At 37.7% G+C, this 65,439-nt stretch overlaps 3 protein-coding genes across 4 annotated transcripts in view; 1 reads left to right on the top strand and 2 right to left on the bottom strand.

Moving 5' to 3' along the window:
• The window catches only part of LOC129280784 (mRNA export factor-like), a 20,735-nt gene extending 11,920 nt beyond the window's left edge, over positions 1-8,815 (bottom strand). The window contains exons 1-7 of the mRNA XM_064111919.1: positions 8,594-8,815; positions 6,674-6,766; positions 5,531-5,617; positions 4,131-4,289; positions 2,422-2,529; positions 1,375-1,484; positions 650-719 (exon numbers count right to left, since the gene is read on the bottom strand). Coding sequence (XP_063967989.1) covers positions 650-719; positions 1,375-1,484; positions 2,422-2,529; positions 4,131-4,289; positions 5,531-5,617; positions 6,674-6,766; positions 8,594-8,782 — 816 coding nt within the window. The 5' untranslated portion in view covers positions 8,783-8,815. The remainder of the gene's footprint in view (positions 1-649; positions 720-1,374; positions 1,485-2,421; positions 2,530-4,130; positions 4,290-5,530; positions 5,618-6,673; positions 6,767-8,593) is intronic.
• Positions 8,816-27,354: 18,539 nt separating this feature from the next.
• On the top strand, positions 27,355-48,898 carry LOC129280949 (eukaryotic translation initiation factor 2 subunit 1-like). Of its 2 annotated transcripts, XR_010296198.1 has the most exons (9): positions 27,487-27,617; positions 37,498-37,774; positions 38,241-38,320; positions 38,737-38,888; positions 43,458-43,564; positions 43,990-44,087; positions 44,773-44,916; positions 46,046-47,513; positions 48,624-48,898. XR_010296198.1 is itself a non-coding variant. In XM_054916937.2 (8 exons), exons 2-8 carry the CDS (start codon positions 37,537-37,539, stop codon positions 46,166-46,168), a joined length of 942 nt encoding a protein of 313 aa, XP_054772912.1. In that variant the 5' UTR covers positions 27,355-27,617; positions 37,498-37,536; the 3' UTR covers positions 46,169-48,898. The 2 variants fall into 2 exon arrangements, 1 of the variants encoding a protein (XP_054772912.1); XM_054916937.2 differs by having other exon boundaries at positions 27,355-27,617; positions 46,046-48,898.
• A 2,013-nt stretch (positions 48,899-50,911) lies between these two features.
• Positions 50,912-64,158, bottom strand: LOC129280257 (trimethylguanosine synthase-like). The gene is made up of 8 exons (XM_064112230.1): positions 64,086-64,158; positions 63,697-63,811; positions 57,277-57,363; positions 56,164-56,990; positions 55,409-55,540; positions 54,345-54,559; positions 53,419-53,499; positions 50,912-52,477 (listed from the first exon to the last, which is right to left on the bottom strand). Exons 1-8 carry the CDS (start codon positions 64,156-64,158, stop codon positions 52,367-52,369), a joined length of 1,641 nt encoding a protein of 546 aa, XP_063968300.1. The 3' UTR covers positions 50,912-52,366.
• Positions 64,159-65,439: the final 1,281 nt, after the last annotated feature.

Raw genomic sequence — 65,439 nt, 5'->3', positions numbered from 1 at the left:
AGTATTAGCAGTAGTATTAGTAGTAGTATTAGAAGTAGTATTAGTAGTTGTAGTAGAAGTAGTAGTAGTAGTGGTAGTGGTAGTAGTAGTAGTAGTAGTACTAGTAGCAGTAGTAGTAGTAATGAAAATAATGATCATAGTCATTCATATTACATAGGTTATATAGATTTGAATCAGTGACAGGACAAAATCACATGACCAGAGCTGCAAGGGTCACTTTGTTATGCGAAGGTCACAGCATTTACCGATGTTGTGAATTAATGAGTCCTCTGTTTGTGTGGACACATGACATTTTCATACATATCAGTGGGCTCATTTACACAGTAACCTTAGTAAACAGGCATCAATTTAGCACTATGACAAATACTTTTCTCAATACTGGTATATGCACTGAATTGAGCATAATTAATGCATGAAATATGTATAAACCATTGTTTCAAACCATGGATTCCAAACTATTTTTGTGAATTCATGCCTTAGTGCTCGATATGATTGAAAGAAACCACATACATGTGCAATAACAGGAAAAACAGAATTCCAGGTTCCGTAACACAAAGATTTTTAGCAATTATTCATACACATGATTTTCACGATTGTACATTGAAGTCAATGCAATCAAATGGGCCCCTGGTATTTAAACAACACTTACTGCATAGATATCTTGGCTGTTATACGAGGTCCCATTAGTCCTATGACATTTGAAGGTGAAGTTGTCTTTCCTGTAACAAACAAATCATATTGGTACATGAATATTCATAAGTTATTGTTGACAGACATTTTTATTTTCATGATTTGTGATTTATTTGGGGCAATCTCGCTTCACCTATCAATGCACCAACTTCACAATATTTCAATCAAGAAAATATTTCACTAAGTATTTATCGTTGCTTAAAGCTACTAAATACTTTCATCTGACTGGAAGAAGCTGATGTCATGAGCTAGCGATGACGTGATTGGTATCGTACTTCTGAACCCAGCTCGGTTCAGCAACCCTTTTCACACTCTCAACACCAACACTAACATCAGACTTGAAATCACCAAAGAGGTGGTCTGTGCTTTCATGGATGAAGACGAGGAAGAAGTCCCCTGGTCTTACAAAGTCTTACAAAGAGTTACGATTGATCCAATCAATCGTAACAATATGGAAATCCATCAGTGTCATAATTTTATCTACAGGAAATTTGCACAATGTCCTTGGTAAACATAGAGAAGCACAGTGAATTTTCAAGAAAACATGGAATGCATCAATATAAATCATAGAAAATATTTTGATTAAACATGTTGCTGGCCGTCCATAGTTGTGATTGATGAGATCAATCGCAACTCTTTGTAAGACGGGCCCCTGTTTCACTTTAAATTCATGGAATAACTTACGGATTTGCCGCCTGGACAAACTGGATTGCACATCTACCTTCGATGCTCCCCAAGGCAAACCCAGTCGGAACGTTCTTCTTGGTGTCCTTGAAGATGGCAACACATCTCAGCTGTATCAGATAGGAGGGATAATAATAGAGAAGATGATGATGACAATGATGATGATAATAATGATGATGATGAGGAGGATGATGATGATTGATGATGAGGATGATGATAACAATGATGATGATGATAATAATGATGAGGAGGAGAATGACTTTGATGATAACAATATTAATAGTGATATTAATATTTAACACTTAATACTTTTCTAAGTGCTTTACAAGTAATTATTACCCCAGTGCATTGGAGCCATCTCTTTTCCAAAATTAAACTGCACCATGTAAACTAAACCAGGCAACAATTTTTTCAAAACAGTCCACATATGCCAATCTAATTACACTGACTTTCCCATCCTACCAGTACTCAGTTAACACCTAGTCGGAGAGAGAGCCAAGTGTGAAAAGACGCCTTACCAAAGGACATATGTGCCTTGTCGGGAAACAAACATACAACCCTATAAGTTGAGAGTCACAGCAGCTACACCACGACAGTCCATATATATCATTTGTCTTTTCATACTATAACTGAAAGTGGTTGCAGTGCAGTGAACACTGATTTCACAAGAAAGTCTAAACAAAACAAAAAAATCACTACATCATTGTGGATCTAGATCTGGTAGTTACATAATCTGAACTTAGTGAAATCCTGAAATCTAAGCTGAAAAATTAATCACACTGTAGATCACAAACACAGCTAAGCACATGTGGGACAGCATAATATTATTGCTTGGAAAAATACCTTACATTTGTCCCAAATCAGTCGATATTTTGCTATTTCTCAGCAATTACACAATTTCTCAGAGCATCCTTTGGCATATGCTTTTTATTTATGAAAACAGACACTTTTTTTGTCATTTTATTGGATTTTGCACGAATTAATTTTGAAATCATTACAACTGGAATTTATCTTTACTACATGAACACAAGAGACAGCCACACAAACCTGATATTTCAATGGTGAATCCATACGTCTGAATTCTGAAGGCTGATTTTCAAGCTGGTAAATAATGACGTTCTTGTCCGCTGTACCCACCACTGCCATTGGATACATCTGAGTGGATTAAAAAAAAATTGTAAAATTGATGATAAAGTTGTGGGGGATTTAATAATATTCCGCATTTATATAGCGCTTAACACATCGGAACAACGTCTTTAAGCCCTTTACAGATATATTATTACCCTTGTCATTGGATCCTTGCATGCCCACATACAATGTATGAACCATCTCCACTCCCTGGGGAGCATTCAAACAAGACTTCAAGACTCAATTGCTAGGCATACTACATAGGATTTCGCATCCTACCCGGTACCCATTTAACACCTGGGTGGAGGGCGGCAAATTGTGGATTGACGCCTTGCCAAAGGACCCTAGGCCATAGTGGGATTCGAACACACGACCCTCTGATTACAAGGTGAGAGTCAGAACCGCTACACCACGACACTTTAAAACAAGTATGTGAGTACTTAAATTTGTTTCATCTTATTGAACCCTAAAATCTGGGGGGGGGATCTTCCCTCCATGTTTTTCATGATAAATCTGTAATGTGAAAAGCTGGTAAAGCATCGTTCGATAACTCTGTTCTTTCAAGTCTCACACAACTTTTGATAACAGATTTGGAATGCCCTGTGCTGGTGCACGGTTTTGAAATCATGCAAGTAAGTGTGTGTCAGACCCTAAATTGCTCAAAGATGTGAATTCGTTACTCTGATTTCAGCTTAAATGGAAGTCAAAAGCTTGAGAGTCTGATTTCGCACCCAAGAATACATTGCATTTCTAAGTGAGGGTGTGTGTTACTACCAACCACTGTATGGATATATTAAATCAGGGGTTCTCAAACTTTTTCTTTGAAGGGCCAGATGAGACTCCAATTAAACCTGAAAGGGCCAGGGTGAAGTGAATACTTAGAAAAAAATGTGCGGGAAGAACAAAGACCCTTGCGGTCGAGGTCCTAGATGCTCTCACTTTCAATATGGGAAAAGTGACAGTCTGTCAGCAACAAGCTGCTTGAACCTTGGCACAAAAGGTGTAATTGCCAGACGAAGGCACTGGTGCAAATGTTCACTGGTCACTGGGGGTGGGGGGCTTCACTTTTTTCCAAAACCATGTACAAAAACGTAAAAATTACCATATGATTGTGAATTTTTTGCATGGCCGGGCAGCCCCCCCCCCCACTTTGAAAACTGTTCCGCGGGCCCCTGTCAAGGTACTTCGGTCTTAGTTAGTTCTTTTTAAATTTCCTTGTGGAAAATGCACTTTCGCACTTGTATGTAGATCCAAACAGGGTGAGAACAGCGATGGTCATCTAATAAGAAAGTAGATCGAACAGACAGAAAAGACTCCACTAAAGTTTGTTTAAAAGTCAAATTAATTTGACTTTTAAAATTTGTTTAAAAGTCAAATTAATTTGACTTTTAAAATTTGTTTAAAAGTCAAATTGACTGCCATTACTTGTATTACGGTTAGGTCTACATGGATACACAATGTAATAATATTGAGCTATGTTTCATATTGTGACTTAAAAGTGATTAAAAAAAAAAACAGCAGAATCTCGCGGGCCGGATTGAGAAGCTCCGCGGGCCGGATCCGTAGTTTGAGAACCCCTGTATTAAATAAAGTCTGATACACTGAATAAAGTTTGTAGAGTTCCTTACCACATCAGCACAATAGCACCTCTCAGGAAGCTGGATGCTGAGGATAGGGTTGGGTGTCCGGGTGTCCCAGAACTTGATCGTTTTATCCCAGCTGCCGGTCATGACGCACGAGTAGTTAGGGGCTTTGATCCAACGAACACACTTTATAGGTCCCTCATGCTGAAAAAAATATATAATATACGAAAATACCACGCTTTGAGGAAGAATAATTCCCTCCATGCTTTCGGAAAAAAGGCAAGGTAGATTTGTTTTACATCCTTCTTTTAATAAGTTAGAACAATAGTATTAGTCCCTGCGCTGTCCCTTCATGGGACTTGCCCGTTAGAGACATCTCGCTGACCGGCACGTCCGAGAGATTGCATGATCTGTGACATCAATGATGGAATAGTGCAATATTCCATCATTGAAGTCACGGAATAGCAATTTTTTCTTTGTGGCCGTTTTGTTTCAAAAGCATAGCAAGAATATATTTAGTCACGTGATGCTCCTTGAACCAATCACTATACAGGATTAAATTCATGTAGGATATAAAAGGAAATATTTTCACACCAAATGGTAATGTGATGATGATTCATAGTATCGGTATGGCACTACTTAATGATTAAACTGATGGAAGTATATAATATCCATTAATTAGAGCAAGATTAACCTGTTTGTTAATCCTTAAATTGGCAATAATTGCTAATTTTCTAGTTACTTACATACTTTTTAAATCAAGTATGAATATAACAAGAGTGAATATCAACGATGAAGGCTAACTTTCTGCACTAAAAAACATACGCTTTAACAATATGTTGGGTACATGTGTGATGCACCTAATATTCAACAAAACAACCAAATCACTCAAAAAGTTTAATTTTGGCAAACATGAAATGCACATGAACAACACTGATTTCCTTCCTTAACACATACATACAGAAAAACGTCACAAGGGAAGCAGAAATGGTTGCTACTGGAGACATGTGATCTCTATAGACAGGTTCTATAGCATATGGATATTTTTTTTCAAATGGGAGACAATTTTAGTGACCACTAAATATAGGCTTTTCACTATAGACAGGTGGCCGCTGTTGAATTTTGTTTGATACACCAATGCCCTTTCTTCATGAGCAATATACATACTATATATTTTTCCCCAATAACCCCATACATATACTTTAGGTGGGGCTAAATGACAAGCTAGCCTCACCTATAGTCCGGGGGGGGGGGGGGGTGAGCTTAGTGCACTTTAGTGCAGCGTTACTGAAGTTTGTGTGAGAAAAGCAAGTATTTTCTTGGTCAGGATTAAGTGGATAATTTGGCCCGTGTGATCAAAAAACATATATTGTGGGGGTTAACTATAGTCCGGGTTAAGAATCCCTTGTGAGAAAAGCGTATTTTAGACAGTACTCATCATTTACCTGAGCAATTTGAATGGCTTGATTACTGTTGAGATCCCACATCTTGGCTGTATTGTCGCAGGAAGCAGTGAACACTTTGGTGCCATCCTGGTTTTCCAAAGAAAAAGAAAAAGAAACGTCAAATGCAAACAGAGATTTCAAGAACAATTTCAGCACAGTCCCTTACACCAAATTTGCCGAGTGTCAGATCATTTTTATACTGTGAGATATTCATGTATCAAATGAAATGGTGAGCTATAAAATGAGTTATTCTTGAACTTTATATTACCCAAGTCATTGGATTCTGGTTTCCGGCACAGTCTCCACTATGGGAAGTATTTCAGCAATTCGCAGTCAAGGTGCTCCAATTGTTAAGCCAATGACATTGTCATTCACATCTTACCATGTACATCAGTATTCAGCAAACATATTTCTTGTAAACTCCCAGTCCCGACCAGCAACTCCAAACGCTACATTTTAAGTTCAGCTTATGTATTATTGAATATCATCGGAGCCTTTCAGAAAACAAACAGTCAGTAATATTCTCTGGGTTTTGTTACAAGCTACCAAAATCCTTGAATCTAATTGGTTCAGAGCAAATTCAACAGTGAAAATCAGTGTCTATTGTTTCATAAAACACTCCCCATGTCCACAAGGGACCATTTACAATCACATCTCAGGGCTGTCAACTTGAACAAGGACATTTCAGTATATTAAATGCTGAAAAACAGTGTCTTGGTGAGGACATCTTTATTTTCATAGAACTGCCATTGGCCAACACATAAAACTGAAACTTTAGAATTCAGTATTTTGCATGAAACCGTCAGTATCCTTCGTATAATCAGTAATAATTACTGAAAATAAGTACTACTTGGCAGCTCTGGGCCCCATCTTATCTTACAAAGAGATACGATTGATACGATCCATCGCAACTATGGACGGCCAACAACGTCAACATGCATGTTTGTTCAAATAGATATGATGTATATTCATGCATTCATTGTTTTCTTGAAAATTCACTGCACTTCTCTTTGCATACAAAGGACATTGTGAAAATATTTTGTAGAAAAAATTAGAGTTACGATTGATCTGATCAATCGTAACTCTTTGTAAGACGGGGCCCCGATGTTTCCGTCATGATATGAACATGTGAAAAGTACTTACATCATGCCAATCTACGTCCATGACAGGACCTGTGTGGGTTTGTTGTGCCTTGGGGATCGTCTGTCCATTACTCTGGATCTCCCAGCAACGAACCTGTACAAGGAAGAAAGATAACGGTCAACTTTTGATAATCAGTTCTTGTACTTTAAGGCCAAGTCCACCCTAGAAAAAAGTTGATTTGAATAAAAAGAGAAAATTCAAACTAGCATAACGCTGAAAATTTAATCAAAATCGGATGTAAAATAAGTAAGTTATGACATTTTGAATTTTTGCTTATTTTTCACAAAATAGTTATATGCACAATTAGTCACATGCAAATGAGAGAATCTATGATGTCCCTCACACACAATTTTTTTTATTCATTGTTTGAATTACACAATATTTCAATTTTTACAGATTTGACATTTCACAAAAATGATCAACTTGACTAAACCATATAGTATCATCAAACAATACTAATTCCATATGTTCAGAGAGCAATTAATCGTTGTTTCACTTGAAAATGAGGAGAAAATTAGAATATTTCATACAATAACATACAAAAGAGATAGTAAGTCGATGACGTCATCGATCTCCTCATTTACATAACGACCAGGATGTGCATATAACTGTTTTATGAAATTAAGCGAGACTTTGAAATGTCATAACTTTCTTATTTTACATCCGATTTTGATGAAATTTGCAATGTTATGCTTGCTGGATTTTTCTCTTTTTATTCAAATCAACTTCTTGTTGGGGTGGACTTGTCCTTTAATGGGGATGTTCACTCAAGAGTCAATGTGATTTATAGTGGAAGTAGCATACTGATGACAGTTTGGCAAAAGTCTGTCAAAGAATTTATTGGATTTTTCTAGTTTTGAATTTGTGATGTCTCATGCCAGCAGCTCTTGTTTCATGTGATATAAACTCTATGAAATAACAATTTCTCATAATATGTCAAACAATACTACAGTGCATTCAATGTTTCACCTGACACATTCAATTTTTTTTTAAACATTTCTATGGAAATCATGTTTACTCATCGTTAACAATTTCAAGAATTTACATTAACATGATGGAAATGCAAATACAACTGAAATCATCCAAATCTGATATGAAAGTCATTACATCTTAAATGTTTTGCTGAAAAGGTGTTACATACACTCTATATTTCTTGTTTCAAAGAAACCTTTAGATCGGATTATTTATATCGGTGATTCAGCATGTTCATGGAGTAATCACATTGGCCCGTATCCTGAAGTCGGGTTTAACTTAGACCACGGTCTAACTCTGTGCCAAAATTATGGGAGCAAAAAATTCAAAAATTCTGTTTATATTGTATATTTCTTATGTTTACTATTTTGTTTCATTTTGCTTTCATAACAAAGAATGTGTACTGTATAAAGGGATTTGTGCTCCAATTGGCTATCCATAGTTAAACCACAACTGTAGTGTAAACCAGGGTTTGATTCAAACCCGAGTTCAGAATACAGGCCTCTATGTCTTCGTTTGAAGGAGGGAGAAAATCATATTTTACAAAAATGCAGATACAAAATAATTTGTAAATTATAAAGAATATGACATCACATCATTCATTCACATACTGTCTGAGCATATCAAGCAGTAAGTGAAAAATTTTGAAAATTTGAAATGTCAAAGTATCTTTCTTGTACATTCAATTTTTATGAAATTTTCAGCTGCAAGCTATTTGATTTTTCTCTATACAAAATTGAAATAAAGTTACAGTTGGTGCAGAAATGGCCTTAAGTACTTTGTCAATGAAATTTGTCCTATTTTATATATGAATAACATTTATAGTAACTCTGCCAAGATGGTAACTACCACGGTAACAGGGCTCAGCAGCCATTCAGATCAAGGTTTCCATGGCAGTTACAATAATTGAAAGTCTTTGTGAAACAAGGTCCCGGGATGTTTCCTTACATTGTTATCCCAGGATCCTGCGATGAGGAATGTGTTGGGGATAGAAGCCGGGCTGAATCGCAACGAGCTGATGCTGTCATCCGGAGGGGACGTGACTTCAATATCCTTCATCGGGTTGTGTGATCCGGTGTTGCTCTGGCCAAACACACCAGAGGAGCTGGAGCCGAACGCTGTTGAGGTTCCAAACATGACAGAGGACTGGACGAGTCGACTTCAACAAGAACCTGAGAAGAGAGCATAAAAATCAACAATTTTAAAGATCTACAGGTGGGTGTTTCATAAAGCCTTCAAAGACAGTCTCCTATAATTGACAATGCAAAGTCAGACACCTTGTCTCAGTCAAACAGATTCAATTGTGGAGGGTTTTGCCTATGTAAGCAATGCACGAAAAAAAATCACCTTCCCTCTGACTCTGGCCAATGGAACTACCAGCCTTGTAAAAATGCTGTTCCTAATACTTTGACAAAATGATGATTAACATCTGGGCAAGTCCAAGGTTACTCACATCAAATTGAAGGAACATCTACTTCTTCCACAAGCTCTAAAAATATGCGTATTCCATTTCATAAACATCAAATAGTTCTAGATCTACATTTTTAGTTTGTTTTTAGACTAGGTATACATACTTGTTATGCTCCAAGACGGGTTGGTAACCAACGTTACATTATTTGAATCTTCTTATAAAAATCTGACTTTTGTTTACAAAATTTTTGACCGAGTGTTTCTAGGAAACATTATCAATTATTTTGTCTAGTCTTGTCTTGGAGATTATCATGAGGCTTGCTGTACTCTGCCACCTTTGTTGAAAAATTATCACTTTATCAAAAACTTACTATTAAGACATAGATTTAAGTGTAAGAAGTGAGAGCAAGACAAATCATGTCTTACAAATTGACTGATTGAGTGTGCTAAAATAAAAATAGATTCAGCAACCTCATATTCTTTATGAGAGGACATCTTTTATAACAAGATCAATTCATCCTTGAACTTATTTCTGGTTTTAATTCTGGGACTGTGGGACCGGGGGGGGGGGGGGGGTGTACTCAGTATAAATGTATGATACGTATGTGCTGCAGTTGAGAATCCCATTTTCAGCCTAAATTAAATTCTGTTCAGAGCATCACCAATTCCGAAAGCTATAGAAATTTCTATATTTCCCCATTCCGGAGACCTTCAAATTTGTGATTTCTCGTTCCAACGCACGCCAATTATGAACTACCGGTACTCAGCCAGCCAGCGCAGCGAGCTCGATCAGCGCAGAGCCAAAGGGATGGCATGGTCATGCCTCATGAATAAGAGCGATTGATACAAACATGACAAAACAAGAAGAGTCAAGACTAAAGTAAACATGGTAAAGAGCAAGACACGTAATTGGAGGAGAGCTTGAGTCGAGACTCCGAAGCTAGGAGAGCAACATCAAACGCGTTAAAGTCTCTGTTAGCTTAAATTCTAAGCTAACGGAGACGCGTGCTGACCCCGGCCGCTACGAAGTTTAAGTGAGGAAAGACTTCCTTATGTCCCCTCCACTAATTTTGAAAAATATTTCTAAAAAACCCCCTTCTTTCGTTCTTTTTTTCTTCTTACTTCCGGTGGATCTTGAATTTGAACCTCTAACTGCAGAACGAAACATATCCTGTCTGTCACCTTACTCACTGAGCTAGCAGGAATTGTTGAGAGCCATTGGTTTCATAATGGTCATCAACCGATATTACGACTGGTCTACTCTCCAAGAGTACTGGGTTTTTATTTTTCTGACTAAATAAAGTGATGCCATTGGGAATTACACACACCTGCACACTCAAGATTTTGAAGGAATAAAGCCATATTTTGGTACATCCAACTTTTCTTTTAAATCTCTTAGATATGTGTTCGATTATTCTTGATAAACCTTCTCCATATTTTTTTTTTCAATTTTAGAGGAGGGGACATATCAGGGTGACCAGACATCCCGTATTTCGCTCTTTTGTCCCAGCGTCCTGACAAACCCTTCCGGGACGCCTATTTGTCCCGTATTTCAGAATATTGAATGAAACATAATAAATACATAGAAAGTGAAGAATTTTCATAAAATAACTGGCAAATAACCAACAGATGATGAAGCAGAGAGTTTCTGCACGCAGCCTCCTGCCTATGTATGGCAGGTTACTAGCTAGGCGTAGGATCGATCGAAGCAGATTCTCAATGGTGCAAACAATCTCACATGATATACAGTTTTTCCACCAAAATCGGCAGGAAATCTTTATGATTATATTATGGATTCTCAGATTACTTATTTGGTGATGTAATCGGAGGAATAAGTTATTAAGTTTTCATAACTAGATCTAGTTGTTTCAGCTTTCTTTTAGAGTCTTGTTGTGATCTTGTAATGGGATGAGAGATGCCCATGTGTGATGACGCGATGTTTGATCTAATTTTTAAGTTTGATAATGTTTCACTTCGAAATTTTATTCATTTCTAAAACATTTTAGTTTAAATTCTAACATTTTTTGAAATATATTTTAAAAACCTGAAATATCATTAAGATTTTTGTTAGATGATTAGATTTTTTTGGCTGCTTGCATGAAGTTTGAAGGCTTTTCCTTTCTTTCCTAGTATCCTTCTTCTGTTCATTTCTTTCTTTCCTTCTTTCTCTTAGTTCCTTTCTTTTTTTTTTACTTTCCTTTTTTATTTCTCTTTCTTTTTCCCTTCAATTTCCCCTTAATTTTTGTCTTTTTTTCCTCTCAATTCATCTCTTTTCTTTTCTTTCTCTCCATTCTTTTGTTCAATCTCCCTTCCTCTTCTTTTTTTTTTACTTTATATTTTTATTAACATTGTGTCATGTCATGTGTCACTCAAGGGTAAATTACATGCCGCCGCGCACAGAAAAATCAAGCCATAGAAGTCGTGTGTTGTGGACACCAGAAGTGGGATCGCAGCACACGCGACCCACTAACCATGCTAACAAAAGTTAGTTAGAAATCCACTGCCAAATGCGGTTCATGATGTGAGGTTAGTACCTCGCAATACATGTGAATTGTGAGTGGTCATGTGTAAGCCTCTTTTTTTTTTTTTTTTAAACTTTAAGACCTGGCCTGGCTCAGTCGATCCGCTCATGCGGAAATACGGGACGCTCATCAGTAGAGGCGCACAGCCAATATTGGACTTGGAGACTGTCTCCAATGTGGGAGATTATCTCCAATATCAGAGACTTTTGTAAAGAATTTGGGTATCCAATTTCAGAGATTCAGAGACAGTCTCCAGTTTTGGAGACCAATTTCCTTTGTTTACATTTGCTGCAAAAGGATTACCTTGGCGGCAAATAAAAATGTGATAAGCAGATTCCTCATGAAAATCGCCTCTTTTCACCGTCTACTTTAAAAATTCACCGTCTACTTTTGTTTTGATAAGGATTTTTGTTGTCAATCACACACAAAACAAATGGGCTTCTGACCTCAGTGAGACAAAATGTTGCAAAAAATCATGCTTTTGTTGGTGTTGTTTCTTTTGTCCTTTTGCAAAGCAAGTCTCCAATGTGGGAGATTGTCTCCCCTATATTTGGAGAGAGTCTCCCATATTGGCCGTGCGCCTCTACTGCTCATGCATCGTGCTTTGTTGATCGTCCCGTATTTCATTTTGTGAAATCTGGTCACCCTGGGACATATGGAAGTCTTGCCTGACTGAAGTAATTTTTATTCCCGATGCCGCGATGCGTCTCCAGACTGCCCGCCGCCGTATCGTAGCGGCCGGAGCCGGAGAGAAAGCAAAGCAAGCGCGCAGACCTCTGCTCTGTCATGTCTGTAACGTTACCGCAGTGGTACCGTACGCTGCCCAATCGTCGCTCAGTTTACGTATTTTCCTTTATGTTTCATTCAATTAGCTATGATACCCTTACTTTTATATGTCAACTGAAAGAGAAAATACTGGAAAATTGTTTCATAGGATAATAATTACATGTCTTCAAAGCACCGCTGTGTAATTCGCCGTTTTCGGCACCCCTTGCACCTGTCCCATTCGCCGCTCACCACTGCCCTAACTCCGCTCACTTAGCGCGCGCATTCATACATGTAGTTTATAAGGCCTGATAACTCTTTTTTCTACCCTTTTTTCTTGCACTTCTGAGTGAGAAAGTATGTAATTTTGTTGTGATTAAATGTATTGTTTACAAGTTTTATAGTACTCTTCACTGTATAAAATGTTCCTTTCGCCAAGTGCAATTATTTTTAGGGCCTCAAACTTTTTGTAACTGATCTACGCCTATATATCTTTTTTTTTAATCCTCCAAACTTTATTCCGTATTTTTTATAAAATACATATTTTCAAAAAACCTTTCCCGACAAACTTTTAACTGATTTCAATTGTCTAATAATATGAGTATAATTCTAATCCATTCATGAATTTTATGAGCATATTATTATTAATTATTTATTTATTTCGGAAATGAAAAGTATATGAAATTGGAACAATTAATGTAATACAACATTAACAGAGTATAGATTGAGCACCCACTGGGTCAAATAAATTACTGTTGTCAATAAAGACCATGACCCTAACCAGTGCTGTAATCAGTGGCGTAACAGGCGGGGGGGGGGGGGGGCAGGTGGGGCAAGCTGCCCCCCCTGGCGGAGCTCACCGGGAAAATAAAAAAAAACGGGAAAAATAAAAAAAAAGGGGGGGAAGAAAGGGAAAGGGAAAGAAAAAGAAAATTAAGAAAAAAAAGGGAAAACGGAAAGATAACGGGAAAAGGAAGGAAAGAAGAACAAGTGAGAAAGAACAATTCTCCCCGATATACAAATACATTAGCATGATTAGTAAGACAGGGAAATAAATTATAGATGACAAAAAGGCAAACAAAAGCGGGAAATAAAGGCAGAATGGAATTAGCCAAAATCTAAATTGGAAAATAAAGAATAGGGACAAGATAACGTACACTACCGGGCTGCCGAGGATTGAGATAACGAGCGGGAAGAAAAATGGATGAAATATAGCATAATGTCGTATGAAAGTCTATCATAATCTTGCTAAATCTCCAAAGGCTCTGTCCAAGAGTCAAGACCCCGTGCAGTGGGGGCTCTTCATCTGTAACCTTTAATGGGTTCTATAACGGGCCCCTACATGGACCCTTCCTGCATTAAGCTTTACGTTGAAGCACTGGCGTACCGGGGGTGGTTCCACAGCCAATGGGAAATAAAAGAAAATAAAGGAGGCAGCGAAATGACACGAATGAAAAAAAAAACAAGTGGAATGCCTCTGGCCGTCTCACCTGCATCACGCGATTCAATATAGCAGCAGTGCTGATTTTGAAAACTACTATAACTCGCACAAGATGTTCAGTGATACTTGGTTACTCTTATTTCCACGTTTTATGAACTAGACCAATACACTTATAGAGATATGATGGCAATTCAACAAATACCCCCAACGTGGCCAAAGTTCTTTGACCTTACATGACCTTTGACCTTGATCATGTGACCTGAAACTCGCACAGGATGTTCAGTGATACTTGATTACTATTATGTCCAAGTTTTATGAACTAGACCAACACACTTTCAAATTTATGGCTGTAATTCAACAAATACCCCAATTTGGCCAAAGTTCATTGACCCTAAATGACCTTTGACCTTGGTCATGTGATGTGAAACTCATGCAGGATGTTCAGTGATACTTGATTAACCTTATGTATAAGTTTCATGAACTAGGTCCATATATTTTCTAAGTTATGATGACATTTCAAAAACTTAACCTTAGGTTAAGATTTTGATGTTGATTCCCCCAACATGGTCTAAGTTCATTGACCCTAAATGACCTTTGACCTTGGTCATGTGACATGAAACTCAGGCAGGATGTTCAGTAATACTTGATTAACCTTATGGCCAAGTTTCATGAACTAGGTCCATATACTTTCTAAGTTATGCTGTCATTTCAAAAACTTAACCTCAGGTTAAGATTTGGTGTTGACGCCGCCGTCGCCGTCGCCGCCGTCGGAAAAGCGGCGCCTATAGTCTCACTCTGCTATGCAGGTGAGACAAAAATGACATAATATTTGCTATAATGATGTAAAAATCGATCACATAATTAGAATTTCATTTTAACAGGCCATTTTTTTTTCTGGCTCGCTTCGCTCGCTGGCGACTTTTTACAAATTTCCCCACATTTGCTATGGTGTGCCCCTCACAATATTTGGATGATTACGATACACGACTGCAATTAATTTATGTGTTGTGTGAAAGCTATATAAATATACACGCAATTTGATTAAAATAAGTGGCCATCTGTAAGGTTTAAAATGGCTTTGATATCAAGAAGTTCCGGGCTCTGCCCTTGACCCCACCCATAAAGCACTGTTATATGGATGAGTTTGGACCATGGCCCCCAAAAGTTCTACAACCAAACAAAAAAATGAGGAAAGAAAGGAAAGTGTATTATATTTTTTCTGAATATCACGTTAAAATCTATCTTCATGTTAGATTCTCATGAAAAGGTGATTTTTTATCTCGCTCGCTTCGCTCGCTCGGGACCTATATTAAGCTACTTCTTGCCACAAGCGCCATACTCGGCCCCCTCGAGCATATAGAGCTTCGCCCTGATGCTCACAATCATAACAAAAATCCTGTTCACCGTGGCATACAAAAAAGAGAGAAAAACGGTAAGAGAGGAGGGTGAAATATGATATCTCTTTAACATTATGTCAAAATCTATCACAAAATTTGATTTTTGCAATAAAAATGTAAAAAAAATTTGCTCGCTCGCTTCGCTCGCTCGCTTTTATATATATATATATTTGTCCGATACGCCATATCGTCCCCTCAAACTTTTTGCCTTATGACGCCATTGCCTGTTCCATGATATATGACCGGGAAATTTTTGGCTCTTGCCCCCCCCCCCCCCCTGGCCACCGACCCCTGTTACGCCGCTGGCTATAATAAGGGTGCTTACATAAAATCGGAAGCAGATAAAAGAGTCAGCATGAACAAAAATGTTTAAAGAACAATATATATAATAGAATAACATGCTTGATATAGTTAAGTTAACTTAAATAACTTAAAATATCAATATTGATGAATTTACATTCTTATAAATAAAACGCTATAAGCTCTTTTAGCACATTCGCCATTCAAAGTAATCATTTTCGCCACTCATCCAACTTGAGTGCCCCCCCCCCCTTGTCGTCCCTTCACGCTCATCGCCCCCTGATGCCATTGACCATTGATTTCCATTATTATTTTTTTATTATTAGAAATAATTATTGCATCCTCCTTCAGGTTCTAATTCAAATTTGTTGCTTTTACACTGTCTTGACTCATTATTTATCAAGTATGTATTCGTGTATCCCACTTTTTCGTTTACTCTTTACTTTTTCTCGTCGTATTGATATTTTATGGGACTCTCACTGCATATTCTTTGGAGCCTTCAACCAACAAGCTTTGCTTTTACTTTTAGCTCCCTCCTATCCACATCTCTCATTTTCTTTCTTTGTCATTATTTTAGAACCAATTACAAGAATACATTCTAGTACTTTTTTTTAATTGTTATATTATGTATACATTTCATATTTTTACGATGTTTATTTATGCTTATCTATGAAAACTTGTATTGTATAATATTATTGTTTGTATTGAATTGTTTATTTTTTGAAAATGTGAAATGTTGACGTGCATAAACCTTGAACCCTGAGCTCCGATAATATTTTTGGGGGATCCCCTTTTATTTATTTATTTATTAATTAATTTATTTATTATTTATTCGGCACTTCAAACATATTTAAGATAATTTACAAAGCAATATCGAACATTACATAAAATGACATAAAAATCATACAGGTACGTGCAATATTTGATAGCAGTTTGCCCAGTGCATCAGTTGGTGGCCAGGGAAGAGGAGAGCAAACTTAATCAGTGTGACCTAATGGTCCCTCCGCCCAACCAACCGATGCACTGGATATACTGGTAAAATTTGCATGAAAATAATCGCATCAATAATAGGAGAGGGAAAAAGGCACTCAAGAAAATTCTATTTGTTCAAAATAAATTGGTCAATTTAAATCCTGTTCCGTTTTCAAACAAAACACAATTAAAAAAAGGAAATCTCCAGAAACATGACAAAGTTTCATCTATTCAAATCAATCAGGAAACTACTGACCGAGTTCAAAAGGCCTATATAGGCCCATTAGTTGGAGATTTTTTCTTATTTATTCATTTAAATTCTTTATTTTATTTAGATTTATAGATATGAATCAGATAGGCATGCAGATAATGCGTATAGGCCTAACATAAAATATATGTATCATTAGGCTCATAAGTTATCACATATAGGCCTAATTACACATCTATTTGAGGTGACGTGTATAAAATCCTTGTTTCATTCCAATTAAATTATCCCTAAATTTCATACTCAGAGTAAATAATATTGGTAATCATCAAAATATGAATACGCCACATAAAGAAAACCCAGTATTACGATCGATAATAGCCTAGAAGACATGCCAGGGGCCGCGGAACCGGGGGAGGGGCTTCACCCCAGAACAAAAAAAAACTATCCCTATATCTCCAAGTTGTTTGTACGTCGGTATTGATAAACATCGAAGTCTCATTTTTTAGCATTGATGACCCTACGATTCGTTATAGAGCAAGATAATTTTTGTAAAACTTTTTCCCAAACACTTTGGGCCGGGACAATGATTACAATTAAATCTCGAAATATTTCTGGTGAACAGTGACAAACTCTTTTGATCATCTTTCAACATTTCTGTAAACGTCAGCTTATCTGCCTGCTCCATGATAAATCGTTGACGACCGAGGGGCTTTTATTTGCCGTCACCCTCAGCTAAAGGGAGAGAGAGGGGGAGATAGAGAAGAAATCGAAGGAGAAGTGAGAGAGGAAAATGTAAAAGAGTATAAAGAAGAAAAAATGGCCGCGTCGCAAAAAAGACAACGGAAGAGGTATCAATCAAGGCCGGAATAGGAAAATAATGAAATGAAAAAAAAAAGATTAAGAGGAAGGAAAATAAAAGGAAGAAGACAAGACGAAAATTAGAGTTGGGGGACCGACAAATACCTGTACCCTTTATTTAGAACAAAATAACTATTCAGCCTGCGCTTCGCGCCCGCATGTTTCATTATTCATGTCTTGTTTTCAAGTCATTCTCGGTTTGTAAGATAAAACATCATTACAAAAGTGCTTAAAATGTCTCGTTTTTTCTCTGAATCAGGGGCGGAAATCTCTCCCAAAAAGTAGGGGGGGGGCAAGGGGCTGGAAAATTTGACAAGCAAAAAAAATTTGTTCATGAATTCATATGACACTCGATCTCTTTTAAGACTTACTTTATTATTCATGCATTACAGTTATAATCTGCTATAGCTAACATAATGAGCATAATAATATAGGCTGATCAATCGAGCTGATTTCTCTTAGAAAGTTGTACAAGCAAATATTACCACTATTCTTATTGAAGCGATGTTTCTTATGAGGTAGGCCTATGGGCATTTTCACCACAGATGGACACAGAGGCAAAAAAATCAAGTTGATATTCATGTCAAATGCTTTATGTTTTTTAATAAAACAAGACCTGAAGTTTCTGAGACAAAAAAAAATTCCGACTCTGGCAGCCATTTTTTATTTCAAAATGGCTGCCAAAGTATGGATACAAATTAGTGTTGAAAATAGTATATTGATACATATTTTGTTTTGACAGATTTTTAAAGAACAGGTTTGATCATGATGTTTTCGCCTGTGAATTAGCTTGCTATTATAACACTTTTTAAAATCCCACAGAAAGAAACACCAGTAATTCATTCATCTGATAAAAAAACATTGATGAAGTATGTGATATGGTATGTAATGTCAGTTACCGAAAACATGAACTTTTTTTTCTCATTTCCTGGAAAAGAGGATCTATTATATGAAACTTGGTAGATTTCCTCTCTAGGTAACACCCCTCCCTTCTACACCAAAATTAAAGATTACCAATTAACAATGAAGCCATAGGGTACCATTAAATATATGTAATGTCAGTTACCAAGTGGAAAATGTAATGTCAGTTACCGAAATGTAATGTCAGTTACCATGATAAAACGTTGGTTACCAATATTGAAATGCAAATATGTGGTCAATTTTATGGTGAAGAAATATTGTATACTTGTTATTCAAGTCTTTCACTTTAAAAGTCACACCAGAAGGAGCTTGCTATTGACTTTTAAAAGGTATAGTTCACAAGGAATACTATATGAAATTATGAAGAAAGTTGCATTCCCATCGTGCAAAAAAATTACTATGAAATTGTTTTGTACATGCACTTACCAAGTACCTAATTGTTTGTATCAGACAATTTTTTGTTTGGTTTTCGGGGGGGGGGGGGGGGGGGGGTAGGGGGTACTTTTCCCAAACTATTGCCTAAATCTGCAACATTTTTAAGCTGAACATTGTGATGAAGGGGATTTCCAGGGTCCCTTTTTTAGTTTCTAGGATTCTTTTGAGCATTGCCACGCTATCCCTGTTAGTAGTGTGGATGTGTGATACAATTCTGTTTTTGGTTTACAAGTATAGATGAAAAGTGAAATTTGACAGTTCTGATCAATGTTGCATGGATCTACTAAAACTGGGGTTTTTTTTCTTCTAATTTACAAATAGTTCAGTTTCAGTTTAGAAGCTGGAGTTTATTTTTTGTTGACAGCTTAAAAAAGAAATTAGCAAAGAAAATGATTAAACAAATTATGAAGAGAATTGAAATCCGACAGATATGAACAAGCATTGCTTGCACTGACCAGAAGAGAAATCAATAAAACTACATGGCTGCATGAGGAGGAGACCCTTATTCATTTTGCCTTTTTTGAGGGGAGGGGGAGGTTGGAGAAGGAAAAGGTTTAAAAAGTCAATATAAAACTGATGAATATATCATGGGTGTATAGTCAGAAAAACCCATGTGTACAGTCAATGCAATATTAAATTACTATAGGAAAACATGTACCTGCTATGACCCCACCCCCCTCCCCCCCCCCCCCCCCGAGTAAGTAAAACATACATTTCTTATCTTCGGATAATTAAAAATGTGAAGTATTATGAAACTTTTATGATTTTAAAAAGCCTTACATATAAGTACCAAGAAAATTATGCCTTTGAAAATCATATAGCACAATTGGTAAATGTTAATGTGTATTGTCAGTTACCGACAAGTCATGATAACAAGTGGAATGCCTCTGGCCGTCTCACCTGCATCACGCGATTCAATATAGCAGCAGTGCTGATTTTTAAAACTACTATAACTCGCACAAGATGTTCAGTGATACTTGGTTACTCTTATTTCCACGTTTTATGAACTAGACCAATACACTTATAGAGATATGATGGCAATTCAACAAATACCCCCAACGTGGCCAGAGTTCTTTGACCTTACATGACCTTTGACCTTGATCATGTGACCTGAAACTCGCACAGGATGTTCAGTGATACTTGATTACTATTATGTCCAAGTTTTATGAACTAGACCAACACACTTTGAAATTTATGGCTGTAATTCAACAAATACCCCAATTTGGCCAAAGTTCATTGACCCTAAATGACCTTTGACCTTGATCATGTGACCTGAAACTTGCACAGGATGTTCAGTAATATTTTATTACTATTATGTCCAAGTTTCATGAATCAGATCCATAAACTTTCAAAGTTATGATGGTAATTCAACAGATACCCCCAATTCGGCCAAAGTTCATTGACCCTAAATGACCTTTGACCTTGTTCATGTGACGTGAAACTCATGCAGGATGTTTAGTGATACTTGATTAACCTTATGTATAAGTTTCATGAACTAGGTCCATATATTTTCTAAGTTATGATGACATTTCAAAAACTTAACCTTAGGTTAAGATTTTGATGTTGATTCCCCCAACATGGTCTAAGTTCATTGACCCTAAATGACCTTTGACCTTGGTCATGTGACATGAAACTCAGGCAGGATGTTCAGTAATACTTGATTAACCTTATGGCCAAGTTTCATGAACTAGGTCCATATACTTTGCTGTCATGCTGTCATTTCAAAAACTTAACCTCAGGTTAAGATTTGGTGTTGACGCCGCCGTCGCCGCCGCCGCCGCCGTCGGAAAAGCGGCGCCTATAGTCTCACTCTGCTATGCAGGTGAGACAAAAATGTTCAAATCAAAGAAAGGAATTAAGAAAAAGAAAAAGTTTTTTCATTAAAATGTTCCTAGAAACTCAGGTATACTTCCACATCAAGCTCACTTTCATGTGAAGCCCTGCACAAAAGATACAATGCAATGATTCCACACATTTGACTTCCATGTGTTATCTCTATGGCAAATTAAGTGTAATGTCAGTTACCGTAATGTCAGTTACCAGCATGGTTGTGGAAAAATTATCATAGCCCCCAAAAGACAAAAACGAATTGTTTAATATTTTGACATGTCTTAACCTAGTAACGGAGGTATATTTACATATTCAAATTATTACTCTATCTACTCAGGGACATGAGATATTTCAATTTTAATGAACACCCTGGAATTGCATGTCCTTTTGCGTAATGTCAGTTACCGACACATTTTTGCTTGCTGATGCGTAAAAAAATGTGGTTACATAGGAAAACTTAGTATCAGAGTATACAGCAAGGTTCACTTTATTAACTCTATCAAAAGCAAACTCCCATCATTTGTTGTTTTAGAGATACACACAATGAAAGGTGTGAAAACATTGAACCGTGTAATGTCAGTTACCGTGAAAATGCCCCTATACTGAATTATGACCTGAAATAAATTCAGACATTCTTACATTGTTTACACTTAATTTTTATTTCATATTAAATTCACGAGTTGAATTAGCAGAGTAATCAGGCGTTACCATGGCAACATACCATTACCATGCATTCAAATGAACTTATATCCATGCAGAACACTCTGTTTTCGAAATTTAATTAAAATGAGTTGGTCAAACCTATATAGATTTTGGCATTTTCATTGTCATTTTCCACCATTCATCTTTTCCCACCATAATGTTGATTTATGATGGCAATTCAATAAATGCCCCCAACGTACATGGCCAAAGTTCATTGACCTTGGCATGACCTGAAACTCACTATAGGATTTTCACTGACTCCCTTATTTCTAAGTTTCATGATAGCTATAAAAACCTGTAGGCCTATTTCAAACTTATGATTACATTTCACAAACTTATCCTGTTTTAAGATTTCAATGTTTACGACGCCGCCTGCGCGGCGCCGTCGGAAAAAGCGGCGCCCTGTCTCTGCAGGCAATCAAGACAATTGTATTTTTCTGCGGGATAGATAAGCCGTTACCATGGCAATGGATCTTTTGCAAATACTTTGATTACTTGATAGGCCTATATCTAGAAATTGAATTTGGAAGGCTTAAGAATGATAGATTGGACCGTTTAAATTGACAGGGTAATATGCCATATATATATAGGCTCAATATGTTATTTTGTAAAAACATATTAATCAGTTGCCATGGCAACGGCGGAAGGAGGCATTTATGAAACTGGCAACAAGCGGATTCATGTTCAGCACCATCAAAATAGAGGAAATGACACAAAAAATCAGATTCTAAAGAAAAGTCTACTTGAAAAACTATGACAATTCCGTTTAGGCCCTATACTCTTACAACCCAGAAGGAAAAACCAGTTCCACTGGACCAGTTAGACCAGTATAATTTTAACTGGTAACTCTGGAAATCTGAACATCGGTTTACTGGTCTAACTGGTCATACTGGTCCAGTTAAAATTTTACTGGTCCAGTTAAAAATTAAACTGGTCTTGAATTACTGGAATTTTATACTGGTCTTGTTTACTGGTCTTGTTTACTGGTGGTTTATACCGGTGGTTGTTACTGGTCTCACTGGTCTTCATACTGCATGGTATCCAATTCAAGCTGGTCTTTACTGGTATTTTCTACTGGTCTGACTGGTCCTCGAACTGGTCCTCGTACTGGTCTTACTGAATCATGCATTTGGATTGTTATATACCATGGTCAGTGAAATGTGATGGAAGAGATGGTTAGTAAATTACTCTTTCTGCTGTTATTTTAAATGTGATATATGAAATTACACATTTTCATTGTGAATTAGTTCACACACTTATTTGGAAAGTTTTTAAACAACAATGAGTGCCATTGCAAGGATATTCCATTCTAAATCCTGATTTTTGTTTTTAAAATGGGAAATATGCAAATGAGGTAAACCACGTGATCAGCATCATCAGAATTACTGGTATTACTGGTCTTGACCAGTTCAATTTCAAACAATGTATTACTTTAGACCAATTGACTATATCAGAGGAATATATCTTGCTTTGATCTTAATCATAATTAAAGGAAATAATTATTTTAATGATAATGTTAATACTTGATAATTATGATAATATTAATAATCATTACAATATCGATAACAATGATAACAGTAATAAGAATGATGACAACAATGATCATAATAAACATTATGATAATTATAAGAAGAATGATGATAACAATGATAACGATAATAACTTTCTCTGAATTGCAAGATTCATTTTCCATAATTCGTCAAATGATCTGACTTGAAATAAAGTCATTATTTATTGGACCAGTAACACCAGTTTGATGAAAAACAATTTAACTGGTATTACTACTTTGCTTCAACTGGAATGCAATTGTTTGAACTGCATGGTCTCCAGTTTATTTTTACTGGTCCAGTTAAAAATCAACTGGTCCAGTAAACATATACTGGAAACCAGTAAAAATCTACTGGAAACCATTTATTGGACCAGAAACACCAGTTTGATGAAAAACAATTTAACTGGTATTACTAATTGCTTCAACTGGAATGCAATTGTTGGAACTGGTCTCCGATTGATTTTTACCGGTCCAGTTAAAAAATCAACTGGCCCAGTAAAAATATACTGGGGCCGATTGCACGAAAGGGTCTTTCCAAGGACCATCTTTCGTGTCGCCCATCTTTTATGATACGCCATGTGAAACGCATTTCAAATAAATTATTTGCAAATATATTTTATTTGTCCGTTAAAATAAACAAAATATTTGTTTATAAAATGTGATTTCTCATGAAATTGTGTAAAATTTGATTTAAAAGCAAGCTTACGAATTTTATTTGTTTATCATAAATTTCAGAAACACCCCGCTTATAGCGCATCATAAAATTAAAAGATGGGCGACACGAAAGACGGTCCTTGGAAAGACCCTTTCGTGCAATCGGCCCCTGGAAACCAGTAAAATTCTACTGGAAACCAGTAAAAAATTTTACTGGTCTTACTGGTTTTTCCTTCTGGGAATGATTATCATACTACAATCAGGGTGAGCGGAGTTAGGGCAGGCTGCTATCTCAAGGTATGCCCTCGCTAATTCATTCACACAACAAATATTCATTCTAGAAAAAATTGTCATGACGACATATCACCATCAGGACCTCCCGCACCTACAACTCTCACATTTTCATTCATCATATAAGAATATAACATTTTTCACTGTTTGTAGGAGTTTTTAAAGTGATTGAAGAAAAATCGTAAGTTGGTGCAGCTGCAGTTACGGTACAGTTCATGCAGTTGATCGAAGTTCAAACAGTTATCGGGTTACTTTACATTTAAAGCAGTATTTCACGATGATTTATTAAGGGATTGATTTTATTTTTCCACACTTTGTTTTTTCATGTAATGGTCTCCTCTTGGGTGCTTAATTATGCGAGTATATTAAACAATAAGGAATTTGGGACGAATTTAAAATGATAATCATATTAAGCAGCGTGCGCATCGCGCTTGTGAGGGTGAGCGAGAATTGGGCAGCGTACGGTACCGGGCGCGATGTCCGTGTGCTCGACTCGAGCTCAGCGCGCGAATACGCTGAAGTCAAGAAACAATATATGCGGCTTATATTGCCTCACTTTAATCTATACAGTATAGCATCTTCATAACTGAAACCACACCTCAATCAAAATCAGAATTAAAAATGTGGACCTACTGCTAAATCGCCGCTTCTTCTTCTTGAACAGTGAAATCAGGGCTGAAAATATTATTTTGGCAATTTGGGAATCACAGAGATTTGGGCATTTTCCTCGATCCAGCGCAGAGGGCGTAAACAGTATACCGTAACACATTTCAGCTCTCTCGGTCAATAAAAACTGGTAATAAGTACCGGTATAGAAAAACAATGTTGTAATCTCTTTGTCTTGAATGCCATGGACTTCAACTTCTCTTAAAGAAATGCAAATATAGGCCTATACCACATGTATCCCCCCTCATTACTTTTGAGATTTTGTTGCGTCAGATCTGAGGAAAAGAAATTAAACTTGTAAAAACAATGTAATTCGACATGTTCGTCATTATTTATAATACCCCCCACACACACACAATTTCAATGATCGTAATCGGGTTCAGTTCATAAAATAAAATTCCATCCAATTCAATCTCTTTCTCAAACAGTCATAAAAAATATACAAATATACAGAATTCAGATAGAAAACAACACAAAAACATAAGTGCCCCTGCAAAAAAACACAATTATTTAAAAAAAGGGAATAAATATAATTATATATATATATATATATAATATATGTAAATTATTTAAATATTGTAAATAAATGAATGAACAGAACAATGGTAGGCGTAGCTTAAATCAAGGTTCCCCGGAGCTATCTACCCTTTGGAAAAATTGGTGATGCCGAAATATTTTCAATTCAAAGGTCAAGTCCACTCAAGAAAATTGTTGATTTGAATAAATAGAGCAAAATCGAACTAGCAGAACACTGAAAATTTCAACAAACTATGATGATGTAAAATAAAAAAGTTTTGCTTATTTTTCACAAAACAGTGACATGCGCAATACAATGACACCTTCCAATTCCTCTTCCTAAACTCGAGATGAGCTCGTCGATATTACATTCTGAAAAAAAAAGGAACAATGTAATTATTAGGAATTCATTGATATGTTGTTATCTTATTTATGTATCTGATAAGCCTTATGAGAGCGCGAAATTTGTTGATATTATATAGACCTGAAATATATTTTAACAATGCGACCGCAAATCGCGAGCCGAAATTTATGATAAAACTGTCATGAAAAGGGAAATTTTAAAGGTCAAGTCCATCTCAGAAAAATGTTGTTTGGAATGTTGAGAGAAAAATCCAACAAAATAAAAAGTGAAGATTTCATCAAAAATCGGATGTATAATAAGAAAATTATGACATTTTAAAGTTTCGCTTATTTTTCACAAAATAGTTATATGCACACTTTAGTCACATGCAATGAGAGAATCGATGATTTTCCTTAATATTTCTTTTGTTTTTTATTGTTTGAAAATTATCATTATTTCTATTTTTACAGATTCGAAAATGGACCAACTTGACTGAACCATAAAATGTTAAACAATGGTAATTCCACAGTACAAGCTAGTTCAGGGAGAAATACAACTTTGTTTCACCGAACAATTAATGAGGAGAAATTTATAATATTTCGTATTTCACACACACAAAAAAAGAAATTGAATGCATGACGTCATCAGGGCACATTTGCAGGATCGATTTGCGTAACTCTTCTGTGAAATTTAAGGAAACTTAAAAATGTCATTACTTTCTGATTTTACATCCGATTTTGGTGAAATTTTTAATGTTTTTGTTTGTTGGATAAAAAAAGAATGCAAATCAACTTTTTGATGGAGTTGTATAGTTTTTTAAATAAACTTATATGAAGCTGGGTCAACTGCCTATAAAAAAGCGTTTGCCATTTTCTTGTTTATTTATTGGCAAATATGCCTATATATTGAAATTTCTGCGTATAATGTACCCCCGGGGGGGGGGGCACTTACATTGACGAGTGGATACCATGCGCGACCAAAAAAACACGTAAAAAGGATGTCTTTTTCACGATAGGGCACGTTACATACGTAACGTGATACTATGTCAAAAACACAAAAATAATGAAAAAAGGGTATCTATTTCGCTAGGAAAATTACGTGTTTAGGGTCAAATTTGCGGGGATGATAAAACAAAATTGAAATGTTTTATAATTAAAAGATATGTCCTTTTTGCCCCAACACTTCGTGTTTAGAGTCCGATTTGCGCGAGGTGTAGAAGGTGGGGTCGTACTAAACCAAATAAGGTAAAGCCGAAGACCGAAGGACCCGTAACAATAAAACATTCCTGTACTTGTTTAGGGGTTCATTTCAGGAAATATTTGCCAAGAGTATCGTTTTATTTCCAATACTTCTTAAGAGTAGGGTTTTAGACGCTAATACTTGTTAAGGGGTGCATTTTCAGAATATGGAAATTACGTGTTTAGGGTGCTTTTCGAGACCCCATGGTCGCGCATGGTATCCACTCGTGAATGGAAGTGGCCCCCCGGCAATGTACCTTAACAAAAGTTCCATGATAGATGGAATCATTTCCCGGTTAATCATAATTTTGCCAAATATTTATTTGAGTTGGCCGATTTCTGCAGGGGCCGCGGAACGGTTTTCAAAGTGGGAGGGGCTGACCATGCAAAAAATCACAATCATATGGTAATTTTTACGTCTTTGTACATGGTTTTGGAAAAGAGCTAGTGGGGGCCGCGGGGCTGAATATAAGCCCCGCGGCCCCTGCATGTTCTGTGTAACTTTGGAGTTTTATTTTCTTTTCGCACTTACGGAATTAATGGGGGGGGGCAAAACGCTATGCTTGCCCCCAATATTTTCGTTGGTGGGGCGATCACCCCCTACCCCCCCCCCCCCACGATCGACGCCTCTGATTCATCATCATCAGCTCGGGAAGGAACATTGTTCACCAATCTGTAATTCTTAGACACCATAGTAAAAAATGCACTATTTTTTTCAGCTGCTGCTTTTTTAAATATCTCATAATGGTCGCTCGAAATAAGCATTCTCTAGCTCACTTCACATGGTACGCCGCTCTCATAAAGCGATCTTTAACACGAAGTTGATCAACGATTGCATCAGTGCAGAGGAGTTGGTTGGCCATCAAGGTGTACACGTGCACATATAAATCACCTTAAAATTCTAATTTTGTCTTCATATCAAGCTTTTGAAGCATAATTTCAGTTCAGTACGTTGTAAGTATAAATTCTGCGTAAAATAATAATTTTCATCAAATTCGATTGTTTGTAGATTGTTCATTTTAAGTACTTGATAATTGGGCGTATGGAAACGGAAAAAGGATTGAATTCAGTCCCATTCGTAGACATTTGTGTGCTTAAGACTAACGTTATGGGGAAGTTAACCCAGCCAGCTCCGGCCCGCGAGTCGACCGTGCAAAACAAGGGAGACACGGGACTGGGGTAGATTGGGGTCTCAATTGTGTAATCTTAATAAAATGTGGAAACAGAAATTATGCACTTACCACGATTATATGGATGAAGGTCTATCGTGACACACAAATCCCGACATCGTCATCGAGGCCGTTTTCCGCCGTTGTAAGAAATTTAAGATAGGCCTAGGCAGGGCCTAGGTAGGTACGCTACTCTAGCGCGAGAGCACTCATGGGATCAATGCATCTCGCGTGCGAAGGATTCATATGCACATGGTGCACGCGAATTTTTCACACCCTTTTTACTAAAATAACTATGCCATTCCTCTTAAAATAATGTTTCTAATTGTGCTATGACACTTACCGAATCATATGGATCGTTTCTTGTCTTCTCTTTGGTGTGTTTTTAAGAAAAAAAAAACATTTTCTCGTGATCTTCACGTAGATACCGCAGGGTCATTGTGGTTGTAAACTTTTGCTTAAAGAGGGCGCGCGATATTATTCACAAGATGTTTGTTTACGGTTCTGCAGCTTGTACTGCTAGCTGCATTTTAGACGCTCAGCATTATTTTCCTCTTTCTGTTTTTTTTTTGCTGTCAAGCGGTATTTTCTATTGTAGCGCCATCAGCGATGATGAAATGTAAAGAGTCGCCTTGAAATGAAGAAAAATTATGTCACATTAATTCGTTAGTTTGTTTCCTATTTTTTTGCACTTTTTTCTTCTTCCTCATCTATGATCAAAGGTGAATACCACTCGTCATCCCCGACCATTTGCCAAACAGCAAAAGGTAGGGGATGGGACTAGAGGTATGTGAGGCGTACTCATAGACAAAATTTGTGATAAAAAATGTAAAAGTAAGAGAGTTTGACTTACCAGTCTTTCCCCCCGAACCAAACGTTGATCTTCCTTCCGTTGTTGCTGGAATTTATCTTGGACTCAACTATATCTTGTCAATTATTCGAGGACTCTTCGGTAAATCGTCAGAATGTATGATGAAATTTGTCATGATCCTCAGCAGCGCATAGACTTCTACGTAGAGGATGTAACGCGCCCTCTTGTGCTCAATTAAAGAAAGCTAACGGAAGCGACCACACCACTGTCCTCTACAAAGCTGTATAAAAATGCTTCTCACCACAGATACCTGTTTCCGGTGATGCTTCTATTTCGGAAATCCAAGATCCAGCGATAGTAGTCTCTTTCTCCCCTGACACACAATATTTTATTTTTATTATTTTATACATCAGAATAATTTTAGCGCCATCAGCTTAGTTTATTCTATAATGAACTGTATCTTGTCGTATGCTGAAAGGAAATATGATGCCTTTTTTTTTTGGGGGGGGGGTTATTGCTTCTTTTCTCGATCCCCGATGCCTCTCTTTTATTGAGTACTATCATTGTAAGGGTTAATTATTAATATTATTATTTTGGTTTTCTATCATTTTTCATATTATTATGGAATATTCATCATCATATCACTTTTGTAAGCCAACATTTTGTACCATCCTGAAATTAATATGGGTAAAGGCTGAAATGTGAAAAGAATGGAAGGGGCAAGAAACTCAAGACAAAGTGATAAAACAGAACATAATTACGTTCCAATTCTTTTTAATGAGTTTCTTTTATTTATCCAGGATGGGGAGCACATCAGGCTCGTGCCCACCCCCTCGAAAGCCATAGAACACATTTATTTTGCATCCATTTTGTTTGATAATTTGTACTGTTAATTTCATTTGATTGTAATCCTTTATGTTTGGATTTGAAATCAATTAAATTAACTTGAAACTTTCCCGCCCTCCCCTTGAAAATTGTGATCTACCCCTAAATAGGCCTTTGTGGTAAGTGATTTTTTATTTTATTTATTTCTTAATGAAAATCCTTTAGGTTAGGATTTTAAATCAATGAAAACAAACTTGAAACTTCATACTGTATAGCGAGGAGCTGTTATCATAATAAATAAATAACTAAATCAAATAAATCAAAATCAAATCATAATTGTGAAATTATTCGTTACATAAATCTCCTTCACGGGGGGGGGGGGGGGGGAGCTTGTTATTTTTTTCTGTAAAAGAAACCACCCCCTCCCCCTTTGGAAAATCCTGGATTCTCCCCTGATTAGACCCACAGTAAAGTTTGTTATTCTGAATTTCTGTTACATAATAATTTGGAAATTAATGCCTAACTTTGTGAAAAGTATTTCTATCGTCAGGTTCATTAATTAGAAAAGAATAAGGGGCTTTTTCATCAAGAGTCCCATAACAGAAAATTAACAAAATCGAAACAACTGAATTTCTCCTTAATTTTTTTTTATTTCATACAAAAATGTCTTATTTCATTCCACTTTCACAACTACTAGTATCACTTTTGACTTTGTATAAACATGAAACAAAATTGCAAATTTGTCTTGATTGAGGCTATCAAGACTTCCTTACCAGAATTCATTACAAGCAAAGTTTCGTCGAAACATCAATGGTCAGTGGTCCAAACGGGTTGATGAGCCTCTATGGTTTCGTGAGTTCTTTTTTCTTTTTCGATTTGTCACTGTCGAACACAATAGACGTAATGGAGGCAGTTGGATGAGGCTCACGTTGAGAAATCGGTGAGTTTTTATTCATTTTTTATATCATATTTATTAATTTAAAGTCATATCTGTCAAAATAACAGTTTACATCAACGGATCAGTTCAAGTATGAACTGATTCGCGATGCTTTGGGCAACAGATGGGGGGAAAATGACCAATGTATATTTTAACAATAGAGAGGTATACAGCCGAGAACGAGGTTATATTATAACCTCGTTCGTAGGATGAGTGGTGAATACCTTTTTTTGATATCTGTTCTAAAAGCTGGACATTTTAAATATTTTGTTCAAGTAAATAAATCAACAGGATAGTAATCAAAATGCGATAGAGCTGCCCGAGCTGAAAATTCTGATACAAGGACTTGAAAATAAAACATTCTGAGCACTTTTTATAACCATGATGAGGAGACCTATATATATTTTATGGCCTCCTTTTCCCTCTCTCTCCTCTACTTTTCCCCCTCCCCTGATCTGTCTTTTATTGTCTCTCCTTTCCTTTTCCGCCCCCTCCATTCCCTTTCTCCCTTTTTCCTTTCCCTTCTTTTCTTTCCTTTCTCCCTCCCCTACTCTTTTCTTGCTCTTTCCATTTTTCTTTCTCTCTCCCTTCCCCTCTTCCTTTCCTTTGTTTTCTTTCTATTTTATGGTCTCCTTTTCCCTCTCTCTCCTCTACCTTTCCCCCTCCCCTTTTCCTTTCCCTTTCCCTCTCCTTTTTTGTGCAAACATTAACACGAATATCTTGCTTCCTACACACACACACAAACGCCCGCAATCTAACACACGTAATGCGAAACAATCGGGACATTATCATTTTGTTCATATATATATATGTATATTTTCTCAATGAACATTTTCATCTATATAAAGCTTTGAAAATTATTAAACAATGATTCCATAGGCGAAATCTCAATGATCATTAGGAAGGTACTTTACCCATTTTCATTTTATGTCATTGTGATTATTCCATACTAAGGCAACATATTTTGGATATAAAAATACGTGAAGGATATGTTCCTCTTCTGTTTTATACTTTAACAGAAAACATTTTGTTCAACCAAATTATGATTTGTATTTCCAAGTTCCATGTAATATTTTCATTGGAAAATCTCTTAAAGGTCAAGTGCACCCCAGAAAAAATTGTTTGAATAAATAGAGAACTATGTTGATTTTTTGTACAATTTCCTATTATGCGCCGACGACTTGAATCGAGAATGTTCGATAGGAAAATTTCGCATTTCGATTGTTGTTTGCGTAATTTCCACCGCAGTACGAAGGATGACTAAGGACGGACCGAGCGAAGTATCCTGGTTGAGATTTGGAGGTAAGCGATAAAAACACTTTAATAAATAATTTATAATTTTTTTTCAAATAAACTTAGACCATACGATCAAGATTAACATAGTGGACAAATATTGAAAGGTTTGGCGTAGGTTAGTCCCTCACATTCGTGTGATGAAAGAAAACGTCAAAATGCACTATGAAATCACATGTGTTGTGCGAGGTTAGTATACTAACCTCGCATGTTGTGTGAGTGGCGCGAGAGGGCGCGATTTTCGCGTCATCATTTTCGCGTACGAAAATGGCGACAAGCTGCTTCGGGAGCCGGTGCGAGCAATAACGGCAAGCCCTACTTGAGTCTCCTGTCTAGGATGGTAAACGTATATCAATGGGAATGAAAACGATGACATCATCTTCCCGATGCATTCAGCTATACTGCACGGTAAGCTCTTGCGACGGAGGGTCGAGATCGGAACAAAAATTGCACTAAAACAGTCTGTAAGTACAGTTTATGCATCAAATCATCATTATATGTTATTTTCATGGAATTATCAGACATATTACGCTAAAAATACATATGCTACTCGAAAATTGAAGTCGTAAGCTTTCATTTCTTACCTCATTCATGGCAGCATTTCTTGCCACCATTTGCCACGGACGAATGTTAAACGCCCTTGCTATTTGTTTCGTGGGATTTTCGTGGGAAGTTTGGCGACGCGTTTCGCGGGCTAATTTATGGCGGCTGCTAGGGTTTTTGGTTGCCCGCGGTGTGTAGTCCTGCGCATTGGAATTTGTGTAGCAGACCGTCTACCGTGATATGTCTGGTATTTCTTTGATTTAAAAAAACTTTTTCTTTTTTATAAATTAGGAATTGAAAACCAGACACAAATGTAGAAATCAGAAATACATCCCACACTGACACACATTCATTTTGATTGAATAAAATATTGAAAAAAAATGGCAAATGACGCAACAACTTTCTGAATCTTCTCGAACCTAATTTTAGCCTTTACTTTAGGTAATTTACTTTAGTCTTGATTTATTATTTGATGATTATATTCTGTTGAAAATTCATGTAACATGATTTCTTTTGGCCTAATCAAACTTAAATTTTTTATTATTTTAAAAATGAATGGCCTAGATCTAATTTAATTCATTATTTTAATTTTCTTTTGTTTTCATATTTTTATTTTCATTCAGATTAATTTCTTACCTCCATTTGAGCATGGCAATACTTACTGATCTGAAGTCGAGGGGCCCAACAATGAACAGACTTGGGCTGCATGAGCCGTCGAATATCTGTGGTTCCAAGAAAGCGTGATGGAAATGCCGCCTTAAAAAAACCAACCCCACCTCTGCCTCTGGGCTTTGTTCTTGGCGATCCTGCATTCCATTCAGACTGCAACTTTAAGCAGGAATTGTTCTACCAACTACTTAATTATTCACAAATGTGAATTGCAGCTTTTAAATTGACAAGAAAGAAACAATTGATTTATCTCACCCCCCCCCCAACTGTCTTCTAACATTTTCTATCACCCCAAACTAACACTTTTTTTCTTGTATGTCTGTTTAAATATTTTTATTTAGACTTTATGTAATTTTTTCATGATTTATTTAAGAAGTATGAGCAAAAAAAACAAACAATTTGGCACATGCAGTAGAGAAGAGAAGGAACATAGTGTTGAAAAAGGATACACATACAGATCTGAATATTAAAATAAATTTAAAAAAGAAATGACAAATCCACACTGACACATGAAAGTATTCATTTTATTTTTTTTCCTTGTTGGCATTGGTTACATTAATTAACTCCACATAAAAATATAAATTGGATATTTTAACAGTATTAATGAAGTTGCTCAATAAAATTTAAAATTAGGTATTCTCATTGGAGGTAATGGTTGATACAGATGGGTGGGTGGACCTGCAGCCACTAGCGTACCTATGGGGGGGGGCAGACTGCCCCCCCCCCCCGACGAGTCACAACCCATGCAAGGGACGTATCCCTGCCCTCCCCCCCTGATGAGCCACCGGTGGCCCCCTCCTTTGAAGTTTAAGACCGAAAGTACGAAATCCTTTATTTGTGGTTGAAGACTTTTTTGCTTGTCAAATTTTTGGGCGGACGATTTTGCCCCCCCCCCCCCCTGTGGAAAATCCTAGGTACGCTACTGCCTGCAGCTCTATTGTTTTATTAGATTTTCATTTTTTATTGCTGGGGGGGGGGGTATTATGTAGAGCTGAAGCCAAATGATCTTATGAGGCAAGATTCAGTGTACAGCTCAATATGATGCATGTAAAGTGATTTATTAAACTTTTGAAATATCAATTAAGAACTGGAATGATGAATGATATGAATATAAGAAATATATTAAATGCATGTAAAGTGATTTATTAAACTTTTGAAATATCAATTAAGAACTGGAATGATGAATGTTATGAATATAAGAAATCTATTATATGCTAGTTCATCACAACTTTAGCTGGATCTTGCTGCAGAAAGTGCATCGTGTAGTTCTACAAATATCTCGGGTGAGAGGCAGTTTGGCAGAGCGGATGCAATGCTTCATAGGGCCCCTAACATTTCTGTGGTAAGGTCGAATCCAAACTGATGTTTTCATCAAATGATACAGCCTCCTGGCTACAAAAATTTCCTGTAGATGAAAGAGAAAACAAAATAATGAATGCAATGAAATTGGGAAAAAAGTGAGGCTAGAGGAGCAAAAACAAAAGCAAATGGTTGTAAAGTTAGTACAGGAGAGGAACAAAATGAGAAGAAAGGAACTCACAGAAAAGGAAACAAAACAGAGAGACAAACTTGAGACTAGCTCCTTTAAAAAAAGTTCTGTATGGTGTACTATGGATCTGTAAAAATATTTTAAAATTATGTAAAGTTTCAAGGATTGAGCATGCATAGGAAATCACGTAAAGGCAAGGATATCAAGTCACGAATAAAAACAAAAAATGAGGGGGGGAATGGGAATTACATCACCCCCCCCCCACCCCGCCTCTCAAAAAAAAAAAAAAAACGACTTTAATAACTTGTCAAAACTCTATCTAGTATCAGCTTATGTTATTATCCTTTTTAATGTTATTGTTAGGGATCGAGAGAAAGGATGAACGCGGGGGGGGGGTGCATTTTTCGGATTCATACTTTCAGGCATCAGTGTACTGAAGGGGAACATTTAACATAGGACTACAAAAAATTGCGGTGGACAGACAAGAAACAAGAAATGATGATTAAAATGAAAGAAAAAATTCTCGATCTCAAAACAACTTGAAAAAAGAAAGATGCAAAACCAAATGTTATCAACTCACTTACATATTATATTTGAAATCCATCCCAATGGTCTTCCATGTCGTAATTGTGCACTGTAATTCAGATAATCTAGTTAAAACATGTGAAATTAACTTCAAGTCTCAAATCAATCGTCTTGCACACTGCCTTGCAAAACAACAAAATACTCCGATATATGCGTATCATGAACGCACATGCATATTTATGAGCGCCGCGAAAATGACCAATCTCATTCACAAATGATGCGCACTTACGCTTCGTCACCATGCCGCGAGAAGCGTTTATGCGCGATGTAAAATCTCCGCCCCGAATTGGCAATCCCCGAATGCGCATGCGCGGTGGTTGATACTCGATGGTCGACAATTCGTTCGGAATGGATAATACTTAGAAATCATTTCTTAAAAAAATCATAACTTGAGTTATTCTTCATCATATGTCTTAATCAATGCATCATCGTAATGGGTGACACATTTTCTTTATGTTGAGGTAAGTTTCAACAGATTTGGATGAAGATTTGAATTATCAGTGGCGTACCTAGCCTAGGCCTAAATAAGAATAATGCATGTAGGCCTAATGTCTAAATTCTAAAATGATTTATATTTCTTCTCGGAGAACGGGAGTTTGTAACGAAAGGTATATCAAATATATTTTAACTCATTAATACCTTAAAACAATGTTAAATCATGTCCTGATAGTACTGTGATAGATCGTTCATTGAGCTGAGATGTTTGTGACTTCTATTCTGTTTTATTTTCTTTTCCGCTGTTGTCAGAATAATGTGTGATTTAAAAATTATATTTCTTCTCGGAGAACGGGAATCCATAACGAAAGGTATATGAAATATGTTTCAACTCATTAACACCCCATAACACTTTAAAACATATCCAGACAAAAAAAAAAAGACCCCTAAATTTTTAGATAAACAACAACTTAACATTCCAATATTTTTGCCGATATTAATTTTAGGTTGGTGTCCGCCGCCGATTAAAACAGCATTTCATTGTCTATTGAACTTCGCGGATTGGCAATGAAACTTGACTTTGGATCGGATCAAAGTGCAGCGCATGTAAATATCAAAACATCATGTGCAGATTTGGCCACCACCGAATCGGCGGGTTTCAGACACTCATAAGAAAAATCCTGGCGAGAACGCTGGTTACAAAAAAAAGAAATCTCGGGAATGAGGTGTTTTCTTCATAGCATCATCTTATGTATATCTTTGTTTTTTAAAACAAATGTTTAGAGCTTCAATTGGGACCAAAGTGCACTAGACTAGTAGACTCTAATTAGAAACAAAAATGTGCATTATATTATAACTACCTTTGAAAGCACTCGTTTGAACGTACTATTCGCCATACAGCGAATAGTGTGGGATGGGACTAGCCTCCTGTGAGACACGCTAACTCTAAGAATTCTCAGTTATGTGGTTAAAAGTAAAAGAGTTTGACTTACCAATTTTACTCTGATCCTAACTCTTGCTTTTCCTTCCGCTGTAGCCGTACTTGAACTTGCAATTCATGAAATATTTCCAATTGTTGTAAGACAGCTTCGGGAAACTAGTGGGTCGCACGTGCTGCCACGCCACTCCTGGCGTCAACAACACACGTCTTCTGTGACTTGATTTTTCTGTGCGCGGCGGCATGTAATGAACCCTTGGCTTGAGTGCCACTCACCAGTGCAGTCTGAGTCACCTGTCTTTTGCTAATGCAGTTTCGCACCGGTCGACTTCAAGCAAATTTCCCCATTTTATGTTTGCAACAGGCAAATGACATGACATGTCCATGTCGTAGATGTGACAAGTTTTTCTCAGTCACATTTCAAGGTCAATAAACAATGATATGCCCATTGCTTGTTTGAATATCCCGATCGGGAACTATGGCTCCGATCTCAATGCGCAACATCATCTTCGAATTCTCAGTGAGACATTGCTTCGCTTGACTTTGCTGTAATTTTGTTATAGACTGAAATTAGCGATCAAAAGATTTGCCTGCGGCAGCTAACCCTTGTTCGTCATCTTCATCTTCCATATCGAAACTGAGCTTCACACGAAGCGATGCCTGTCTGAGAATTCAAATTCCGAACGATTATTTCGAGATCAAAGCTGAAATACAGCCGTTCATGACTGCGATATTCTAAAAAGTGGTGGGCATATTGACCTTGAAATGAGATTTCAGGACTATGACATTCACAAACAATTGCTGGTGGGCAAATTTGCTGGAAGTCTGCCAGTGCGAAACTGCATTAGCACTGGAAAATGAAACCCAAAAATCTAATACCACATAATATCATTGATAAATACAGGACAATCAAAGTCGATCCACTTAGGCCTATGACTACCTCAATCTGATTTCTCGGTATGGAGTAGCCTACCACCTCTTCAAATTTGGGCTTTTTCAGATTCGAAGTCTCTGGATGAAGATCACCATTTTGGGTTTCACATTCTTTTTAAGGACACGTCTCTGTTAGACCTGCTCCTCGGACCCTCCTTTATGTCAATATTTTTGTTGATCATCACTGTTTAATTATTTATTTTTCCAGGTCTAATAACATTTAGCTGATCTTTGAGCAGAAGCAGTCATGCCGCTTTCATGTCGATTCTACGAGCAGCTCTACCCGGCCGTGGAGGATGTTGTGATGGTGAAGGTGCGTTCTATCGCAGAGATGGGGGCGTACGTCCACCTCCTAGAATACAATAAGATTGAAGGGATGATCTTGCTAAGTGAACTGTCGAGAAGGCGTATTCGCTCAATCAACAAACTCATCAGAGTGGATAGGGACGAGTGTGTCGTGGTCATCAGGGTGGATGAAGAAAAAGGTGAGATAAGAAATCTCTCTTTGGTTCTGTTTTCTAAAGTTTTAAGCTTAATAAGTAACAAACTACTCGGCTTCTAAAATCCTGATTCATTCGAGAGTGAATTTGATCTTGAATCAACAAACTAAACTACTAGTCAACTATTACCTATAAAAACAAGAGAACAAAAGTGGACCAAATCTATTCTCTGTTTTTTACAGGTAACAGCGAGTTAAAGATAGCCGACTGGTAGTGTCATTCAACAACTTACAAAAAGTATTTTTATGTTCTTTGCCACCAAAGTAAGCAGAATATCATTCTTGCTTTATGCAAAATAAACAACATAAACTGCTACTCACTCCATTAAGAAATGTCATTTTGAGTGAACAAAGTAGAAAAAAAATCACTGCTGTATGTAGGGTATACTAAATTCACTTTTACATGAAAAATATTCCCTGTGATTGTCTTTGTTTCCACTCCTTTATCACAGGTTACATTGATTTATCCAAGAGGAGAGTATCGCCGGAAGAAATTAAAAAGTGTGAGCAGAAATATGCAGCAGCCAAAGCAGTAAGTTTTTGCTCCAGAACCCTTTAACACAAAGCTATTAAAGCAATTGATCAGAAGATTCATTTGGTTGGTTGTTTGCATCTATCAATATGTACAATTGATCATTTATACCAGCTTTACAATCAATCACCAAGTTTTGTCTTTCATGGCCCAGGATAAAGTATTATTAATAATAAATCAGATGTGTAAGCAATGGTAATGAAATATTAAGAATTAAAATTCATGCAACTGAATACCTTATGTGACTTGAAAACATATTGATTACATATTAAGGGCATTAATAGGTGGAGATACCACGCTTTATATAGTCTTTATTATTTGTCTTGTGTCTATCAAAGTTTGATCAAAGTTGATTAGGATCTAGATCATCATTGTATAATTCTTACTTATGATTTGTATTATTGTATTCCTTGCAGGTCAATAGTATCCTGAGGCATGTAGGTGAGATCCTTGGCTACACAAGCAACTCACAACTAGAGGAACTGTATTCCAAGACAGCGTGGTACTTTGACCAGAAGTATAAATCCGTTGGTGACGGAGCATATAGAGCCTTCAAGTTATGTGTGAAGTAAGTGCAAACGGGAGGTTGAAATAGTGCAAATTATAATTAAAACATTTACACAAAAGAGAACTTGACCTTCATCAATATTCATGGAGTACACTACAGGATCCCGTCTTACAAGCAGTTGTGATTGATCCAATCAATCTTAATTATAATGGAATCAATCACAACTATATGGAAATTTGTTTGTTGGTTTAGTGTAACTGTAATATTGGAGAGCAATTTGTACAAAGCGCATAGAGCAATTTTAATTGATTATGCGCTATTTTTTATTATTATTAATTCAATAATCCCATATTTTCCCTCACAAAATTTGCACAATGTTCTTTTGTAAACAAAGAGGAGCATACCGAATCGTCAAGGAGACATTGAATGTACAAAAATACATCATATTGTGGCGTAACCGAGCTCTGTCGGGGTAGCGTTCTGCCGTCTCGCAGTCTCCAGAACCCGGTCCACGCTTCTCCTCACTTTTATATCTCTTTTTGGGCAGGTTCGTTCACAAAAGTATATTGTGCAACGTGGTACACTCTCTCGCTCCTCTGAAATATACCAGATCACCCGCTCACTCACCCTAAATCATGCAAATGAAGCAACTTGGGAGATATTCAATATACAGTTCAACTTGATTTATTCGGAGCTTACATCTTACAACCGCACGCCACCGCAGCTCCCAGCGAACTGACATACTTCTCCAATAATCTCAAAGCATATCACAACTAAAATATCGCCCTCTACGATTAAACTATGAAATGCATCTTAAAGGTATAACTCATTATGCTACACAGCCCCTCCCCAAGTCTGGGCTGTCCTCGGACCAGGTATATTAACAACAAAGCATAAAAATGAATTTCTTTAAATGTTATCTCGCTCTTCCCAAGAACAAAAGTATAGAAAACATTAAAACATCGTTAAAAATATACAGGTATATACATTGGCATAGTACATAAAGGAAGTAACGTTCTTACATTAACAACCAAAACAATCTATATACAGAAATAGATAGAAAGAGTAAAGAGAGTAGCATTGAGATCAGGAAAATGTCTAGATGAGAATTACATAAGAAAGGTTAGAAAATAGGAAAAGGAAAACATGGAAGCAAAAATATAAAGCATACATCAAGGCATAAAACAACATTTTGAATACAAAATCAAATGCATCAGAGTCTTTTACTGTTTCTGGCACAAAGTTATAGCGAAAGTTATGTCAAATATCTATTCTGCGGATTGAAGTGCTAGAGGATTTCTTCTTGGGGGTTTCTTCAAGGCGCATGTCTAGAACTACTTTTCATCATCTCAATCTCTCTCTATAAAGACTTCTTTGGAGGCCAAGGCGTTACCCTGTCGTAACAATCAGCGGATGTGCATCCAACGCAATTCCTTCGAACTATCTATCTGAAGAACAACATCACATGCCAGGTTACATTCCGACCTTGGTCACACTCCTACTTCCTGAAGAGTATGTCTTGCTTCATCTCCAGCTGTGCATCCTCCAATAGGACTTCTCCACACTAGACTTTGAAGCCACCGTTGACCAATCGGGCCGGTCGACTGACTGATGCTCTGCTTCCAAGATCTACCTGATCGAATGTTCTTTCTGTTGGTATCTGCTCATTGCTGATGTCAAGTTCCACGGCAACCACCCTTGCCTCTGCAAAGATCCAACCAAGTGCCCGATGATCCGTCCTGATCTCCGCCCATAGAAGTTCTGTTGCAGCTCCGAAATACTACCATGGCCCATGACTCCTTTTGAGCCCCATAGTAGTTGTTCTCTGCTTTCTGAATGCAGTACCCCACTAGCATAGGATATGACTTGCTCCTTCCCAACGTAGGACAGCTCCAGTTCCCTCGTTGCTAGTATCTGCATATCCAACAAGTACTTCTCTTCGACGTTCAGAGATCCCCATCTCCACGCTGCACATATCCTGCAAGGAATTTCAGATCCATTCTTCATAGCCACTCGTCGTAAGCGTAATACATTTACATGTATAGGCACTATCCACGCTGTCGTCTACACACCGACTCAATAGGCGCTATTCACCCACGTGTATAGGCGCTATCTCCGCCACACACACCCAAGGCGCCATCTCCGCCACACAAACTCAAGGCGCTCTTCACCAACGTGCATAGGCGCTACCTCCGCCACACACACCCAAGGCGCCATTCACCAACGTGCATAGGCGCTACCTCCGCCACACACACTCAATACGCCATTCACCAACGTGTGTAGGAGCTACCTCCGCCACGCACACTCAGGGCGCTATTCACCAACGTGTGTAGGCACTATCTCCGCCACACCCACCCAGGGCGCTATTCACAAACGTGTGTAGGCACTATCTCCGCCACACACACCCAGGGCGCTATTCACCAACGTGTGTAGGCACTATCTCCGCCACACACATCCAGGGAGCTATTCACCAACGTGTGTAGGCACTATCTCCGCCACACACATCCAGGGCGCTATTCACCAACGTGTGTAGGCACTATCTCCGCCACACACACCCAGGGCGCTATTCACCAACGTGTGTAGGCACTATCTCCGCCACACACACCCAGGGCGCTATTCACCAACGTGTGTAGGCACTATCTCCGCCACACACATCCAGGGAGCTATTCACCAACGTGTGTAGGCACTATCTCCGCCACACACATCCAGGGCGCTATTCACCAACGTGTGTAGGCACTATCTCCGCCACACACACCCAGGGCGCTATTCACCAACGTGTGTAGGCACTATCTCCGCCACACACATCCAGGGCGCTATTCACCAACGTGTGTAGGCACTATCTCCGCCACACACATCCAGGGCGCTATTCACCAACGTGTGTAGGCACTATCTCCGCCACACACATCCAGGGCGCTATTCACCAATTAACGTGTGTAGGCACTATCTCCGCCACACACACCCAGGGCGCTATTCACCAACGTGTGTAGGCACTATCTCTTCTTGCCTCTCTCCAGGCTCCCTTCCTCTACGCTGTCCACGCTGTCGCCAACACACACACTCCGGGTGCTATTCACCATGTGCATCGGCGCTCTCTTCTTGCCTCTCTCCAGGCTCCCTTCCTCTGCGCTATCCACGCTGTCGCCAACACACACACTCCTGGTGCTATTCACCAACGTGCATAGGCGCTCTCTTCTTGCCTCTCTCCAGGCACCCTTCCTCGGCTCTCTTTACCCCTCTCTCCTGGCGATCTTCATAGGAGATATACGTGGCGCTCCCTGTAATACAGGCGCCTAAGTTGTCTGAGCTTCCAATACCACGTTGTTCAATCCCACCGCGGCCACCAGTGTGGCGTAACCGAGCTCTGTCGGGGTAGCGTTCTGCCGTCTCGCAGTCTCCAGAACCCGGTCCACGCTTCTCCTCACTTTTATATCTCTTTTTGGGCAGGTTCGTTCACAAAAGTATATTGTGCAACGTGGTACACTCTCTCGCTCCTCTGAAATATACCAGATCACCCGCTCACTCACCCTAAATCATGCAAATGAAGCAACTTGGGAGATATTCAATATACAGTTCAACTTGATTTATTCGGAGCTTACATCTTACAACCGCACGCCACCGCAGCTCCCAGCGAACTGACGTACTTCTCCAATAATCTCAAAGCATATCACAACTAAAATATCGCCCTCTACGATTAAACTATGAAATGCATCTTAAAGGTATAACTCATTATGCTACAATATCTACAAAGCATTTTGAACAAACATGCATTTTAGATGTTGACAATGCTGGCTTTCCATAGTTGTGGATGATTGGATCAATCGCAACTCTTTGTAAGACGGAGCCCTGGTAACTCTGCATATCTCAGTTTTCGTGGGACCCCAGGAAACTGTTTGACTTGGGGAAATTTGACTTTGAAGATTTTTTTGGCATATTCTGGTTCGAAATGATGGCCTGAGTTAGGCGATTATGACTAATGGAAGGTCTACTTATAATGCAGAGTCTTCTCCTTATGTAAAGCCTTCACGCTGTGTGTAGTGTAAGTAAAGGAATGGTCTGGTTGAGGAAAACTACACTTAATACAAAAAAGTAACTTGGTCTTCGTCAAATTGCATCTGGTATAACATTTGCTTCACCTGCTTAGCAGGAGCAAGACCTTATCATTCATTTATTTATTCTGTTTTATTAACACAGGCTGGTCTCTTCAGTACAAAACTACTTGACAAGAGTGCCCTGCACAGTTAAAATTCAAACATAATACAATATAAAAGAGGAGAATAAAACATTACAATATATAAAAAGCACAAAGACCTTGGCATCGCTTTTTCAAGGGAGGCGATGATGACGACAGTCATTAAAGTTTTTGGAATGTCATAATTTTGAAAATAAAGGGTCCTATTCGATGAAACCAGGACATGATTGAAGGTTTGTTATCAATCACAATGTTAAAAAATTGATTGTGATTTTGGATGAAAATGGGTATGGTGAACAAAATATCCATGCAATAATGCTCTTGATTGGTCATCATATTGCAATTTTTTCAAAGCTTTGTGTTAAATGGAGTCTAAGTTTGTATACATCTTTTGTCTAATAATTAATATATGCATTTCAATCCTTTGTTTTCTATTTCAGAGAACCAGAGATCTTGAATGAATGTAATCTAGATGAGGAGACACATAAAGTTCTTCAGGAGAACATTGAAAGGAAACTCACACCCCAAGCAGTTAAAATCAGATCAGGTATTTATCCCTTACCTACCCAAGCCAAATGATTGATGCACAAAGAAAATGGGAATCAAAAGAATAATATGTGTGCATATTATCTACACGTGCTGATTATCTATTCAATGGTGCACTGTATATTCCCCTGGCTATAGGTCTGGCTGCTGTATAAGTTGCATTTTGCATCCAATGAATTAGGCCTCCGGATTCACCTGGGCTGGGTGAAGCAAATGTGGATTAACTTCTTGCTGAAGGAAATTACGGCATTGCTGGGATTTAAAGCCATGAAAAATCCCATTCATCTTCAATCATTTTCAAACACGTTGAGTGAATGTTTATTGTTTGGATGACACATAAATATTGCTGTATGGTTTGAAGATTGACTGTACAATTCATGCATTCTTTTTTCTAAGATCCTAATGTTAACCTGTGTTCTTGTACAGATATTGAAGTGGCATGTTACGGCTATGATGGTATCGACGCAGTGAAGGATGCCCTCACGAAAGGCCTTGATCTGTCTTCGGAAGAGATGCCTATAAAGGTATGAAGAAGTACTTTCCTTTGTGATTCCTGCAGCCCCCTTTATTTTATCCCCAGGCAGAATGCTTGAGGATACTTTGCAATGCAAATAATGCACAGTTGTGAGTGTGTTAGTGGCGGTCCAGTGCACTTGGGGGTTATACAATGTGCCTCAAGCTTGAAGCGCTGGCTCCGATTGTTTTTGTATAATATGAATACCTGAAATGTCTGCATGGCCACTAACATCACTAATTCAAACCAGTGCATTATTTGTTTTATGATGCTGGTTGGCAATATGAATTTGTTTCGGAAATTTATCAAAACCTATCAAAATTTCCACTGATTGCAAGAGGCTACATCTGCTTTCCGTTATGACATCACAAGCATAGCCAGCATGATGTCAGCCTGAGTAAGCACATGAAAATCCTTACCACGTTTAGCCTCTTTTTGAAAGATTGGGGGTGCTTGTTATGCTTGCACCATTTACACATTGCATTTACACTAAAATGGTCTAGCTACAACACCGACCAGAGGTGATGCATCCAAAGTGCACAGTGCTGCACCCATATATACATGACTGGAGGTTTGCATAGAATATAATGTAACATATCAACAGATGACTTGCATACACACTCGCCATTGGCTACACCCTAGAACCCGTTTCATTCACTGTAATAACAGTCACATTTTATCTTTATCTTTCCCAGATAAACCTGATAGCTCCACCCCAGTATGTGGTCACTACTCAGACGTTACAAAGAGAAGACGGTGTTAATAAACTGAAAGAAGCAATCGATGCAATACAGGAAAGCATCATTAAGAGTGGAGGAGTCTTCAAGGTTATGATGGCGGTAAGTCCTTCAGATAGGATTTAGAAATGGGCAGTAACTAGCTTTTTAGTATTATTCTTTAATTGGTTAAAACTATAGTGTTTAAATTGGATAAGATTAAAGTGGTTTTAAGTTAGTTGAATCTGAAGGAAACTGTTGATGCTTTATAGGAAATTGTCACTAAGAGTGAAGGAGTCTTCATGGGTATGGTGGTTGCAAGTCCTTCAGATAGGATGTAGAAAGGTGGAATATTGGTGTGTTACTGGAAATTATGGGAATTCCAGAAAATGAATTTCATATCTTTGTCAGAGAGATAAACAATGATAAAAAAATGCAAAAGATTGACAAGTTCTACCTTAAGAGAAGTTAGAATGTACCAAGGATAGCTTTATGCTGCCTATGGAAAATGCAGAAAAATTCTGGTAGAAAATGTCTGGCTTAGGTCATGAAAATAAAGGAAACTGATGGAAGTCTTGAACTGAAAATAATTATCAAATCCCCCCCCCATCTCATTTCTGTGAATTCTTTGTTTGGAAATTATGAGAATGTCCTAATGTAAACTGGGTTCGAGTCTATGGTATAAAAAACTAGTGCATGTAGTCTTTATTGGGAGAGGCAGACACTTCGACATTTCTCTCTTTTCTTCTTTGTAATGCAAATTTCTAATATTGTACATGTACATCTTTCCATATCTCCCTGTTTGTTAACACTCCTGTTTGCTGTTTCTCTCTTTCCTTTTCTCCCTTCATGCTCTTTCTCTCCTATCTATCTACCTCTCTCCATCTTCCCCTTCTCTTTCTTCCTTTCCTCTTCCTCCTCCTTCGACTCGATTTTCAGTCACATCCGTTCTCTATATTTCAAAGCCTTGCTATGCTGACAACAATAAACACTCTTTCTTTGCAATTCTCTTAAACGTGAAGCATATGTTGAAAATTTCAATTGTCTTTATCCTGTATTATAAATATGTGTATTATACTGTTAAGCTGATTCAATTGACGTTTACTTAGAATTGTACTAACCATTTTGTACAACACTTTTGATGTGGTTGTTTATGTTTTTAACTCACTTTACGAAGTTCCGCCAGGCGGTTTTCGGCTGCAAAAGAACTCTTGAAATAAAACCATTACCTTTCCTTCCTCTCTTTCAACAGCCAAAGGTAGTCACAGACACAGAGGAACAAGAGCTTGCCAGACATCTGGAGAATCTGGAGAAAGCAAACGCAGAGGTTGACGGAGACGACGACGGAGAGGAAATCGGGAACGAGGAAGACTAACTAGCAAGTGAACATAGTTAGCTGGTTAAATTCAATCCTCATTTATTTATAATGTATGCGAGGGTGAGAGCTGTAAGCTACCTCAACAAAAGTCATGGTTTCACTGTTTGTGGGATATCACAGCAGCTTTCCTGGTCCCCAATTCTTAGGTATATACAGAGATTTGTGTGTTTCATAATACATGCGTCACCAAGTTCATTGTCATGAGAGTCCTACTTTTCCGTGTGGGTCAAAAACTATTTTCTTGATGGCATGCCCCGTGAGTGAGAATTGAAAAATTTAAGAAATATTTAACTGAACAATGAATCTTTGAGTGCAGGAAAGAAACCGGATTATTCAGTAGAACTGCAAGTGATATCCCAGGAACACTGCAGTGTTTATAAAGTGAGGTTTGTAATCACTATAAAAGCGAAAGTTGGTGATTGATGCATGGTGATGTCAACCAATCTTTTGGGGTTAACGCGAAGGAGTGATGTCGTAAATGCGCAACTTGTGCACATGTGGTATGAAATGCACAGATTGAAGAATTGGAAAGGAAAAGATGCTAAACTGCATTCCATCTCATGCCTTACTTAACTCACACTTTTGTTGAGGTACTTAACCCATAGACTTCTGAATTCTATTACTGTCATCGGCTTTGCACAGGGACCAGTCACTTCCAGTGGTAACAGGTTAAGGATTATGTAGATGTTTTTTAAATACCTAAAGCCCAGCGCACACTATGCGACCCAATTGCACTAAAATCAGATTGCAACAAGTTGCCAATCCCATCGCAGGCCAGCGCACATTGCAACAGCTATGCAGTGCACTGCATCTCCACAGTGCCTCTTTTATTGGGTGTATGTTGTCTGTGCTGCAGAAGGGCAGCAAATTGGTCATGTCGTCATCTTCTAGGACAAATCAGATTGGCTGACATTAGCAAAATTGCAGAAAAATCAGATAAAAAATTTAGATATTAATTCTGAGCTACTGAAACCAATTTCGGATGTACGAGGTGTAGTTTTATAGCCGATGTGTTTATTACATGCTGAGGTTTATCAAAATATTGTGAAATGATTGCAATACATGTATATCCACAGAACGATTGCTTTTTAAGTGTTACTGTTGTGAAAGTATTTAATTTGATTTCTTCCTTGTAAAGTAATATAGTCAAGTTTAATGTCTTGCTCATTTACATACATTTTGTGTCCATTTCAGTTCATAATCCTAGCTGGCATGCATGGCAGAGCTTCTGTAGAACGGCAGAATTATATTCTTGACTGTCACACCATAGTTTTTCCTGATATCGTTTGTTTTTTTCCCCCATTTTTGCTATGCAGATTAGATCTATATTTCATTGCTATCTGTATAAATTCTGAAAATACTCTGTTTCATTGATTCCTTCCTTTTTTTTAAAAGTAGAATTAGACGTATCTTCAAATATTAATTTTAAAAAATTGAATTATTTCGCATATTTCCAAAGTATTTCGGTCAGCAATCTAATTGCAAAGATTCAATCATGGAAGAGATTTCTACTGCCTAGTCTTATTTTTATGTAGTAGCTCTTTGGATTGCTTAGAGTTTTCACCTGTGAATGCCATGTTCAATTTACATTAATAAATTAAATCGTACATCAATGAAATATGGTTATATGTAACGAGCAGCTACTAAAATTGTTTGTTAGCTTGGAGAACTGACTAACTTGACGTTTTCTCGCCCCTATTACAGCCATTTTGTAGCCCTTTTGTAACACTTCGAGGAAATGGTGGATTTTCATCCATTCAGATTTCTCCATAGGAAATTGTACATGCAACAGCTGTCAAATAGCACAGATCTGCTTCTTTTGGACTGAGTAGTATATGGCAATCCCTATAATTGTAAAACACCGTGATTCAATAATGATTTTTGGAGTTGAATCAATAGCAACGCTTTCTGCAACTGGTCCTTTGCAAAAATCAAATGCCTTGTTTTTTAACTAGGCTTAAGAATAGTCTTACATCATACATGAAATGTTATGTTTACAATCTTAATTCCTCCTTCTGGGTGGGTGTTTCATAAAGCTGGTCGTAAGGTACGAGACTTTACAAACTGGTGACTCTTTCTTAAGAACTAAATCAACGCCATTGACAATCTGGTGTGTATTACTTACCACAAGAAAGGTTCACCAGTCGTTCGTAAAGCGGTTTTGCAACTTACGAACAGCTTTATGAACCACCCACCAGATTGGTGTTTCTTAAAGTTATTCATGACTTTACGAACGACTGGAACGTTATCTTGAGTGCTAACTCAGTTGCATAGGGATATGTCATTTAGCAAAAGGAAGGGTCACCAATTGTAAACAATTTTTCGGCATTACTCCTATGTTTTTAAGATCGCATGCTTGATCTGTAATGAAAATCACAAGTCAGAAAAATTTGGAACCAGTGGGATTCGAACGTACCATCTACTGCCTGCCAGGCAGCGACTTAACCACCAGGCATAAGAGTAATGCCGAAAATTTGTTTAGAAATTAAAATTTATCTTATTAAAGCCTCTTTATGTACTAAAGGGTAATCAGTCGTGCGTAAAGCCATTTGTAACTTACAAATGGCTTTTGAAACACTCACCTGGCCAGAAATGCAACTGTTCTTAAAGGATATCTACATGTATTGTGTAATTATGTATAGTTGTGAAAATACAAACATGTACTGTTTGGTAAACAACATTCAAAATAAAGAAGGCACTGTAATAGTGTCAACATATTTGTACAGACATTGGATTGAACGAAATGTGTGTTTATTATCGAGTCGAGTTGAACCCTGTAATTATTTATTGCAGGGTTGTTTTCAAGGGGACATGCAGATGATTAATGCTATTTTGACAAGGGAAACGGCAATTCCAACTTATCAAGGTATATTTGTCCACCCAACTCTAAAGCCACAATAAGGCACCAGATATGCTTATCTGGTGCGACAATACACCAGACGGTGGACTGTACTGTTTCCAGAAGAAGAAGAAGATATGCTTCAAAGTTAGAAGTTAATATAGTGATTTGGCCTTCAAAAATTGGGAAAAATGAAAAAAAATTGATTATTTGAGTTATAACTCTCTCCTACCTTTTAGAAAATCTGAAATTAAAGAGTTCAACCAATTAAGATACAAGAGTGTTTGTGAGACCAATTTTTTTTTTTACTATTCAACGTTTTCACAGATCTTGCATGGTATGTTCATCTCACATTTAAGGGAACCCCAAATTTTATAGTTTACTTTTTTTCTCCATAATTCTGTAAATCCCACCTGAAATATTTCTATATTGAATTGGTTAAATTGATGCTTTGTGTTGGTAATTTTTTTTTTTTAAATAGTTCCATGTCAATTTAAAGCTTAGATTTGTTCCCCCCCCCCAAATGCAGTGAAACAAGCATTGGCAACCTCCCATCGGTATTATTTCCGATTGGTCTAATGCCAATTCATCCAATTCCCAACTTGTCTACTATCATTTGGTCTACCATCAGATCATCCTCTATCCAAATGGTCTAATTGCCATTTCGTCTATTAACCAGTTGGTCCAATAGCCATTTAGCCCATATACCATTTGGTCTAATGGGACTTAGTGTTAATTGGGTGAAATGAATAAAAGAAAATGGGTACTAGACCAACTGGTTATATTAAAGACGAAATGGTCATAAATGAACTGATGATTAGACAAAGTGTTTATTGGACCAAATGGCCGTTAGATGAAATGTTGATGTACGGAATGGCATTAGACTAAATGAAGGTAGACCATGTGATGAGTTGGCAATAGACAAATAGTTAACCCCTCCCATCTACCAGCAGGAGTTTGGGTTCCCTGGATAACTTTTAACATTGTAACACGTATTACAGGAAGTAGTCAATGAAGGAGACCTGCTCATAAAGACAACTTTTCTTATCTCCCTTGGTGGGCCTTCAGAGACGGGTTTGACCATAAAACTTGTTTTGGTTAGATGGTCACAGGTTCAGTAATGTAGTCTCCCGAATTCCAGGAACATTATTCCATTATTTCGCCCATTGTTTTCTTCATCATCCTCATCGTCGTCATCATCATCATCACCACCACCACCATCATCATCATTACTATCAACACCACCACCACCATCATCATCATTACCATCATCATTATCATCCTCCTCCTCCTCATCATTTTAAAGCCCCGATCACATATAAAGAGGGACCCTCATGTTTCTACACGGCATGATCCTAGGATGTCCGGAATAGTTTTGCCCTGGATTGAGCATTGACAAGCGTTGATGACTGTACACTCGGCATCTCAAAACGGACCATACCGGCAGAACATCGACCTCTACACGGACCATCCCGATTTCTTTGCCCGACTGCCAGTTCCAACACAGCAGTATGATGCCGGATGTTTTTAATCTCCAAAAACTGCTGTGTTGGCCCTCCCAGACATTCACAGACCAACACCAACCGACCTACACAAACCTCCAAGGATGCCCAAGGTGTCTACATGTTACTAGGGCTTAACCATCATCCTCCCTATTAATGCTATCATTACCATTATCGCCATCATCAACACTATTATTTCCATCAGCAACATCATCATTATCATAATCCCCCTCCTCCTCATTAAGACCATCATTACCACCACCACCATCATCCTTCTCCCCCATCTCCTCTTCATCATCATGGACATGATCACCAACATCTTCACTACTGTATTACTCCAATAACTTGACTCAAATCATTCTGAAAAGTACATCCAAAAGAACAGACCACACTTCAGAATTACAAATCATTATATTTTTTATTCTTATGACGATGATTCCAATGAGCTGCTCTTTCACATTGAAGCACATGATTTGCTACAATCACCATCAGGGATAGAGCCATGGCACAGAGTTTAGAGTCACAAGGCTTCTCCTATCAACCTTGTAAATTATAATATGACTCAGTCCAAGCTGAAGGCCCAGGCCAGCAGCTGGTCTGCAGGCACAGACACTTGGTTTTCGCAATTTGCATAGTACATAATACAGAGTCTGAAGTAGTGAGACTAGATTCAATGTGCACTGTGGCTGGCTCACAGACAAGAGTCTTAGGAGTCTAGTCTTTACTCTAGACCTGTTATTGGTTGAAGCATCAAATATGAGTCTGAGCTTGCAGACTGGCTTGAGGCCTTGAGGATGGCCTATATCATGTCGAGATTATATTTTCATTTCAAATTAAATGGTAAAGTTTACAAACTGGAGTAAAAGATAAAGCAGGGCTTAAAAAAAGTGAAATAAAATGTACTAAACGTAAAAACACCAAAGTATTTTAAAAAGTAGTAAATGTAAAACCCGGGCAAGGAAGGCATCATTAACTGATGGGGAGCATTTCAAATGTAACCACGTCTGATAATTGTTTAAGCTTCCCTTTTAAACTAGTTCCATTGAATAAATCTTTGAGTAAATTAACAACTTATAAAACTCTCAACAGTAAACACTGCCACTGGTTATTAAGCCAAGGAAATGGTTATTGAGAACCTCAGAATAAAATATGTAGATGATGCATCATATCTCAATCATCACTTGCGTTTCAAGTCAGTGTCACCAAATCCATTTGATTGATTTGAAGAATATGGCTTAATAATGTCAGAGTTCATTTTATTCATGGGTCTTGTGCTTTGCCACAACTGCACTGCTTAAATTGAAAGAGAAGTCCTGGGCACTATAATACAGATGATTATCGCACGCAAATTTCCACTTGCATATGGAGACAAAATAAGAACTTGTGTCTAAAAAAGTTTGTGTAAAAAGTCACAGAAATATCTATAAAGAAAGCATTGACTCATACAGTAACAACTACTTGATAGAAAATAGTTAAAAATTAAATGAATAAATGAATTAAATGAATTTTTCGTATGTCCACTGTATAGTCCCGTCACATGATCAAATAAGACTGCCTCTCATGTACATGTACAACTAATTCTGGACACATAGTATAAACATTACCATGGTAACTTTGGCATCCAACGGTAAATACCTCCAAAGGAATTCTTGTGATTGACTGTTGAGGATCGTTACCATGGTAGTTAACACTGGATGACGATATTAGGATTACAGTCAATCACTTTCAGGCAATGGGCCCCCAGACAGTTCCTGAAGACCCAAAATTTTAACCTCTTGAATACTGGAACTGGATGCTTCCTGTGCAACCGTATGGGAATGGAGAGTACAGCCTTAATGGATTAAAAAATCAAAATCATGATCCTCCTACAAGCTCTCCATAGTAGGCTGTGATGGTTTTTATTTTCTTGTTCAAGAAGTTCTGCTCAATCTCCATGCGTCCTCCTGGTCCAGCGAGGGAAGCCAACTGCAGAGTGAGACAAACACACAAAAAAAGGCTGTGATCCTTGATGAAATACACATCGGATACAATGGTGTCTTTTTCCAAGAGATATGATTAGAATCGACAAATAAAGGATCATTTTTTTTCATCGTTCACTATGAATGCAGAGCTGCCAACTTAAAAATTCAGCCTTTCAGGGAGGATTTACTGAGGAAAAAAAAGGAGATCTTTCTCAATTACACACAATCCAATGAAAGACAGCAATGTATGAATCAGGGAAATATTGAAAATCTGGAGTTTTTTACACAAAAATCGGTCAATTTTCTGGGAGTCTCCCTCACAATTATGGAGACTTGGCAGCCCTAAGACTATACCCATACCTCAATCCTAACCTCTTAGAAATTTGACAAATCAAAAAATGAAATGAAGAGACAGAGGCTGAAAAGAGGTACACTTTTAAAGATTCCTATCCTTTCCTATTTGTAATGACAGAATTTTGGCCAAAATAAGGACACAGAAGATGAAGCTGTTTGGAATAATCTTTCCCTGATTATCCAAGAATGCACTTCCACTGACCCATTTAAACATTATCTACATGTAAAGACACCTCTATGGCTTCCTATTCTTAATTGTCAATTACTCCCCCCCTCTCTTCTTTCTTTCATTATTGGGCACTCTGGAGAGTGGATTTGTCACATTGAACATATCATCTATTATTGATACTATCATCAAAATAGGGACTGTCCTACTAAATAAAGACAGTTGGCATGAATGATGTATCTTCTTTTGTATGAGAGGATCTGAAACTATACAACTAGGGTAGTTTCACAAATACTAAAGTTTGAATTACTGTTGCACTATTCTGGTTTGCGGTATCACCAAATTAGTCACATTATGCTCACTGGATACATGAGAATCACATTTTCTTTTGCAGCAACTCCAAGAACGTAGAATTGATCCCTTACCTGGTCAACATTAGTGTTCCTTGGAGCAAAGAAACCAATATTTTCTGAGATGCATCTGGCCTTCTCAAACATGGCTGCAGTGAGGAGGAGTTAAGGTCAACAATTGAAAGCATCGAGCAACTTTTGAAATCAGCGACGAGCTGCATCTTATGCAGTTCTACAGAAATACACTGGAACACAATAGATGGCCTAAAAATGTTTAAAGCCTGACTAAATCTTTGGTAAAGGATAAAAAAATATGAATTACTCTTGTATCTATCTCCTGACAATCCAATCTTACAAATGATAATAATGTAATGATTGCTATCTTTTTCAACTGTTGATTATTTGTGAAGAAATCAAATTTAGAATAATTCAATATCTCATGTCTTTTCTTGGTAATGCTTTAATTTTTCTTTAAAAAAAGATGTTTGAATAATCTTTGTACATATATACTTAAAAGTAAAAGTAGTTGCAGCAAACAATTATTTCATGAGAAAGTCTTTAAAATCAAGGTTAAATGCCACCATATTATAATAGATCTAATACCGATACATTGAAAGAAACTTATATTTGAGAAATCATGAAATCTTAGCTGAAACCCAATAATTCAGATGATTACTAACACAAAAAGGCATATGAGGGAAAAATACCCGAAATTTTAAGGAATTCCGTGCTCATTTTGCTAATTTCTTAGCATTTACACATTTTCTTCCCGAGCCAATTGGCACATATTCATACATACATGTACCAACACGTGGGTGGTCATTTTATTGGATTCTGGTTGAACTCAGTTTGAGACCGTTACCACAACTGGTATTTATCTCTAATGATTGGATGTCAGAAAGCTACAAAAAAAGAATACATCGTGAATGTTCAGCATCATTTAAAGCGTTACATTCTCCTTGAAATCAAATTGAGTTCAACAATCTAAGCAAAGGATATGTATCAATGTCCATCATGGTGAAAACATCAAAGACGTCGGACTTGAGGTACTTGGGTCCCCCCCAGGGAGGGCTCAAGAACACCACATCTGCTTTCAGGTCATCTGCCACCTTGAAGAAGTCTCCAACGATGAAATCGATCCTATCTGCCACCCCGTAGACCGCAGCGTTGTGTCTGGCTAACTCGATCTTGGCGGGGTCGATGTCTACTGCTATCACTGGGCAGACAAGGGAAATGGGAGATTCAATACAAGATAACACTCATTATTTTTAGATGTTTCGAACGATGAAATCGATGCAGTCCTCCACCCCATAGACGGTAGTGTGGTGTCGGGCTAACTCAATCTTGGCAGGGTCGATGTCTACTGCTATCACTGGGCAGACAAGGGAAATGGGGGATTCAATTAAAGCTTTAATTTCTTCCAATGTTTCTTCCATACTGTATAAAGTCATACCAATCACGCATAGAACAGAAAGTTAAGAATACAGAGGAGTTTCATCACTCACATGGTTACACTTGCTGTTTGATTTCAAAACATCCGAAAGGGACATTTTTATCTCTTAACTGGACTATCTTTTGTATGCTCTTGTTTCTTCTGATTCCATGACATTTGCTCCAGCGGCACTTGCTCTGCTATACACTACGCACACTATTCAAATGTCGTGACTTCAAACTTGTATTTAACAATATAACCTACCCTAAACCCGACATAAATCCCTATTGCAATCTTACCCTAACCCCATATCTTGGACGAAAACCGGAGCTTTTGTCGCAGGAGCAAATATCGTGTCACCCCTTCTTTATATCTCCCCTACTGTTGTGTACTACTTGAAATATCATGGCGGTGGGAAGAGGGGTATCCTTTGCCTCCCCCCTCCTCTTGCAGCACCATTCATGAATGCAGTTCTAGGTTAACCTCAACTCACCTCTCTCGCATGTCAAGGCAAACTGACCACTGTTTGCCCCGTTTGGGAGGGGGGGCTGCGGATGGGAGGAATGATACCCCTGCCCCCACTCCTTGTAGCAACCCCACCGTGAATACAGCTCTAGGTTAACCCTTACTCACCTCGTTCACATGTAAAGGCAAACTGGATGGCGTTGCCCCCGGCCCCACAGAAAGCATCAACGATCAAGTCACACCGACATCTCTCTGCTTGATGTTCAGCTATCCTCTCAGGTGTCACAGAATACCAGCCCTCTAAAAAGGAAGAAAATATCCAAAATGAGATGTTGAATTGCTGTTCGGTCTCATCCCAAATGGTCTAATCCTTGCTTTGTCAGTGACTTTCAACAACTATTTTGCTCTCAGCCCCATCATATGCAATGATTTATAGAAGCTTATGACATTTGCCAGTGAAAATCTTTGATTATTTGTTTCATGAAATGCTTCCCTGGGTTTGTCCTAGGGAAAATGACTCGCATTTTAGAACAGGGTGTTAATTTTGTAGCTAGCATTAAATTAAAAGTTTAATAGCATGAAATAACCCTTCAATTTTGGCTATAGAATGACCAAAAGAAGGAAGAAGAAATAAGAGAAAAAAAAAGGATAAAAGGGGGATACAAGGCGGGTGAGAGCAGGAGGGATGGGGACAGGAAGAGGAGGAGGTGGGATGAATTGGGAAAAAGAAACAGAGAGAGTGAGAGAGAGAGAGAGAGAAGAGAGAAGAGAGGAGAGGGAGGAATGTACATGTAGGCAGGAAACAAATAAAAAAGAAAAAAAAAATCGAGAAAATATACAAGGATGAAACGGGAGGATGAAAGGAGGGAAGAGAGGAAAGATGGATGACATGATAAAGGAAATGATCAAGAACATCAACCTACCTGCATCCAACTTGATGCCTTCATCAAACTTTGAGAAGAGTCTGTACCGCTGAGCCCAATACTTGTTCAGTTCCTTACTGCCTCCAGCAATGTCATGCTTTGGAGCATACTTCCGATGTCTACCCTTTTTTCCCTTTGTCCTTTCTTCTGCCTTTGTATCTTTTCTTTCAGCTATGTTCTCTATTCTCTCAGATTTATCTGATATTGTCTCAACTTTGCTTGATGTGTTCTGTCCTGATTCTTCAAGTTCTTGTAGGTCTGTTGGTCCAGCATCTCCCTTTTCATCCAAGTTAACATCCTTACTATTTACTCCATCATCAACAGTCTCATCTACCTCCTTGTTGCTAGGGAAACCTTCATCTTTACGTTCTAACAAAATGTCACCATGGAATTTGCTAACATTCTCAAAAGACAATCTCCCATCAGCCTTATCTTCTTCCATATTCTCTGTTGAAGCTCCCATGTTTGCATCAAGATCACTGTCCGAGTCCTCATCTTCATTACCATGGAAACTGACACCGATGTCATCCAAGTCTTCTTCCCTCTCCAGGAACCCCCTCACCTTGCCCAGGACATTGCTCTTGCCAACCTTACAGGTGAGTTTATTCCTCTGCTCTTCACCCTCAACGCAATCTCCAGTTCTTTCCTTTGAAGACCTTGCATTTCTTCCCTCGTCATTGTCGACGTCTTCATCGATGGAATCTTCATCACTGAATCTGATGTGGAGCGGCTTCTTTCTCAAGTTAAGGTCAGGGTCGTGACTCTTCTTCAGCCGTTTGTTGAAGTAGTGGACCTTGGCCTTTTGGAATGGCTTCTGACTCTTGAATCTGAAACAGTACAAATTAAATCAGAAACCTATTTTTATTTTTAATGTAACAAATATCTTAAAAGTGAGGTCAAGAGAATTCAGCACATTCGGCCATTCTGTGCACAGTGGTGGTTTGAGTGCAGAGCAGCCTGATTCAGCCAGTTTTTTGCTGAATTCTTGTACCATACATGATGAAATAAAATAAATGTGCAAGATTGGGAGTCACATGCGTATATCACAATTCAAGAATTTGTTCAGTGTAAGATAAGCTGGAGGGGGAGGGGGGGGGGGTAATGTGAGTTTACCTCTGAGATGCAGGGTCACAACTGAAGCCTAGTTTCTGGAAGACTTTAGTGTACGCTGTGCCAAGCTCATCTGCATCCAACTCATGACTGTATCAGAAAGAAAAAGAGAAACACTCAGATATTCTACTATTACTATAACCGTTGCTCTGTTGCTTCATCTACTGATGCTGGGGTGACCTGGTGGTTCTGACTCTCACCTTGTTGAAGGTTTGAATACATTGTACCAGCCATGTTTTTGTCAAGAAGTTTATTCACATTGTGCAGCACTTAACCTTAAAATGACTGGGGGGGGGGGGGGGGCATGACGCCTCCCCCTCGACACTTTGTACGATATTTCTGAAACGCAATAAGATAGCACCGCAAAAGTTTTTGACTTTTTCTTTGAAGTCTTGCGCAACTTTTGAGACCAAATTCACGACATACGGTTATAGCATCATGACGTCACGTGAGTTTTTACAAGACAATGTCATGCCGAAAATGGCTCATTTTTATACTTTGTGTATAAAGTGTACGGGAGATGAAATTCATAGAAGGGTGATTATTTTTACAAAGAGGTCGTCTTCTGCATCTTCATCATCATCAGTCCCCGAACTGTGATATGGTTACTACAAGGAGTCGTACACATACAATAACCATGTAAACATCAGAATTCATGGTAAAGACAACAAGAAAACCTGGTTTGTTGAACCCTACACTGCTTTTACATTGTACCCAAAAGATGGCCCAGCTCAGGATATAAAAGGCACGTTCAGAAGTACAGAGAAAGGCAGGCACCTTTTTAACATACAACCAGAGGTGAAATATAAGTGTATTATAAAAGGTTTTTGAAAGAAAGATAAACGAATCTTGCATCAATTCCATCTTGGTAAATGCAGATTAAATTATAATCATATGATTAAAAACATGATACAGGACTTTGTAATAATTGTCAAACTCATGAAACCAAAGAGCATTTCATGTTATTACGTCCGAATCTAAAGACATTATTCGCAAAAGAAGCACGAGTACTAACTGTTTAATCTAACAAATGATGTTACAAAATGCTCAAAAGATTTTAATACTCCACACCGCCTTTCCTAGGTGAATCTATATCTCACACACAGTGCAATAGCAAAATTGAATGACGAGAGCTGTTACAGTACAGGGGAGGGTGGAATCCCTCTCGCTTAGCCTGGCGGAAATCATCGGATATCGATGGATAGCGCCATCACCACACTAAACTCAACAAACTCAACCAACTGAATGTAGATGTTTAGGTCACTTCACAGGCAATACTGTATTTGTGAGAAATGTGAGGAATTCCAAAGCTGCAGTCATTTGAAAAGAGAGAAACTCACAGAAATGCTGTAACAATTGACGGAGAACGCGATACATCAAGAACGAGAAATTACTACTTGACCAGATCAGAGACACTCCAGAAACTGCAAGATCAAAAGCAAACCATCAAAAAAAGGAACTCTGAGATACAGTGTAGGAATTATCAAGATAAACACGATGAGTATGCGAAGAGAGGTTCAATAAAAGCAATCTGTAACCAACTGGTGAAAGCTTCCAATGAAGGAAAAATCCAGAACAAGCACATTCTAATGATATTACTAGAAAGCAAATGGTAAAAACTACCATGTAGAGAGACAGGACAAGAGATACAAAGCTTCTTTGAAGACTTTCTTCGAAGAAATACTAATCTGGGGAGGACCAAAGCTCGCCAACTTTGTGTCTCTAAATTTCTTCGGACCAGATATGCAATCGATTTTTCTTTGGAGGCAGGAAAGCAATACGTATATGTAAGAAAACAGACTATCATGCACCAACTTCTTGTTATTGAAATCATTACGTACAGCTTAATACAGATATTACCAAGATTCAAATTGCTTCAATTTTGCAATGATAGCACACAAATAGTCTATCACCCTTTTTAATGAATATGTTCTCAATTAATGCAAACATTCACAAATACTTTACTAGATCATTTAACAAATTCCACAGATGGACCTTTTCAAATGACAGATCTAAATATTCAATACGACATACTGGCCCCACACTATGGAATACTTTAGACTTGTGTACATATAATATACAAATTAATACTTTCAAAAAGACAATATAAAAAGAAATTACTGAGCAATTATTGATTTCTTATAACATGGTTTTGCATTGTTTGTTTGTTTATCTATTTGTTTTTGTTTTTTAATCCGTGTTATGTTTTGTTTAAAATTGAAGTTTGCTTTAAGTATGTTTGATTTATCTTTTTTGTTTTAATGAAATGATGATTCTTATCTTTTATTCTTTGGTACTTGCCGCATTCATACATGTACCATACACTGAATTTCATTTTAACGATTAATACACCAAGGGTATGCACATTTTTACAAGCCTTTTTATTACATTTTTGTGCATGTCCCATTTCCATTCATTATTTTGTTCATCTATATTTTTATAATTATGTGCCAACCATTATTTCATCATTACCACTATTTGTTCTGTTGATACTTTTGTTTGTGTTGTGATTTATTTTTTCTTTGTGTATATATAAATTTGTTCTCATTGTGTTCTTTTTAATGAATTTGGAAATAAATACTTGAATTGAATTGAAAATTCATGTATTATTGAACCAGGCATACCGAAGCAAAGTTCAGAAGTCTGCAGGATATCCACAGAGATGCATGAAAACGTAGAAATCTTCAAAGAGTCCCACTTATGCTCTCTGAAGATGAAACAGCGATTGTGGCTAACGTTGAGTACATGGCAGAGACAGATTAATTATTAAGCTTCCGTGGAAAAATGGAACAAGACCACACATGTCTGCCAGATGATTTGATAGTTGTGGGAAATGATGAGGAAGGGTATGAGAACATTCGTGCTGCACTTAAAGATCATAAGATTGTACAATGGCAAGATCGCCGATTCTCAATCTTCTGCAGCCAGACCTACCCAAACTGCCCCTTCTTGTTCATCCAACGTGTAATAGGTTTGATGCGCAGTTTGTTCAAAAGCAGTGGAACGATGTCCAGATACATGTATTATACGATCAGGACGTATTTGGACCTCTGCCTGCATCCGATGGCGATTCCCGCAGAAGAACACTTATGCTAAAGTCAGCAAAAGATGCAGTGTCCGAGAAATTCCAACCAATATCGATTGACGACGGATTTACTCTCACACCGTACAAAGTCACAAATGATGACGCATTTAAAGATTTTCCTGATCAAGACTTCATTCATAAACATAAGAAACCCACAATCATATGTTCCATGCTTCAAGGCTCCCATTGATGGGAAGCCACATCACTTACAGCAATCACCTGATCCTTGTTCACGTTCTCCTTTGAAATGCACGGCCTGACGAAGGAAGACATTGAACGATCTGATCGACAAAATTGGCATTCAGCTCAACTAAAACGCATTCCGCGCGCTGAGTGCATGGCTTCAGGAAAAGTAGGTCAGTCAGCGCAGCGGGTTATCTTGGTTCAGATTAAAAAAGATGAACTACGAGTACAACAGGGACTCAATTTTTAGGCGCGCGAGAGCGATGGCGCGCATGTCTCAATCCATTTAAGGTAGCGCGATTAATAGCGCGCCTCGCAATCGCTGAGCTGCTCGTGGCCGGCTAGTAAGCGATCTGATCCGAGGCTAGGCAACCCTGATCTAGTGGAATTGACTTTGAAGATTAGCACATTTGATTTGATTTGAAAGAAAACAAAATGAGTACCAGTAAATCCAAAGTGACAATCAAGACTGTCAAGAGCTGGGGGTTCGGGGTTGGGTTCGAGACGGAAACAACTGCAGAAGGTATCACATATGCCACTAAAATCTGGTGCGAGACATGCAGAAGAAAAATAAAGTGTGATCCTCGAATACGTGGAGCGGCCGAGAAGGCAGCGAGTACGTACATCCATGGAACGGCCTTCATTACGAAACACAATGTGAGCAGGCATTTTGGGGGAAAGGTGAGCTTGTTATTCTCTCAATTTTTGTTTAATGGTATTTTCGCACTACTACTAATATTACCATGATTTAAATACGGTTTTGAAGTGGATTCTAGACTTATTTTAATTTTATACCTAGGCTACCGTACCGAAGTCTATCCCCACACATTTGGGTGGTTGTGGCTCACGCGTACGGGGCGAAGCTCCATAGTTTCGTCCTCCTCCGGCCGGAAGACAGGAGCTTCGCCAGCCACTCGTCAGGCGCAAGCGAAAGAAACGTTGTTCGGAACAAATATGGCGGCCTACATCAAACGCGACCAGGGCGATAGAGACCATTTAATTCAAGCTAGAAAGCTAGAGAAATCCTACACACTTATCGTATAAAGTAAGAAATTCACCGGTAAACTTCACATCATGTGAAAGTTTGCTCCCATACTTTTCAACAATGGCAATGCGCGAGTCACCACCATGGCATTGGGGAAGACCTCGGCTCGGGCTCTTTAGTTTACTAAAGCATGAATATTGCATATTCGATTGTTTCCTTCCTTTGGTTGTTGATTGTAACTTAGTACATATATTTCCTCCATCCGTTTTGTTAATTGGACAAAAAGCTCCCCTTGTATGTTGAAGAAGAGCTTTTTGCAGTGCTCCTCTACCGCTCTCCTTAAAAGTTCTAGGAGAGTTTTTCATTGCTCCCCTCAAAATTATAAAACTGAGTCCCTGGTACAAGAACTAGATTATCGAGATCTATTGGTCTAACTTACTAAATTAGGATTAAAAAAAAAATATACCAGGGGCCGTATTCTGAAAATTGTCTTAAGAGAAATATTCTTGTATCTTTGGAGTTACAATAAGATCCGTATTCTGAAAATTCTTGTATCTTTTCTTGTAATTCACTGAGTGCGTATAATGTCAGAGCTATAATGATGCGTAAGTTAAAAACGGCGCCTAAATATCTATGTGCGCAAGATAACATATCGAGATAAAAGGTATTCTGAAAATTCTCTTATCTTTGCGTTCTGTTAACTTCCTTGCAAAAATACAAGAAAATTTACAAGAGGTAGGGGGCTATTGTAACTTAATGTTGCATGCGATATTTCTCGATCAAAAATAATAAATTATTGCTGCATCCCGCAAGAACATCATGTTTTACTGCAGGAGACATTCCGAAGACATTACAGAGACGTATTGGTAGACTTTTCAGCAATTAGAAATTGGTAATCGAGATGATGAATCATTTCAAAGAAAATATGACTCTCAGATCATCCACGTGTATTTTTAGCACAGGGGCGCAAGGGAAATACGCCTCATGTTAACAATGCGCTTATAATAATATTCAGAAGCGACACTTCTATTGGTTGGCCTAAGCATATAACAACTTTAATGATTGGTTGATGACGATGACAGAATATTGGTGGTGTCAGAGATAAAATAGGGGACGTCCTTACAGAGATAAGACAATTTTCAGAATACCGATTTAAAGGGGAATCCAGCCTTGGCCATAACATGTTGTGCTGGGAAGGAGAAAAATGAATTAAACAGAATGGTGAAAGTTTGAAAGAAATCGGTCAAGCAATAAGAAAGTTATAGCTGCTTTAAAATTGAGATCACTAATACTATGTAGATTTCAAATTGGCAACTGGGTAAGTAAATTATGACAAGGGGCAAGGACAACTTTCCCATAGGCCATGTACTTTATTATCAGGGATTTGTGGTTTTTCCCAAGTACCCATTCCCCTGGGGCAGTAATCTAAATATAACCCAGGTAGTATATTGTTTTATGTCCTCATGAAAGAAAAATATAATTTGAAATAAAACTTTTGGGAAAAATGACATTTTAGCCATAATATGTATTGGAGTACATGGAAGAGTAGTCCTTGCCTTACATCACTATGCAAACCCATATGCGGCCAATTTGAAGTGATTTTATAGTGATTACCAATATTTACAACTTTTAAAAATTTATAACTTTCTTGTTGTTTGTCCAATATTATTCAAACTTTCACCTATCAACTTGTCTGATTTTTCTTTTCCTTATAAAAACAAATTTTTATTTGGGTTGGATTCCCCTTTAACACAATTTTAGCGAGCTGTTTTCTTGCTGAGTTACAAGAAAAGTTAAGACAATTTTCAGAATACCACCCCAGGCCTTTCCTTCAAAAGTATAGAGGGAATTATTCATCCTCGGTTGTACTGGCAAAATTACTATTTTCCCCTCGGGGCTTTGCCCCTTGTGAAAAATAATACATAATGCCAGTGCAACCTCGGAAGAATAATTCCCGCTATACTTACTCAAAGCCTGGTATATTTGTATACTTCTGTGATTGCTACAGCTAATACTACTGGAATTTGAGAAGAATCTTACATCATGTTCCAGCCATTTTTGGTAATATTATTTGATCAGATGATGCATTGGTCATAAAAACGCAAAAGAAAAAAAATTGATAAGCATCTTGGAACAATATTGACTCTGAATCTAAAGATCATGATCCTACCTCCTTTTTGTCTTAAATTGTGATTTTCCTGGAGGCTCATCCTCTTCCTCATCATCACCATGGTTACTGCTTGTTGATACTACATCTTTGTTTACCAAGATGGATGTTGAAGTACCTGTAATGAACATCAATGAGATACAATAAAGAAACATGTTTACTACATATCAAATGCAATGGCCCCTTCTAAAGATGGATGACAATAACAGGGGTTCATAGGGCAAATCAAGCTTGTCAATAAAAGAATTAAAAAAACTTTTTCTCAGAATGAAAGGCAATTTTCATCAAATGCAAAGATGGATATAGTGGTAGATCCCTACATACATGTAGATAGGTAGATAGATAGTAAGATAAATAGATAGACAAATATTCCATGCAAGAAGTCTGCTTACCATTGGTGCTCTCACTGGAATCAGTCCTAGAATTCTTAGAGTTTTGTCTCCTTTTCTTTCCTCCACCTTTCATCTGCAGGGAAGAAAATATGGCAATATGAAAACACTTTTCAATTCATGATGTGCTATTGAATTCCGCTGTCATAAACTATTCAACTAAATTTGAACATTTCGGCCATTCGTCACAAGTTGTTTTGATAGCTAACTTTTTACTTCCCCTGCATTCCAAGGGCAAATATATACTGTATTTTTCCAATAACATACATTTACAATTATATCCTGTATTTCTGAGGATATTAGTAGTAATGATAATAATGATACTAATAATACTACTACTACTACTAATAATAATAATGATAACAACAACAACAACAATAATAATAATACTGAATGAGAATTAGACTACGGATATTATACCAAAAATGGCAATTGGATGAAATGGCAAATACACCATACTGTTAGTAGACCAAATGGTTTTAGCCCATGTGGTATTTCGAGGGTAATGTATGCCAAACAGGAATTATGTAACCCAAATTGATAGAAGACAAAATGGTTTTATCCCATCTGGTATTAGACCAAGTATAGCGTATAGCAAACAGGGTTTAGACCAAAATTGAGAAGACCAAGTGTAGCATATAGCAAACAGGGTTTAGACCAAAATTGAGAAGACCAAGTATAGCGTACAGCAAACAGGGTTTAGACCAAATTGAGAAGACCAAGTGTAGCGTATAGCAAACAGGGTTTAGACCAAAATTGAGAAGACCAAGTGTAGCGTATAGCAAACAGGGTTTAGACCAAAATTGAGAAGACCAAGTGTAGCATATAGCACACAGGGTTTAGACCAAAATTGAGAAGACCAAGTGTAGCATATAGCAAACAGGGTTTAGACCAAATTGAAAAAACCAAGTGTAGCATATAGCAAACAGGGTTTAGACCAAAATTGAGAAGACCAAGTGTAGCGTATAGCAAACAGGGTTTAGACCAAATTGAGAAGACCAAGTGTAGCGTATAGCAAACAGGGTTTAGACCAAAATTGAGAAGACCAAGTGCAGCATATAGCAAACAGGGTTTAGACCAAAATTGAGAAGACCAAGTGTAGCATACAGCAAACAGGGTTTAGACCAAATTGAGAAGACCAAGTGTAGCATACAGCAAACAGGGTTTAGACCAAAATTGAGAAGACCAAGTGTAGCGTATAGCAAACAGGGTTTAGACCAAATTGAGAAGACCAAGTGTAGCATATGGCAAACAGGGTTTAGACCAAAATTGAGAAGACCAAGTGTAGCATACAGCAAACAGGGTTTACACCAAATTGAGAAGACCAAGTGTAGCATACAGCAAACAGGGTTTAGAC

The sequence above is a fragment of the Lytechinus pictus genome, chromosome 17 (assembly GCF_037042905.1).
Source record: "Lytechinus pictus isolate F3 Inbred chromosome 17, Lp3.0, whole genome shotgun sequence".
In the NCBI taxonomy this organism is placed as follows: domain Eukaryota; kingdom Metazoa; phylum Echinodermata; class Echinoidea; order Temnopleuroida; family Toxopneustidae; genus Lytechinus; species Lytechinus pictus.
The sequence above is the reverse complement of the archived record's forward strand: the minus strand, read 5'-3'. Positions and strand labels throughout refer to the sequence as shown.

Coding starts and splice junctions, on each gene's coding strand:
- LOC129280949 (XM_054916937.2), top strand. CDS start 37,537: ATGCCGCTTTCATGTCGATTCTACGAGCAGCTCTACCCGGCCGTGGAG. Junction 37,775..38,240: donor CAGGGTGGATGAAGAAAAAG/GTGAGATAAGAA, acceptor CCTTTATCACAG/GTTACATTGATTTATCCAAG. Junction 38,321..38,736: donor AATATGCAGCAGCCAAAGCA/GTAAGTTTTTGC, acceptor TATTCCTTGCAG/GTCAATAGTATCCTGAGGCA.
- LOC129280257 (XM_064112230.1), bottom strand. CDS start 64,158: ATGAAAGGTGGAGGAAAGAAAAGGAGACAAAACTCTAAGAATTCTAGG. Junction 55,541..56,163: donor AGGCATCAAGTTGGATGCAG/GTAGGTTGATGT, acceptor CTTCCTTTTTAG/AGGGCTGGTATTCTGTGACA. Junction 54,560..55,408: donor TGCCTTTACATGTGAACGAG/GTGAGTAAGGGT, acceptor TTGTCTGCCCAG/TGATAGCAGTAGACATCGAC.